This window comes from Vicugna pacos, chromosome 7 (assembly GCF_048564905.1).
Source record: "Vicugna pacos chromosome 7, VicPac4, whole genome shotgun sequence".
NCBI lineage: Eukaryota > Metazoa > Chordata > Mammalia > Artiodactyla > Camelidae > Vicugna > Vicugna pacos.
In genome coordinates, this window is record NC_132993.1 from 16,517,634 (window position 1) to 16,586,804 (window position 69,171).

A 69,171-nucleotide genomic window follows, 5' to 3' on the forward strand; every position below is an offset into this window, starting at 1 on the left:
CCTTGAGGATTATGCATAATAAATATTTATTAAATGAGTATGATAAATTCAGGACATGATCAAAGCCTATCCAATTGGATAAAAAAGCTAAATTTATGTAACATGTTTTTAAGAAAGAAACAAATAAGGATGAGTTACAATAACAAAAAGGCAATACCTCCCACTAGATTAATGAAGAAAATGACAAGGAAGTCATAAATACTTGTCCCCTGGAATAAAAATGCCAAAATAGCCACAGATACAGAGGAATGTTTTTGAATTTTACATAATTCCATACAAATAAATTTTGAAATGTGAAATAAGTAAGCCAGAAAGAGGGAGAGAAATATCATATGATATCACTTATATGTAGAATCTAAAAAAAGACACAAATGAACTTATTTACAAAACAGAAACTGACTCACTCACATTCATAGAAAACAAACTTATGGTTACCCGGGGAGAAAAGGGGTGTGGAGACATAAATTGGGAGTTTGAGATTTGCAGATACTAACTACTATATATAAAATAGATAAACAACAAGTTTCTACTGTATAGCACAGGGAACTATAATCAATATTTTGTAGTAACCTAAAATGAAAAAGAATATGAAAAAGAATACATGTATGTATATGTATGACTATAACATTATGCTGTACACCAGAAATTGACACACCATTGTAAACTGACTATACTTCAATTTAAAATCAAATAAAATGTGCCATATTTGTATGAAGAAGCTGCTAAAATGTACTAAAAAAAAAAGGCAGAAAACCTAAACCTATAAATACAATGGAAAAGATAATAACAAAGAACAGTATCTCCCTCCTTCCCACTCCCTAAAAAATGACAGGTCAAAGTGGGTTTATAGGTCAACTGTCTTCACACCTTTAACAAACGAACAATTCCTCTATGTTTTAACTTTACCAGAGCCAGAGAAGGAATAAAAGCTTCAGTCTCTATTACCAAAACTCCACAAAGATAGTTCACTAAAAGAAAACTGTAAGTTCTGTGACAGCATGGATGGACCCTGCGGCATTCTGCTAAGTGAGCTAAGTCAGAGAAAGACAAGTACGGTATGATCTCACTTACATGTGGAATCTAAAAAAACCCCAAACTCATAGAAAAGGAGATTGGATTTGTGGTTGCTAGAGGCAGAAGGCGGTGGGTGGGGAAACTGGTAAAGGTGGTTGCAAGATAAATAAATCCTGGGGATGTAAGGTACAATATTGTAACTGTAGCTAACATTGTTTTTGGTATATTTGAAAGCTGCTAAGAGAGTAGATCCTAAACGTTCTCATCACAAGGAGAAATTTTTTGGTGGGTAACCAGAGAGGTGATGGATGTTAACTAAACTTATCATACTACTCATTTCACGACACATTCGTATGTCCAATCATTATGTTGTACACCTTAAACTTCGTGTTGGATGTCAGTTATACCTCAATAAGACTAGAAGGAGTCAAAAATTACAAACCAATAACCTAGTGCATATTGCTGTAAAAATCTTAGTGATATTAAAATAAAGAATCTAACACCTCTTTTTAAAAAGTGTGCCTTATGATCAAAAGAAATCTCTTTCTTAGATTTTTCCTGTCCCAGGTGTAAAGAAAAGAATGTTACCCATCATTCCAGGATAACAAAGATCAAGACTTTAGCCTCTGCCGCTTAAAGGAGAAAAAACAGTATGATCCAGTGGTTACTAGTAGGGGGGCCAGGAAGGCTGACAGGGCACTGGGACGAGGCCCCCAGAGCTCTCAGAGGACCCTGCAGTATTAACTAGGGAAAAAGCAAAATTCTCTCTCAGGCTTACAGCAGCCTGAAGAAATGGGAACAACTCCAGTCTGGGAGCAGCAAGATAACGCCATGCTCAGGTGCTGGTGGCCCGTGGCTTTTGATATATTCCATAAAAACACTGCCACCCTGATAGTGTTAACGCAGGAGGTGAGGGAGGATGATCAGAGTCAGAGGGTAAGTCGGTAGCTATAGTAGGACTGCTGGAGAAGACCCGGGTGGGGGAAATGGAGCAGGCAGAGAAATCGAATGTTGCTCAGACTGCCCCCCCTGCCCGCCCCCCCACCCCCGCAACACTTAGTAATGATCAAACATTTCTTTTGCTGAGTGTTTGCATTCAATTAAGGAAAGTCTCATTTTAACCAAATTAAAATAAATAGAGCACTTAGCACAAAGACCACCCTTTTGAAGATGCCAATCCCCTTTCCCCCTTTACAAATCATTATTGCCTTGTAATAAGGTAGATTGACAGATGTCTGGGTGTTAGAGCTTTCTATAACAGTCGCTGGTCTTGTGGTATAAGAATTCCTTCCTGCTCCTGTCTGCATCTCTTTCTGCCAGCCTTCAGATGATCTGATTTCATCAAAAACTCCCATTGAATCTGATTCTGCTGTTTTGACTTCAAAGAATAAGTTGCTTAATCAAACTTATGAACAATCTACAAGGCCACACAGCAAACATGCACCTTCATTCTTACATCCCCACCACCCCGGCCCTTCTCTCTTTTTTTTTTATTGAAGTATAGTCAATTTGCAATGTTGTGTTAGACTTTGGTATACAGCATAGTGATTCAGTATACATATATATTCTTTTTCATATTCTTTTTCACTATAGGTTACTACAAAATATTGACTCTAGTTCCGTGTGCTGTACAGTAGAACCTTGTTGTTTATTTTATATATAGCAGTTAGTGTCTGTAAATCCCAAACTCCTGGTTTATCCCTCCCACACCTTTCCTCCCTGGTAACCAAAAGTTTGTTTTCTATGTCTGTGAGTCTGTTGCTGTTTTGTAAATAAGTTCATTTGTGTCACTTATTTTTTTTTTAGATTCCACATGTAAGTGATATCACTTGGTATTTGTTTTTGTCTGACTTCACTTAGTATGATAATCTCTAGGTCATCCATATTGCTGCAAATGTCATTATTCATTCTTTTTATGGCTGAGTAGTATTCCCCTGTATATATATACACCACATCTTCTTTATCCACACATCTGTGATGGACATTTAGGTTGCTTCCATGTATTGGCTATTGTACCCTGGCCCTTTTCCTTCCCGCCTCCCTCTTCCTGTCCTTTTCTGCTCACCCAGTGAAGGATGAGACAGGCCTACAAGGGATGAAGCACTACCATGTCTGCCACTCTCATCAATTCACTTTTGCTTGACAAACATTTGTTAAACCACTAAGTGCTGCCACATGCCAGCCACTGTGCTCCATGCTGGGCTGAAGACCCACATGGCCCTCTAGGAAGTTCTGGTTCCCAGCACGGGTAGGGGAGGTGGCCGGAGAGCTGGGGGCCCATGCCCCAGCACAGACCACAGGCTTTGGCACCTCAAGGGCTGGAGGCCATGAAGAGTAGAGCGGTGGCATCAGGACAGAATTCTCACAGAACAGACCAGCCTGGACAGGCCAGGGAGGCCAGGGCAGGAGGCCAGGGCCGCCCACCTCGGGGAGAGTAGGAGCAGGTCCACACTCCGGGCTGGTGAGGCCTTGAAGGTTAGGCCACATGATTTAGTGCAGTCTAAGTGAAAACATGGCTTTAACTAAGCTGTCATTTTGTTAAGAATCTCCAAAGCAGATATTCTTTACAAATGGTTCAGGGACAATCTTCAAGTCAGAAGAAAATAAGTGAAAAGGTTATATGCAGGAAAGATTAGACGGCTCCACGGGACAGGGGTCAGCTGTAGGGCCGCCATAGTTCTTGTCCCAAGGGCAGGAGGGGGACCTGGGCCCGAGGACAGGCTTGACAGGGCTTCCCCGCAGGTGTCTCACCCGCCAGGGCCAGAGAGGGCCACGTGCACTTTTTTTGGTTCTTTTTTTCCCCCCTCACAGTTTTGCCCTTACCTCATTCCTCGATTTTGTGCAGTTTCAGGCTCACTGGACATACCAAGGCCAATTTAGAGCACAAGAGTCAGGAATCACCCCTCTCTGCAACATTCTGCTCAGAAACAGCACAAACACGAGCCTTGTCCCCTGCCACGACACATGAGCCCACTGGAAGGAAACTCCTCGGCTGCCCCATTCTGTCATGACAGCAACTGAAATGCCGTGATGAACCAAAGCAGAGCATGCTTGAGGATAGGGTTCATGAGGAACTCATCTGAAGAGCCGGTTAGCTTTGTCCTCTCTCCTGTGAGAAGAGGAGGAAGGTGGTTCTATTTTGCGATAAACTCACGTGGATCTGCTACAATTCTGGTCCAGCTCCCTCTCTGCTTTTCCCTGAAGGGCAGGAACATGTGCAGCAGGCACTTAGTCAGCTCCACTGGTGGACTGGCCCAGCCTCCAGCACCACAGTCTTCTCCCCTTCTGCTGTCCCCGGTCACTCTGATGTGAAAGTGTGTGGAACGGTCACGCTCTAGCTCCCTACCTCCTTCCTCATACTCAAACATAGTTCCAGCCTTACTGAGTCTTTCTTTAAAATGCTTCCTGTTTCAGTCCATACTGTTCTGTATGGACTGAACTAAAGCTTTAGTTCAGAGCCTTATAGAATCACCCAAGCCCATTACCATGGCCTTTTGCTTCCTGTGGGCTCTCTCCTCCTCCTACCCACTGCCATTGGTTTCTTAGACGGCTGCCAAAAGTGTGGTCCAAGGAATAGATGTTATGTGGGGAAAAAAGGGATGTATTCAAACAAGTTTGGAAAAATTCTGGGTTAAACAAAATGTAAACAGGTCACTTTTCCTGCAGGACTTATCAGAGCCTTTAATACATTAATCATGTGCATTGTGAACCTTGAAATGGAGAGATAAGATGTGGTTTTTCTAGACTTTTTTTACCTTGAAATACCATCCTCCCCCTCCCACTTGCTTTTATTAGTAGATCATCCTTGATATGAGTAAACTGCAGAGCACACAATAAGAAACAATAGTCCCAGGGAGCTGATTACCTCCCTAAGAATTTTGCACTATATGGAAATAGAAAGTATTCTTTGATTATTTTATATTCATTAAAAATGTATACCATATTTCATACCTACAAAAGAATAAACGTAATGTATGGATAAACTATAGAGAGTATTATAAAGGACACATGTGGCCCCAGCATACAGCCACTGAACTAAACATGGGCACAGGAAATCTTTTCTGTAAAAAGTCAAAACTTGTCAAATGAGCAAATTAACTGGGCTCTCTTTCTTGTGAGAAGAAGAGAATGAAGGGTTGCAGACCATGTGGTATCCAAATATTCACTCTGCTGTGTAGCATGAAGGCAGCTGCAAGCAGTATGTAAATGAATTCGTGTGTTCCAATAATGTGTTATTTACGGAACAGGTAACAGGCTAAATTTGGTCCGTGGGCTGTAGTTTGCCAACAGCGGCTCTGGACCAGTTCCATTGGAGCTCCTGTGTACGCCTGCTCTTTGGCATATTTTGCTCGTGTCAAAAGTTAATCCTATTAATAGACATTTGGTTTGTTTATACTTAAAAAAAAATTTTTTTTTTTGCTATTTCAAAAATGCTACTGTGAAAAAATTTGACAGTCCTCCTAATATACTTACATTTCTTTAGGTCAATGGCTTCCGATTTTTTGCACACTTTCAAAAAGGATTTGGAAAAAAATATGAAACTCCTCACACTCTTTACATTGAAATCTAATATTTTTGTCCAAAGAAATGTTGCAAACTATAATTTTTGAAAGAGTTGCAAAGGACGTAATCCCAGTAGATAATCAATACTGACATTTTAGAATAAAAACATCACTCCTAAATGTAAGATTTTCTTTAGCATTTAGAAAATTTACATTTTGCCTTTTGGTGCTTTAACTTGTAATTCCAGGCTTTCCCCTCATAGAATTTTATTCTAATGTAGTGCCTTTTTATGCTCGAAGTATTTTTCTTGTTCACTAGATCATATTCCTCTCCAATGAAAATATACAGAGATTTAAAATTTTAATGTTTTATCTCCTGTGACCATAAGGTTTGAAAAGTTAGGAAACTTTTCTTCTGAATCATGTTATCATTAGCATTAGTATTAGTACAAAAATGATTTTAAAAAAAAACACAAATAAACTTTTGATAAATTACTAAACATCTGTAAATTTTCACTGGAAATGAATCTGTAAAATGGAGGTATTTTTAAAAGCAGTTTATATAGCCAGGTGTGCTGTGAGAGTTAACTGTATAGTCCTGAACTACATAAAATAGCCTGGACCACATAAAATAATAAATGTGGCCATGTGGCACGTGGCTATGTGGCACGGGCGTGAAACATAATGACTTAATAGTGTTGCTTTATAACCTTGAGTCTGAGGACTTTCAAGACGTTGTGTACTGGCAACAATGAAACAGATGATTTGCACCTCAGTGCAAACTCGCAGAGGGCTCTCCCTTCACTGCAGGTTCTGTCAACAAGAAAACACTGATGTAGCCAGTGAGGTAGAAGAAACACTGGCTGAAGCCCTGCCTGGAACCCCTCTTTCCAAGGGATTCTGTACAGAAGTTGGTGGTTCCTGATTTAAGAGACAAAACGTGCCCTGGTACAGCCCTTACAGCGGGAGGAAACCTGGAGCTCAGGAGTGTCTCCAGACCCTTTGCTGTGAGGCAGCCTTGGGCTGTGCTGTGTGTTCTTACTTCAGTGCTAGTCTATTTTGTGTCGTGCTCTGACAGTAACCTGCAGACTTGTGCATTGCCATTTTGGATCCTGTGAGCATTTGAACCCCATCTCGCTGTGGAGACCCAAGGTCTTTTACAAACATGAGGGTAAAATAGCCTAGGAGTGGACAGGACACTCTTTCAGGTCCCTTAGATGCCAGGGCACACCACACATTCCTGCCTGAGCCTCGCAATGAGCTGTCTGGGGAGACAGAATTCATCTAGAGAAATACAGGGGAGATGTTAATTAATTGTGGTGAGGACAATTAATTGTGATAATGAAGGTTTAAGAAAGATATTGGAATATAATGGTAGATGGTTGTCCACTGCCTGTCTTATCTGCTAGAACATTGTGTGTAAAAATAGCCATTTGTGGGTAAGAAATCCATGCAGAGCTAGAGCTACAATTAGCGTACTCGGATTGCTGACAAAGGAAAATAATTAGTTACAACTTGATGGCCTACATTCCTTAGGATGGAAAGACTAAATTTCAACACGGATGGCTATGAGAAGCACTCCAGTAACACAAACCAAAATTCACTTAGGGGTCATTGCTACTCATACAAGGAACTCAGCATTTTGGGGTCTCCGCTTTATTTCCTGAGTGGACTAAAGCAGTGGTACACACCAGCAACAACATGTGTGGAGGATCAGACAGCATTTGGCCCACTCAAAATAAGAGACCTTAAGAGAATCAGGAGCTGGGCTAGGGGAAATGGGCTGAGCTGAATCTGTTGAAATTTCATCAGGAAAGACATATTGCAGGAGAAGACCTTATAACATAAGCAGGACACCTGGAAGGCATCCTAGTCCAAGGAGAAGGGCAGACATAGCTGGAACAATAACTCAGCATCGATAAAATGGGCCCTGCAATTAGGGCAGATATTAGGACGACACGCCCAAACCCAGCAACAGGAACGAGCAAGCAGGTCCACACAAGCCAAGTTGTTTGATGTCTTTACGTGAATGCAGTCAGAGGTATCCCAGGCACAGTGGCCAGGGGTGCTCACAGCAGAGGCCCAAGTTAATACTTGTGGGGGACTTACAGGCCCTCCAGTCTATGAAAATCTGTAACTGGGGCATGCACCCTGTTGGGATGTCTTTCCCAGCGTCAGCACCATGACTGAGCACTAACCTTTCTTTTCCTCGTGCTGCAACTCATGTTAATTGGACATTTTATTTATTTTTTAATTTATTTATGGATACTATTGTGCACGATTTTTTGCAACTTTTTAGCTGAACAATATCTTGGACATCCGAACATAATAGTACATGTAATATATTGAGATGAATACTGGAAAAGTAGTTGTAAAAGAATTTTGCATCTACATTCATGTATAAGATTAGCCAATAGTTTTCTTGCCCTATGATACATTTTTTTTTTACAGAATGTCATTTATGAAATTTAAAAACCCAAGCATACAGAACCCGTTTTACAAGGTTGCAAATACACCGGAGTGCTGGCCCATGACAAGGGCTGGGGAGGGGACAGGGTGCAGGCAGCAGGGTTGAAGGGCAAAGGGAAAAAAGTGGAAGTGAGAACAAATGATACACTGAGGGGCCTTGAATGGGCTGGTGGGTGTATGCAGGGCGCTGAATAATAGTTATTCGTTACAGGGTTTGCTAGTCTGATGAAACAACTAGGTGGCTTCTCTCCATCTCTCTTTTTTCTTCCCTATGTTTTGGAACCATTTTTATGACATGAAAATGATCTGTTGCTTTAAAGTTTGTAAAATGCAACCTTAACATTGTCTAGACCTGTTGCCCTTTTTGTAGGTAATTGTAGGTAATTGTTTTTTTGCTCTTTTTTTTTTTTTGTAGGTAATTGTTTTATTACTCTTTCAAGTGGACATATTTTAAACACGACTAGAGGGCCTCCCATAGACCCTGTTGTGGACTTTTCTCATCGGAAATCAATATTTATTTAAGCCATAAAACCAGAGGAATTTGGCTGGGTACTCAAGACTTCTTATTTCTCTACTCAGACATTTTGAATCCTGGAATAACAGAGACTTGGCCTCAAGTTTATACTCTGCTGAGAAATAATATATAGGATATGGTAGGAAAATAATACCGAAATCCCCCCAAAGATATTCATGTCCTAATTCCTGGAACCTGTGGACTATGTTAGGTTACTTGGCACAGGAGAATTAAGATTGCAGGTGAAATTGTTTGCTAATACGTTGACTTTGAGATGGGGAGAGGATCGTGGATTATTCAAGCGAGCCCATGTGATGACACTGGAAGGGGTTAGAAAGAGAGGTGAGGAGAGAGGGAATCAGAGAGGCAGCATGAGAAGGACTCAGCGAACATGGCTGGCTTTGAGCATGGAGGAAGGAGCCACAGCCCAGGATGCGGGCAGCCTCCAGAGGCTGGAGAAAGCAAGGAAACGGAATCTCCCCTAGAGCTTCCACACAAGGAAGCAGGCCTGCCAACACCTTGACCTTAGCCCAGTGAGAATCACGTCAGACTTCTGACCTTTAGAAGTGTAAGATACGTACGAAATTGGCATTGTTTTAAGCCATTCAGTTTGTAGCCATTTATTACAGCAGCAATAGGAAAGTAATTGGTACCGTGTACACAAAGGTGGATTTTTGTTGAGAGTGAAAAAATTAGTTATACTGTAATTGTGTCTGATTCATGTTGTAACCATCTACCCAGAGTACTACTTGCTGTAATTTAGAAAGCATGGATAGAAGTAATGTTGTTGAAGCTAGTGAAACTCATGATAGTACTGATGTTGATAATCACATTTATTAGGAAATTGAATTAAAGCCCCTCCAGGACATTATTTTTATGGAAAAGAGTTGGTCTGAAGATGCAGATGTAATTAATGATCGATTATGGTTCTTAACTACACAATAGATCTATAGCATAAACTGTATGCACGTAGAGATCAGGGAAGCAAAAGATTTGTAAAGTTACTACAAAAACATGAGAGAGTTTGTGCTGCAAACACTGAGTGCTTCAGCTCTTTGTTTAAATCTAAAACAGCCTCTCCCTGGCTATTGAAAATGTTTGGAATCTGCATGTACAGTTTGATGTCTGTCTGATTAGGCAATGTTACAAGGCGAGTAAGTACTGTCAAACTAAGAGTGTTTTCTTTTATCGTAAAGGAGGCTTTGACTACAGATCGGGGGTGGACTGCACACTTGCAGGCCTGGAACTAGATGAAACTGTCTTACGAAATAAGAAATGTAATTCCCTGGTGATAGCCGTGATTTGCCCCTGGTATTAGTTAGCACCCCCACCACCACCAAAGGAGTCCAGCCCTGGGGCTGGTTACGTAACAAGAATGTCTACATGACCAGCAGGGTGTAAGAGGCCCCAGCTTAGACCATTTTGGGGCTCCAAGAGGATCTGGGAACTGATTCCCTTAAACTCTCCTTGTTTTCTCATCCTCTAGAAAGTCCTCATTAGGACCACAGTCATGTCTCCTTTTCTAACTGGAGGGAAGCTTCAACTGGAGGGAAGCTTCTCGTGGGTGCAAGACGGCAGAGGCAGGAGGTGGTAGACTTGACAGCAGAGAAATGAGCTGGTGCTTGTCCATTTTCTCTGCGTATCAGTGTCTGTAAACATGCATTGAGATCATCAGCTAAATTTGAAGGGAAACGTGTTGGCGACTTTAGGAAAAAGGAGAAGGCATAAAACAGTTCTGAAGGAGGGTAAGCAGTAAAAGACAGAGAGCAGAATTGGCCTCTTGGATTTTTCCCCACCAATCAATTTTATTTTTTTCTCTTTTCTCTTTGGCTGCTAGAAGCCATGTTGTCTTTTGATTTTCTTTCTGGCCCTTTTCCCCACCATCAGTTAATATGCCACCTAGTGTGGCCTGCTAGTGAGTCCCTCTGTTAACTGGGTTACTGCACAAACCGTAAGCTGAAGTTGCCTCCATTGTAAGATGAGAGTTGGAAGGATATTATTTGTGTTATTCACAGGAAGAGGGGTTTCTCATCCCTTCCATCCCTGTCTTCCACAGTAAATCTTTAAAGGAAAGTCCTGGAGCTTAAATTCCCAATTCTAGGGTTTTTCAGGGGTCATTACAAGCATTGTCCTTGACAAAGGAAGCCTGGAGACAGCCACAGCTGGGTTATTCCCAGAGCTATTGTATTAAAAATAATTCGTAGAGGCTGCCCCACCGCCCTCTCTCCCCTCCTTCTGACCAAACCGACTCATTGGGCAGGAGGGGTTGGTGATACTCTGAAGAGTCACCCATCCTTGTCATGAGGGAGACTGTCCAGCTCCCACACAGAGCCATGACCTGAGACTCAGGACCTGGGATCCCAGGGCTCAGGTTCTAGGACTAGCTTTTCCACTGTCAGTGTGCCCTATCACTTAGCCTTTCTGAGCCCTCAGTTTCTTCATATGAAAAATAATTAACACTGTGGTGGTTCTCAGCAGAGAGAAGGGACTGCCTACCAGAGTAGGTTGGAATGCCTTTACAGGACACATATTCCTTCTTGTCTCTTGTGACAAAAACTCCAGTCATTCTGACACACCCACCACCCAGTACTAAATGAGCACGAAGGGCGCCTGACAGATCTAACACGTAGTCTGGAGAACCAGATATGCAATCATAACCTGTATTAAAGCTTGAAAAATGTGGATATCAAGGTGCTTGTTATAGTATGAGCCTGTGAGTTTGGAGGAATTAATCTAATGTCTTTCCAGACCCCAAAAAGCTCCATCCAGTGGGATGTGTGTGCCAGGATATGACCAGCAGGGGGCAGCACATACCTACATACCTAGCTCTCCAGACAAATCTAACAGAAAACTGGCCGTCAGGCATTGTATCTGGGGAAAGACGAGCAACTTTAACAAAGTCTCCTTGGGCATATAAATGAAAAGCCATTTGGAACACAATTTGGAACTCAAACCCAAGTACAGAAGCGGGAAAATTTTGTCTTTGAATCCTCACCACCTCCTATTTTTTTCTTTACCAGTTTTTGCTTTTTAAAGTACGGTTGGGGGACTGACAGCATGGGCCTGAACTAAGAGTTTGTCAGAAATGCAGAATTTCAGGCCCCACCCCAGATCCACTGAGTCAGAATCTGCATTTTCACAAGATTCCCAGGTGATTCGTGTTCACACTAAATTTTGAAAACCATTAAGGTAACCACCTCTTGTCTACAGACACATGCCACCCAGAAACCCACCCTGTTCCTGGTCCCCAACCTCCCTCCCACCCCCACCTGCTCCCCCTGCAACACCACAGGGGTTTCCTGCTGGTTTCAGGCTGGAGGAGGGCAGGTAGCATAGCCTGGAGTGCGCAGCTGTGAGATTTGTGAGAGACATTCCACCCACCCTGCTTCCTTTGACTCTGGGTAACTGCCCAGCGGGGGAACACGAGGTCAGATGCCCCAAAGAGACTGAAAACTATGAACATCCACAGCCCACAGCCCAGAGTTGGTTTGCATAAATATAGAAATATATGAATCTCGAGTGCAAAACAATTGCTTTAGGTATTAGCATTGGGTACTTAATTCCTTGAAACAGTGAAAAGAAACAAGCCAGCACCTTTCTATTTCTTCTGTCGCCACAGGGAGCATGTTTCACACCTCAGGCTTCTCCCTGGATGCTCAATGCCTCACTGAGGAAGGAGCTTTGTCCAAAAGATTCCTCACCCTGTCCAGAGCCTACGTGCTGGCTAGGAAGCTGCTGTTTGCTTGCCATGGAGGAGAAAGCAAACAGGAAGCACATTTCTCTTGAGGGGTGAGTGCTTGTCAGGAGCTCCTTTGGGGGAGATTCGTCTTTCTGCAGGAGAAGGGGGTTCTGAGTATTTTGGGGACAGAGGGCTTCCCCAGGACCCTCAGAGGGGCACCTGGAGATGGGTGTCTGGCACCAGGGCCGTGCAGGAGGCCCTCCTGGGGGGCGTTTACCTGCACCCAGGCTGGAGGCTGAGGCTTTTGTTGCCAGAATGCAAGATGCCTTTCTGATAGAAACCTCACGACACCCTTGCGGTACCTGACAGCCAACTCCTGCGGGAGGACCAGCCTGGCCTAGGGAGACACTGTCCCCAAAGAGATGGCCAAGCTTTGTTCACTGAGGATTGTTCAAGATGTAGGATAAAGTTTCAAAACTTAGCGAAAGCCAGCTCTGAGTGATAAGGGCACAGGGAAAAGGAGGTGATAGCCTGCGTCCTCCCCAGTGGCCAGCCCTCCACAGCCCCTCGGGAGTGCTCCCCAGGTCAGGGTAGGCTCCATTGGAGAGGCCCAAGTATAGTTTCTTAGTATCCAGAAGCTGACAGAGGTAAACAGAAAAAAACAGAGTTGAGAAATCAAAACAGTCCCGTGTTTATGGCGGAATAAAGAAACAGCTCATTCCTGCTCCCTCGGGAGAGTCAGCAAATAACCAATGCAGGGTCTCTGTAATTCCAGCATCTCTCTTTAGCAGATTATCACATAAATGGTATGAGCAAAACAAGGTTAGGCTTAGAGTAGAAATCGCTTTATCCTTATAGTAACACCATGAAAACTGTGTCGGTGCAACTAAGCGAGGCTCTTGGGCATCATTACAGGTATTTATAGATGCTGTATGCAGTGGGCTCCTGAGGAAGCATGATCTGCACATCTGGGGACCCAGGTAAGTGCGGGGCCCTCAGGAGCCTCTGTGTGGGGTTATGACCTATTGGCCGGATGAAGCATAAGGGGACATTTGGAACCAACCATCAGTCCATAAATAAGACTCTGACTTGGATATGGAAATGTTATGGAAACGACAGGCCAGCCAAGAAACAAGGGTTGGAGGGCTGGAGTACTCAGATTTATTTCGCCGGCGGGCTCAGAGGGGCTTCTGCTCCGAAGCTCTGAGCACCTCCAAAACGTATGTATGAGGTTTTATAGGGTTAATTACAAGCTTGGGGTACTCAGCCAATAGGCATGGAACAGCTTTAGCAGCATCATTATCACAAAAGCAGAGACAGGGAGGCAGCAAACCAACATTCCAAGGCCAGAAATGTCTCTCTGAAAATCCAGCTGGCTAGCAAAAACAAACATGAGCAGGGAATCAGCAAACCGACACTTATTAACTTAGCTTTACGAGTTAGCCCAGCAGAACTCAGATCAGTAATCTGACACTTGTTACACTTAGATTTATGAGTAGGCCCAACGTGGCTTTTCGTTCTCAATAAGAGAAGGAAAGGCCACTCCTCATCTTTTGGGGCAGTGTGCGGGGTGGGCAGGGAACTTTCCTGGGGTAGAGATGACTTGAGGTGTCAAAGCTTAGGCACACTGACTTGATCGCATATCGAAAGCATGACTGGGGCAGGAGAAATGAACTCTTGGGTGTCCTCCACCCAGACCAAAACTCACCCCAAGTTGTAGGAGAGAAGTCGTTGTATGACACTGAGGGATGAGCTAAAGAGAAATCATTTTAAGAGACTAAGAGGGAAAGTCCTACAAGAAGAGGTTTAACAATGGCAGCAAGAGGACCTTGGTGAGCATGGCCGGGGAGTGACCTGGTCAGCATGGTGGTGGCGACTTTGGCAGGAAGCACACTGGAGGGCAAAGCAGGCCCACAACTGCCGAAGTCCTAGCAGCGGAGCCCCAGCGACACTGTATGGAGAAGAGCACCCCACACAGAAGCTGCAGGCAGGTGGGCGTCAGAAAATCAGCAGAGCCTGGGCCTGACCTAGAGGTCCCGGCAAAACGGAGAGAACACAGAGAATCCTGGAGACATTGCGAGAGACGCCAGGGTGCTTGTCATAGATGGCATCTCAATTTGATGTTGTCCCCAGCAAGCAAGAAGCCATAGAAACAGTAGCCACTATTATTATAGACATGACTGTTGCAAGGCTTAACCGCCGTGGGATGTTAAGGTGTGTAAATTTAGCTGCCCACGTCTCTCCAGGCTCAGTTTGATCATCTGTAGAGCAATGAGTTTGACCAGAAAATATCTAAGTTTCCTTCCAACTCTAATGAACAATGATGCTTAGAATTTGGAAAGAAAGGGGGAAATTTATCGAAACCCAGTAAAACTGGATACAATGAAAAAAAAAGTGACAAGAAGCGGAAAAGAAGAGATGAGCTTAAAATTCTTGAATAAATGCATTAAGGCCAATTGTCAGGAATAACCTTTAGTAAGGTGACCAGCCATCCCTGGGACTGCGGGGGTTCCGGATCACAGGACTTTCAGTTTTAAAATCAGGGAAGGCCCAGGTAAACTGAGATGAATTGGCCACCACGAATGAATTAGGACCTCAGATACCCCCAAAATAATATTGCATGAAGTAAACATAGGAATGAGAACACGATAGTTCAATACACATAAATTGGGATTTGATAAATGAAGGATGTGTGTTCTTGTAAGGAAGCACACTTAATATAAAGATAACACTGTGCACTAAAGAAGGAAAAAGCACACCTGAACAACGAATCTATGACTCTTGGAGAATACTTGGGGAAAATAAAACAAGAAAGAAATCAATGTTGTATTATTCAGGGAGCATGCTTCCAAAACCCAGCCAGGCATATAATATGTGTGATCATTTACCAAGGTAAATCGAGAGCTTAAACAAATTCTGAGATTATTAGGCAAATCTTAACAATTCTGAGAGTGAGTGCCTTTTGTTTGAGTCGAAGAGAGAGGAGCGTAGGTTTTACTTCTTTTGTCTGGGGATGAGGATCAGGGTTTTTCAGGGGCTAGCTTAAGAGAATGGCACTGCTCATGTCCTCACCACCCTGCCTTCCTCCCTGCCACCTCCTGCCACATGGGGCTGGTTTGAGCCCCCTTGGAGGAAGAGATTAGATGTAAAAGTGGAAGAAGCTGTTTTGGTGAGAAACCTTGTAAGACTTGGGGCTTCAGCAGTGATGCTTCAGCACGCAAGTGACAAAGTACAAGATGACGTGGTCAGGGAGCTCTCTCCCCACTTCACTGTGGAGCCCAGTTTCAGGCTGGCTCCCTCAGGACTGGCAGCTTTGGGACTGTTAGGAGATGGCAGGCTCCCCAAGGACATGGATATGGTCAGCAGTGCAGGGGTGAGATGCCCGCAAGGGACTCTATGAGAAGTGCCATTAAGAATATATGTGTTAAATTGACACAACATTGTAAACTGACTATAACTCAACAATAATTTAAAAAAAAAGAATATATGTGTGGTGGGGAGGTATAGCTCAAGTGGTAGAGCGCATGCTTAGCATGATGAGGTCCTGGGTTCAATCCTCAGTACCTCCTTTAAAAATAAATAAACCTCATTACCTCGCCCCTGCCAAGAACAAAAAAAGAATATATGTAGGAATATTAAGAAACATACATTGAAAGATGAGATTCATTTCATTCGTGTTTTCATAACTGCGATTTGTTTATGTTACCTTTGCTTTGGTATTCCACTTTATAAATATGCTGCGATGTGATTCTCAGTCTGTTGTTGATACGTATTTGAATTGTTTCTAGGCTTTTACTGTTACAACCAATGCTGCTAGGAACATCTTTGTACATCCAGGCACCAGGATACACGTATGTCTAAGACCTTTTCTCAGACAGAAATTGCTGACGTGCAAAGGTACATATTTTCAGCTTTATTAGATAATAGCAAATCGTGTTCCAAAGTTATTGCACCAATGTGCCTTCCCCAGCTATATATGAAAACTTATGTTGCTCACGAACATTAAATACCATTGGTCTCTTCCATTTGGCCATTTTGTAATGGTATCTGGTTGTGAGTTTAATTTGTATTTTACTGATTACTAAGGAGGTTGACTATTTTTTCATATGTTTATTGGCCGCTGGGATCTTCATCTGTTATCTATAAAGAGTCTTTCCCCCCCTTTTTTTTTCTGTTTGGTTGATTTTTTCCTAATGATTTGTAGGTTTTCTGTATGTAGTCTAGATAACCGTCCTTTGCTGCTTATACGTGTATTGCAGATGTAACTGGCTGGGGGCCTGTATTTGCATGCCCTTTATGATATGTTTATATGCAGAGAGTTTCTTAATCTTAATGTGATCAAATGAATCAGCCTTTCTTTGGTCCTTTTTGTATCTTCTCTGAGAAACTGTTTTCTAAGCTGAGATCAGGAAGATGTTCTCTTTTCTTATTATACCACTGTCAGCTGAAAGAAAATGCACAACCTAAAAGCTAGGAATTAGATTATATTTTATTTGGGGACTTGCTGAGGACTTGCGCTTGGGAGGCAGCCTCTCAGATAGCTCTGAGGGACTGTTCCAATGAGGTAAGGGAGGAGCCAGGATATATATAGGAGTTTTTGCAACAAAAATTAGGTAGTTGGAAACTCAAAAGATTACTCTTAAAGAAAACCAGACATCCCAAGTTAATGAATTTGGTGCTTTTCTGTGTATGGGGAGATGCAAGCATCTGGGCTCATTGAAATCATTCCTTTGATATGCACCTTAACTATCTAGGGATAGTGTCCTTTGTGTGTGTGTGTGTGTGTGTGTTTTTTCCATCCTGAATCTTCTCAGGGTGCACAGTCAGGGGCGACTGCAGGGGCTGATGGCTTGAAGGCCGAGATGACCGCAACGTCCTTTGTTTACTGATATGGCAGGTGACATTTTTCATCCACAGTGCCTCCTCTTGGTCATACATTCAACCCACGTATGGGAGATATTTGATGACCATTTTGTCCTATGGCATAGGAAGGCTCATTCCTAGATCAGGCGAGAATTCTGTTGTTAGGCCACTCAAAGTGCTAATTTTTTTGGATCAGGCCCTGTTGATAATCCAAAATGCTCTGGATCACCTGTCTTACTAGTCTGTTATGCTGCAGGGAATGTTTTCCCTTGTTGCTTCTTCCCGTATCTAGAATTGCACTATTACAATTATTCTATGTAGTTGTAGATAAGATCAATTGACTCAAGATATTTAGCCATCATTAATTTTGTTGGAGGCCTGGTTACACACTGGGTGATACAAGAGACAACAATTTTATAAAATTGACAGTATAGAAGTAATATGGCTAGTAACACTAATAAATTCATAGTACAGCAGAGAGAGACATGAAGCATAAATAATTTGAAAACAAAGAGAACAAGTTAAAACAAAGATTAGTATAATTATTTGTAATCTGGTTGCAGTAAACCATCAAGTCCACAAGAGAGCAAGCTGGAAAAGCCAAATTCTGGAGCAATCAGGTAGAGAGAAAAAGATAAATGTTTCATGTTTATTTACAAAAGTATACTTTATCAATTTATTATAGGTCATAGTTAGCATAAGAGGAAAAGTTTTCTGGAAAACAAAGATTAAAACCCAGTATATATCAGGAAAAAAGGCCTAAAATTATAAATCATATTTATCAGTTCATTCAGACCCATGTAATTAATTCCTGTTGATCCAGATTAAATCATCAGATTTTCCATTAGTTTTGTAACTTTTTACCCAGTTTGGTGGTATGAGCTGAAAGCTATCAGAACTTATATTTGTCACAAAAAAAAAGTCCTTTTTAATGAATCTTCTTGAAGATCTTCATGTTATAAAAGCATCAGAGTAAAAAACTGGCTATCCATGAACGGCAAATGACAAAATGACATGGTTAAAGATCTGATTGTAATGTAATTGATAAGACACTTGGATATTTCTGTGATATACAGCATTTTAAGATAAGATAATAACTAGAATTATGACTGATAACATACCAGGACATATCAGATTTTCAGGAATTCCATATAAATTTTGAAATACTTATCTTAATGACAATTACCCAAACTATATAACCTAAGGTTTATCTCCAATCACTTGACAATACTTCTCAAGCAATTTCGCATACCAAATAAGCCCTCATTAGTTTAGCATTCCTCTCTGAGAGGCCTCAGGATTTCTTTGAAGCATCCCAGAGTTAGCTGGAGGTCAAAAGAATTTAAGTTAAAATGTAATATTTGGGAAGTTTGTCAAAAATATCAAAAAGGTTTCAAAACATTTGGTCGAATAGGATCATATGTCACTGGGAGAAAATACTTATTCACTTAACCAAAGTGACAAAAGATTTCAAAAGCAAATCCAGATCACTTAAAGGTAGAGAAACTCACGCAATCTGTTATCAAAAAAGCAATATTCCAAGAAAACTTTGTTCTCTTAACAGAGAAAGGATCCAAGTCCAGTCTTGCACCAGCCAGCTTTTAATAAAATTCAATTACCTAATTAATTCCGTGTATTATAATTTAACCCTTAAAACCCTTAATCTTTAGCAAAAACCAACAAGCAGCAAGTAATTGTGAACTGTTTGTCATATCAGCATTTCCCGGTAGGCAAATTTAAGACAATTCCATAACCCCTAGGTACATACATCTTCTCATAGCGCAATTTCTTTCCTCAGTGTGGCATAAGACATGTATCTAATAAACCTAAACATCTTTATTTTTCCTCTTGTACAGAGACAAAGGTGGGCAAATGTAGACCTATTTTGCAATTAATGTTCCAGTATTTTATGTTATTTAAAATGACCTGGATATTTAGTGAATTCCCAAAATTTAATTTAACTTAGCAAAACTCAAAAAATCTGGAGAAACTATTTTAGATGGACATACCCAAAACATAATTATTCCTAAAGAGTTCACCTGAAAACTCTTTTCTCATTTACCTTTATTTTATAACTTATGAAAATATTACCATACCACATTAGCTTTTTTCCTTGCTGACAAAAACTCTGTAACAGAAATAACATGAGCTTACTGATCTTCAGTAAATCTAGGTACAATAAAAGTAAGACAGGTCTATATGGATTAAACCAGCAAGTTTAAGCTAGATTTAGATATTAATTTAATACTGACTATTTCCTAGATCATGTGAACCTGAAATTAATTCTGGCCAGTTTATTTTATATTTAGAAATACTTAATTTGTAGGCACCTACTTTTAAGTCACTTAAATAAAGCTCTTTTATAAGTTTGGTTTTGATAATATTCCCTGGAGGTAGAGACGTCCGAGATACACGTGTATACAGACATACAAACAGACAAAGCTAGAGATCTCGTACTTTGACTTTAAAAACTTAGTTATGAATCAGGTATTATAATGTAAAGTTACTAGTTTATAAATAACAGTTGGAATAAATTAAATTTACTTGCTCAGATAACTAAGGTTTTACTGTTTGTGGAAAAGACTTTTAAGATTTATATTTGTCCTTGATAAATATTTAAGAAGTCTATGAATTAGATTTTGGGTGAGGGAGCCTGTCCAGCGGTTTGAGCTTAAAAAGGTCTTTTTTCCCTTTTTCTTTTTCTTTGGTTTCAAGCTTTACCTGATAGAGCCAATTAGGCTCAATCTTAAGTCCTTGTGGGCTGTATTTATATTTCTGGTTTATTGAGATTTGCAAGACAAAGACTGTTGTCTTTAATTTTCCAAAGGATTGGCCTGTCATCTAAATGATATTAAAAGATTGATTTGCCCAGCTTTATTATATTAATTTGCTTTTTATGTTGGTGAGACAATTATGACCTAAACTGAAAATCAAGTTCCATGTTCTAGAATTTTAGGGTTCAACATATCATACTTTCAAAGTCTTGCATAAGGTGTTCAACAAAGGCCCTCTTTCTGAGTGCACAGAGCAAAATCTCTATTATTTTTTTCATTAGCCCCTGAATATTAGCTCTCAGTTTTTCTTTATATTGTATGAGCTCAGGCAACCCTATTGGTTTCCTTTAGCATGTTTAATTAATATTACCTGAAAGGCAGATTCATATGCCCTGACTTATAATACTGAGCAGGGGAAGAATTCCCCAGTGAAATATGTCTATCCCACAATATAATTAGGCAAAAGTGATATAACCATCTTCTAAAAAGCTCATTTAAATATTCCAATTTTTATAAACTTTCATCTCAATTCTATCAACTTTCATACCTTTAACTTTAGTGTCCCATTAGGACCCAATCGGCAAGCCTTGGTCTTACAAGGAGTCTTAGAATTTTTCCTTACTTTTTATCCCCTGACCATTTAATCTGTTTTGTATAAAAGGCTCTGGAATCCCCAGTGAAGGGTTGAGCCAAGGGACTCAGGACCTTTTGTTAATCTTTTAACTTGATTGACTGGCCTAAGCAATTGTTGGTCAGGTACCTCAATGCAATTTTTTCCAGCCTTTTAAATTATATATATATATATATATTATATATATATATATATATATATATAATATACATATATATTATATATATATAATATATATATATATTATATTATTATAATTATAATTTAATAAATTATAATTCATATATATATAGAACTGGGGGAAATAGAGCAGACTTGTTTGGTGCCCTTTAATGTTGGGGACCAATAGGGGATCCTTTTGGCCCATCCAACCTTAGATAGCATTGTATCAAACCTTTTATTTAATCCCATTAACACTCATTTTATTTATCCCAGTTTAAAATAACCATCTAAAGATTTTTTATTCATTTGGAACAAGTCCCTTTAAAATTTCCACCGTGTTGGGAAAAAGTCTCTAGACTTCCCCTTCAGTTTTTTTCTTATTTCTCTGTTAATCAACGTAATTAACATTAATTATTCTGAGAAGAAGCAGAGATCCCAAGTAAGGCTTCCCAAACCCGTTTTTGTTTTTATTTTCGTTTTGGTTTGTTTTAAACTGAAGGAGTTCTTAGGTTAATCATTATATATATATTTTCCACATTCTAATTTGGTTTATTTTTTCATAGGTACCAATAAAACAGCTGTTTATAATGAGACCTCTCTAAAATTTTACCAATTTAGAAGTTTCTCCAATTTGAAGGATCCATCATCTGGCCACTAATGAGATATATCTTAATAGTGACTCAAACCAATAAGATGCAAGAGGCATCCCCACAAGAGGGTAAAGGATGCCACCTAAGCAAGATCCAGAAAGTTTATGCCCAAAAATAGTCTGAGAAAGGAAAGGCCTTCGTTGTACAGGCTGACACAACGAAGGTTAAGATGGGAAAGTACACCTGAGAATTGGCACAGTCAGACAGAAGACTGCTCAGAATCCCAGGCTATTAGATTGGCTGCCAAATGTGCACCATATGTGCACCTTCTGGATGGCAGAGACCATGTTCTCAAAACACATACACACTCTAGACACACACACACACACACACAACACTAAAGAAGACCAGGTAGAACATTTACATCTCAAAGACAGAGAAAGAGAAATGCAAGCCCCTGCTAGAAGGGTTTTTGTGTCTTTAAGGTCAAAATTCTGAAAAGATGTTTTATCAAGCTGGCTTCCTCTAACTTAACTGCTGTGCAATAGAAGAGCCCCATCTTAGTCATTTTCAGGGCAAGATTTCCTTAATTCCCAATTAAGTAACTACTTGGAAGTATGAGTCTTACATGTACAGAAACCTGGCTGGGGGTATTAGTTGGAGGCAAAGATGTGAGGCCAGCCTCTCACCTAACCACTCAGCCCCGGCCACTCAGTTTTCTCCCAACTGAGCAACTCCCAGTGTCTTTCAACCAGGTCTCCCCAGTATCTTTCAACTGGAGAGCCAGATACCTGTTAGACACCACCAGATAAAACTCAATATCATCAACCAATAATTGGGAGATCCGAGAACCAGGAGAGACTCACCCAGATTCCTCTGGATTCTTAAAAGATGCAACAATCTGGGGTTATTGATATTCTTTCTGAGATACATCCAACTATCTGAGGCCTGTTTATCCAAAAGCACTAAGACCAAAGAGGGAATGCTTCTGGGAGTTTTATGGGGCACAAGATACATCATGACATTTAAGACTGTCTGACAAATTGGCAAGCTGCCCCCTAAATCTCTAAACTCATCATTTTTTCCTGGGTTGGGAAGCCAACTGTTGGGGATGCTGTAAATGATTCCTCATTGAATGGGGAATAGTGATAGAACTTGATGGCAGTGATTCTCGAACTTTTTGGTTTCAGGACCCCTTCATAATCTTAAAAATTATTGAGGCCCCTAAAGAGCTTTAGTTTAAATATGGGCTACATTAACTAACATTTGCTATAGAAAGTAAAACTGAGAAATTTAAGAAATATTGGTGTATTAGTTCATTAAAAATAACAATAGTAAATCCATTACATATTATACAAATAACATGTCTTTATGCAAAAGTGGCTATTTTCCATTACAAAAATTGGGTGAGAAGAGTGGCATTATTTTGCATTTTTGCAAACTCTTTAATATATGGTTTAAAAGAAGACAGCCAAATTGTCGTATCTTCTGCATTCACTCTGTTGCAATACTGCATTTCACATAGGCTCAGGAAACGCCACTGTATGCTTGTGAGAGAATGACTATCCAAAAGGAAAATGCTGTCTTAGTAGTATTAGGAAATAGTTTTGGCCTTGTGAACCCCGTAAAAACATCTTGCTCATTCCTTTAACCCTTTTATAGTCTAATAACTCAACCCAATTTATTGAACTAATAATACTACATGAACAAGCCAGGCTCTCTTCTTTCAGTGCAGGACTGAGAGGATTCAACTCTGGAAGAAAGGATCGCCACATGAATTCATCAAAATCCAAATGGCTTGGTTTTGGTTTTGTTGTTTGTTTGTGTGCCATAATCAAGATGTATCTGTCGTCAACCAAAAGAAGTTCAGTACTCTTGATAGCATCTTATGATTGGCTATTATAAATTTAAATGATTAACCAGCAAAGAAATTATATTGAAAAAATTTTACAACTGAGTCATGTCAAAGTTGACACATTTGGGAGGAAATTTAAATTTGAAGTTGTCCAAAAAAGTAATTTTGTGAGTCGTAAATCTAAAATCAAAAGTGGATTTTCAATTTACAAATAGTTTTCTCAGTTCTGCATAAGATTTATTACAATTATGCTGTGAACAGTTTGGGATAAATGCAAAGTTAAATTACAATTAAAAGAAGACACTCCAGCTTGCACTAAATATTTTAAACTAAATTTATACTTACATGTTTTTACAACACTAAAATTTTCAGATCATATTTATGAGAATGCATTTGTTTATGCATAACCAAATTTATATCTTTATAAACTTGCAAAAACACATACTTACACATTATGTGTTAAACCTCCAGCAGATTGAGATCAAAATGTTGTGCTAATTTATAAATAATAGAAGCTTATTGCCACTGAAACTATTAAATTGACTGGTCTAGATATTTACTTTTGTGGTACCATATTACAAAAGCCCAATAACCAAACAAAATCCATTTCTCTGCTTTTTAGTACTGCTATAATGTTTAGATTATTCTCAAAACAAGCCAAGTTAATGGCCTAGTCCACAGCTTATTCTTAGTAATTAAATAATAATTACAATTTTGGTTAGTAAGAGGTGAAGCTGTCTAATCATTTTCCAAAAGGCTCTAACTTCCTAAACTCATTTTGCCTTTTCTCATTTGTTCCTAACAAGTTCCTGTTTCTATGTATCTCTTCCCACCCCCTCTTTTTTTTTTTTTTTAACCTAGCCATCTGATTTTCCTACTATTGTGATTTGACTCCTAGGTAAAGCTGCACTTCAGTCAGTTGAACTACTTAAAGATTTTTCCCACATAAACTTTTCCAACTCAAGCATTCATATTTCTATTAATATAAGAGAAAGCTTTCTTTGGAATGCTAGTTCTCCCGAATAACACAAAAACCACCCTGCGGATAAGAGGGTGCTGACCTGACCAAGGTAAGGGAGAATGCCACCTCTAAGGGGTCTCAGCACCTCGGAGGGCGACAGGCACCGCTGGAATAGTTATTGACACTTTTGAAGTCTGGTTTTTTGAAGGAGAAGGGGGCAGAAGTGGAGCTTGGTTAGGAATGGCGAAGAATTAGGATGTAGCAGACTAGGATTGGTGGATCCAGCAAGGTAAAGATTGTGAGGATAGGGTTCAAAGACTCTCGGAGTGTCAACTTTCATCTAATGCTTTGTATTGAAGAGCTAATGGGTGTTTTACTGTCCTGAAATGAACAGTAAAGCTATCTGCAATTTTTAGCTTCCTAGGTAAGAATCTCCCAGAGGAGTATGCTGATGAAGGCAGTAAACTCATGTTAATATAGACATAGACAGTGAACTGCATGTGGTATAGATGGCTTCAGTTCTCAGTGTGATTCTCATTAAAAGAAAACAGAGAACCACAGAATTTTTGTGGAGAAGAGGATGCCTAGTGTAGAAATATTTTAAATAAATTTTACATATAAATATACATATTATTTGTATAAATAATATGCATTATAAAAATAAATGTTTTTATAAATATGCATTTAGTGAATGAATGAATGAAAATTCCAGGTAAGGAGGAGAAACTGACCAAGCATCCTGATTCTGTCCCCTAGGTTTCTCCTTCCTCTTTGAGTTGTAACATTAAATGTCTTTGTCACCACCATACCCAGATTTCCCTGAATACAGTTTACAATGCTAGCCAGTTTGGAACAAAATTATCCTTTCTTTTGAATTCCCTTGGCATAGCTAAGTTAGGCAAGAATTGTAGAAATTATTAACTACTAAGAAAACATTGAGAGACATGAACAAAGAAATAACCCTAACATTCTAACAGAAGAATGACATTTACAGTAACCAATGGTATGTCCACTCACACCAATCAGTGCTGAGTAAACAGAACCACCTATTTACTAGTGAAAATTCCACAGTTGTTTCTTCAAGGCAACACTGCTGATACAATTTTAAATCACTGCTTAGCAAAGATTGGCACTCTGATTTCCTGAGACAATTCCCATAATAGTTCACATCCACAAGATGAAGTCCAAGTTTCTTTGCTTGGCACTCAAGACCTACACAGTCTGGACCAGTCTACCTTTCTGGCCAAATTCTCTTTCCCCAATGCTTCCCTGACCATCTATACAGAGATACTTGCCGTTTCCTGGATTCAGCGTCTTCATTTATGTCGAGGTGCCTTAGTTCCTGCTGTAACCACTTCTTAGAATGCCCTTCCCAAACTCGCAGCATGATGTTGCCCAAGTTCAAAACCTAGTACAAATAGGACGCCCTCTGTGAAAACTTTTCCATCCTCTCTGCTCTGCATCTGCTGCCCTTGCCCTGCCATCTCACGGTTAATTCTGTATGTTTGCTCTGAGCATGTGGCTGGTGCATGGTTCAGAACACACCGGTTGAACTGCATTGATTTGACTTGGTTTGCTTTCCTTTAGCTTTACGTAAGTTTGCCACTCTGCACACTTCTGTGGTTTTACTAAACTTTTAACCCCTGCGGTGGTTTCCTTATTGCATTACAGTGTGCACAGATGCATAAGAGAAATGGAAAAAGAACAAGAACATCCAAGAAGTTTAACTCTATGTTCCATGAGACCTACTCCCTATCAAAGTTGTGTTTCTCTTGCATCTGTTTTCCAAGCAGGAGACAAACAGAATCTTATTTAAAAATAGATATTTTAAATTATTACTCTTTCTTTTAACTTAAAGTATGTATAACTGTCTCCTACCTACAGACAGTTTATCCTGAATGTTAGAAATTGATCCAGGGATGGAGAGCAGATTCCATTTGATGTGGTCTGAGACCCAAGAATGACTCCCTGCCTGCTCCCTCCAGAGAGCTGACTGGGGTTGGGAAGGCATGTCAGGCAAGAGGGTAGCTTCATAGGCTGATCCTGGTGTTTCTTATTATTAAAGAAAAAAAAAAAGGTTTTCCCATATCTCTCATTTCCCCCACCATCTTTGGGAAACATTGCCTGCCTTCCTGGGTCCTAGACCTAATACTTAGAAAAGCCACACCCCAAACCCCTTAGCTCATAAGTATATTAAGTATCATCTGGTCAGTGCACCTGCCGCATTGGGCAGCCCTGGAAGAGGGTCCACAGGTACACAGGGAGGAGTACGTATATATTTTTATGGTGCTTTATCTTGACTGTGGCAGACATGGGATTGGGGAGAGGGCTCCCCATTGCCCTGCCAACTCCACTGGCCCAGGCAGAGGCGGGCCTTCACTGGGGTCAGTCAAACCTTGAATCCCAGAAAGAATATGTGCCCCATTGAGGCTGAGAGTCTCCATCTCATGTTACACCCATTGCTTTGCAGAATTCCTTCTTCCAACAAGTGAGAGTGGGAAACTTTCTCCTCAGTCCCATTTCCTACATAGGCAAGAAAGCTTACAATCTGAGTAAAATGCAGAGTTAAATCACAGTCTGGAAAGGGATGCGTTATTCCTCTGTATTGTTTATATTGATAAAGGGACACTGCTTTTCACTGAGAAATAAATACTGTAACTTAATGACTTTTATATTAACCATGATTACTTTCACGAGTAATACCCTACGATTATTGTATGTATCCAGATTTTACCCTTTATCTTTATTCCTTTAGTTGTCAGCCTTACTTTCCTTAATCTTTATTCCATTACTTACGGATTCTGCCAATTTTCAAGGTCTACTCCTTTGTTAGTCCTGGTAGAAAAAAGAAAACCTTGAGTTACTTCTTGCATAGGCTACATCAAAGAGATGATTGATGTCTGAGGTCTGGAATGCTTAAGTGACTCACGTCCTAAGTGGGAAGTGAAGCCTAGAGGAGTGTTGGCTCTAGACACAAGGAGACCTGGTTAGAATCTCAGCGCAGTCACACAACAGCTTTGCGGCCTTGGTCAACCTCTCTGAACCTCTATCTCTTCATTAGTAAAATGTAGGTGATGAGAACCTATTTCACAATGGCTTTGTGAGAGCTGTATGAGATACTGCGTATCATCCACTTTATCGTTATTACATGAGTCCACATGAAATTAATACTTCTGTATTTTAAAAAGCTGAATATTTATAAATTTATATCATTCATTCTTATGTTAGCTAGTAAGATGCAAAGCTGGAATCCAAACTCAAGTCTTCTGGGTCCCAGCCCCTCAAACTTACATTCTTAGCTAACTTTAGTTGTCCATGAAACTTATTTTTTGTTGGACATGCAAAGAAAAAAATGTGGCCTGTCATTCCAGTTCTACAAGAATCAAGCCATCAGCCACTGCAATCGCCCTGAGGGGAATTCAGGATGGGGGAAGTCAGGAAGCATTCTGTGCTTTGGATACACCAGCCCCTAGATAGTTAAGATGCGTATCTAAGGAAGAATTTCAAATAACCCCAGGGTCTTGCATCTTCCTATACATAAAAAAACACTAAAGTTAGAGATGTCTGTTCTTTGTGATTAGCAGTAATCTTGTGATGTTTAACTACATATTTTTTCCAGCCAAAAAGAAAAAATCATATTTATCTTGACTGCTCCCTGACCTCTTCAGAGCAATTCCTCAGAGCTATCCGAGAGGCCTTCTCTGGGCCACAGGCTTCAGTCAGTTCTCCAGATAAAACAACTCACAACTTTTACTTTGTGCATTTTCGTTCCAGTTGACAGACAAGTGGTACCAAGTGGAATTATGGGGCAGCTTAATATAGCAGATGTATGAAGAGAACAAATAGTTAGAGTGGGAGAGAAAAAAAGTTACGTAATTGGTGCAAACTGCTGGACTCTACAGATGTAATAATTGTCCAGTTATTCTACCTCTCATCAGAACAATGACGTATGTGTGGTACTTCTACCACATATCTGTTATCTTTCTTAATGTCCATGTCATTGGTTAGGTAGTGTGATGGTTAATTTTATATGTTATCCATGGGGTACCCAGACATTTGATAAACATTATTTTGGGTGTGTCTGTGAGGGTGTTTGTGGATGAGATTACATTTGAACTGGTAGACTGAGTAAAGCAGATGACCCTCCCCAATGTGGGTGGGCCTCGTCCAATCAGTTAAAAGACTTGAATAGAAAAAAAGGGCTGAGTAAGACAGAATTTACCTCCCTGACTACTGGAGCTGAGACACTGGCCTAGTCTGCTGACTAGAACTTACACCATCAGCTCTCCTGGGCTTCCAGTTTGCTAACTGCAGACCTTGGGACTTCTGCATAGCCTCCATAATCACATGAAACAATTCCTTATAATAAATCCCCTCCATCTGTCTAAACAGATTAATATAGGGATAGGTATATAGATATACAGATATCCTTGTGAGGATTGAAGAGGATCTCTTTCTATATAACTCCTTCTGTTGATCCTGCTAAAGTTAAAAAAGAGAGAGAGATTATAGCCTAGTTTTTCAGGTTCTTGTGAGGATTAAAGGTGATTAATATTAAATAAGATTAAATATACAATCTATATTATATCCACATAGAGAGAGCAAGACAGAGAGAGAATGTATATCTATCTATAGAGAGAGATCTATATGTATATCCTGTTGGTTCTGTTCTTAGGAGAACACGGCTAATACAGGGATGGATGCTAAAGGTTCTAATTTCCTTTAACAACGCACTCTGGAGCAGCCATTCATGATTGTACCTAAAGGGTTTTTTTTAAAGATAATGGTGTTAGCCATCACTTTTAGATTTAGATTTTTGAGGTCTAAGCACATGAACCTCCCCAAACCAAGTCTGTCATTAGGCAGCCAGCTTTGTCCTGCCTTTGAGGTCATGACTCAAACAGAAAGCCTTCCTGCGGGTTAAGAGGAATGCATCTCCGATTTCAGTGGGGCCCGAGTCCTGGGCAGGGTTTGAGATTGTGTGTCAAAAGACCCGCGTTTGAATCCCAACTCTGCTATTTATTGGCTGTAAAAAGTAACTTTTTTGAGCCTTATCTTTTTTGCCTGCAAAGTAAGCATAACAAAGACGTGTTCAAAGTGGTCCGGGGAAGACTTAAGAAGACAGTGTATATGAACTGCTCATTGTAACTATAGCATTTTAAGAATATTAGTTTCACATGCATTGTAGCACGTGAAAGGAGTTTAGGTTTTAGACTTGGGTACTGGGATTACTTAATCTTTTTGAGCCTAAGGATCTCCATGTGCTAAAGATCAAAAAGAGAGAGAGATTAGAGCCTATTTTTGTGGGTTCTTTTGAGGATTAAAGACGATGATATATGAACCACCTTAGTAAAAGTTCTCGCAATGCATGTGCTTCCTTCTTCTTATAAAAGTATAACTATTAAATTAACAAGCCATTAGTTACTTTAATGTTACTCTAAGAGTATATTTTTAAATAAATGAATAAATCAAAGAGCCACCCACACCAAAGTTCTGACAAGTGATATCTGCACGTATCTTCCACTGCTAGTAACCACTATCGCCTCTTCCAGCTCAACAGAGCTCATCCTGAACCCTTCTTGGCCCATCAAGAACCTGTAACTGTAAAACACAATGCCCTCAAGCTTGACTCACAAGACAAATGTAATTTATGGCTGACAGGTATGTATTATCTCTGCTACCTGGTACTCAAGGCTGTCACATAGTTATGAACTTTCCTTCTGAAGTATTCACAAGAAAGAGAAACAGATTTCTGCCTGCTTAGATGAGCCAGAAAAAGAAATTCTAAACTCATCACATGTTCACTCCTCCCTTGCCATGGTCCTCCTCTATTTACAGATCGGGTAACTCCTCCTGCTGAGAGATCTTCAGGTATAGACGAGTTAATGTCATACTCCTCAACTGGTTCAAGCTTTTGAGTGATCATTTTCTCCCTGGCAGTGAGATAAGAGGGAAAGTGAAGGGGCTTTCTAAAGTATTCAATCCTGGTTGCATGTTCTTTTTAGCTCTCTGTGGTCTTGGGCAAGTTACTTAAGTTCGCTGAGCCTTAAAAGAGCTTATACTACCTGTAAGATAGGACTAATGCCCACCAACAGGCTGGATTAATAAAACCTGGATGTAAATAGGCTGCACAGAGGAGGAGATTCTACACACACACACACACACACACACACACACACACACACACATATACACACATCCTTCATTTTAGAACATCTTTGCTCAGATACCCACTTTAAGGGTGGAGAGAATGATGCATACTTACGACTGAACAATGATGTGAATGTGACACTCCTTTGATGAGACGGGCCCCCTGATCCAAGCTGCTCTACTTCACGCACTGGAAATGCCCGTGCAGTGTGAGGCTTCTGTATGGGGCCTCTGGAGTCATGCTGCCTCACTACCTGTCACCTTGTCATGTAAAACTCTGAGCACATTGTCATTTACTTAAGTCATCTTAGCAGGACCCCTTTGTTGCATTTCTCTAGATTTTACATTGCCCCCATAGAGTGGGACATTCTGCTCTCAGGGAATTCTTCAAAGGACAACATTCATTCTCTTTCACCCGCCTCCTCACTTACTCTTCTCTAAGGATGCTGGAGTGACTTAGTGAATTCAGGACTTTCCCTGAATTTGAATTGTGCACACTTGGAACAGCCTTTTCCAGATCTTCTCTCTCTCTGTACCTCAGAGAAAGAAAGCCTGTCTTCAAGTTGCAGACATTTTCCACCAGGTAAATGACCAACCTCTAAAAGGGAGACATGGTGGTACAGCTTTGCATGGCGCTGGTGGGCACCTTTAATCCAGGGGGGCACATGATGGAGCTTGTCTGCAAAGTTCAAACCATATTCTCCAACTCAGATTTGTCGGAAACAAAGCTGATATTTTGATCTCTATTTGCCTGATTCTTGTGTCTATGGTTCAATTTATTCATAACTCAGGAAATGAAAAGCAGTCACCCTCAAACTCCAATAGAATGTGACTAATACATATTGATAATTACTATGACTTTTGGTTGCCCGAGGATTTCCATACTAGGAACGTACGTTATGCAATTTTTCTGAATATCATGTAGTGTTCACTTGTCAAGCAAGTTCTGAGACTCTTAAAATGGGGAAATTGAACTTCCGTGTGGGAGGGTATTATATCAGTTTATGATTTGGGTAAATAGCTTTCTAAGCTCTACTACAAGAGTAGCTCTCTTTGAGGTTTTTTTAAATGACTACTGAAGGGAGTTTTTTTGTGCAAATGTTGGCTTTTGTTTCCGCCTCTTGAAAATTAACATCTATATATAGTCTTGGCATTGGCAATTCTACAAGGCTGATGCCTCTTCAATGCCAGAGTTAAATCAGGGCCAGCTCTGGGCACATGGCCCTAAATCAGCTTTATGCAGATGATGGATGCCTGTTCATTGGACAAAAGCAGCCCTCTGAGAAAAGCCATATCACAGAGGGTTGAACAGTGAATCTCAGATTCAGACAGATACCTGCCTTAGACCCTGGCTCCATCTCACTCACTGTGATTTGTGGCACCTTTTAACCTTCTGTGCCTCACTTTCTTTTTTTTTTTTTACAAATTGAAGCAATAATAGTAACTATCTTCTAAGTTTCCTGTAGGGATTACTTAACATAACATTTGTTATGTGCTTGGACTAATGCTAGCATGAAGTAAAAACATTGGTTCTGAAGCCAGATTGCCTAATTCAACCTGCCACCTACTCAACGTCTGTAGGTTTTGATTTCCTCATCTTTAAAACTGGTATAACAATACTTCTTTGACTGATTAGGGTGCATAAGTGAGAACACCTGTGCAGAGTGCAAGCAAGTAACATAAATAAGGTGGAAGTTTACCTTTTTCAGTCATGAAAAGATGATTGGAGGAAAGCAGTCCAGACAGTTGCACTCTTCGAAGAATCTAGGCTCCTTCTATCCTGCTGCTCTATCCATGCTGTCTCACAATCCCAGCTGGCTGCTTGAGCTCCAGCCATTATATCCACATTCCAGGCAGCAGAAAGGAAGACGGGGCAAAGAAGGCACGGTATAACCCTTTGCTTAGCCACTAAGTTTACCAAGAAATGTTCTCTTAGAAAATTCAATTCCCTTTGCTTGGTTAGCATGGAGCGAGAACATTTTCTCAACTATAATTTTACTTCCTATAAAATTTGCTGGGCATTTTTTTTGCATTAATAATCAGAACAAATCACATAGTTTCAGAAAACATCTTCCCCTAAACTGCATGTGTGTTTAGGCACATTACAGTCTATGGGTTTATAGTGTTCATATTTGTCATTTACATCCTGTGGCGACTGCTTTCTGATAATCTTAACCTTCTGGGGGTCAGAAACCCATTTTGAGGAACTAAAAGAAAGCTTTAAACCCTCTCCTGGAAAAATTCACATAAAAACATACACTCCTAATTGAGCATGTAACGGATTTGTATTGCACAGAAAATGTATTTCTTTCTCAGAAATAGTATAAAAGTATGTACCATTATTTATGACTCATTCGCCCTCATAAATGTTCAAGCTGGCAAATTGTTTGGACAATGGGCTTCCCTTTTCTCTTAACAAAAGAAGAAAACTGCCTCGAGTTTTCATCATGTGCTTGCAGAAGGCCTCTGCAAAGTCAGTGAGTTTCTTGGGAGTGGTGCTCCCGTTTCCTAACAAAACCTTGTGATTCCGATGGTGATTCAAAGCCCTGATTCTGATGAAACTGATGATGCCTGCAGCAGCAGACAAGACTTCTTTCAGGATTTTCGCAGAGTACTTGAAATTTATAATGAAATGTGGGGCCTCCTCAGAGACTAAAGGAGTCCCTCCCCCAGACACTCTCCATCCCACTATTCTGTTTTAACTCTTTCGATGTATAATCGCTATAGGAAATCATCATATTCATGTTTAATGAACTTACCCCTTTTGAAAATATCATATTAAAATCTTACTCATCATGATTACTGAGTTTTTTGGCACTGCGTTAAATTTTGAGCCTGAGGTGAGTGCCTCACTGGACTCACCCTAATCTTGGCCCTGGCAGTCAGGCAGTTTGGAATAGGTTGGAGGGTGGTAGGCAGGGAGTAGGAACTGGTTATTAAACATTATTAACAGGTCACTGCCAACAATCCTCATTGCCACAAACGCCTTGAATTTTATCCTCCATCTCTTCTCTGAATGTTGGTCGGTTTCAGGAACTTGCTGTAAGTGAAAACATGCACCCCCTGGAGGACAATGCTTCCCCTGCAGCTCTTGTAAGAGGTGGCTGTTTTTTCTCTGCCAGTTCTCACTCCACAGAGCCTAAAAGTGAGGTAAATATCCTCCTGGGGTACTGCAGCTTTTAGTTTCCTTCCTCTCTCAACATCTCAGATATTTTGAATTACATGTCATCAAACTGTAAGCCCCACTCTCCCTTCTACTGGCCTCAGGGTCACTCTTCCTCTCACATGGGAGATTTTACCACTTGTCACTACCCCTTCTGTAACCATTCTCGGTGACTTTCAATATCCATAGAATTCTTGGGGCCCCTGATAGCTCAGTTAGTTGACACCCTCAATTGTTATGGACTTTCTCTCTCTTTACTGTTACTAACAATAAATTTACCATTAAATCTCAAATCTTAGCATTGCATCTTGACCAATACCTCTTACCCCATTTATTTCCTCTAACACTCATCCTTCATCAATTCCTTGATACCATGAAGACCTCTAATCCACTATCGTTGTCTCATATCACCGTCCATCACCCCCACCTGCCCTTGACAGTCAACATCCTCGCGTCCTCAATTTCCTCTTCACCCAGCATAGAATCCAAGGTCTATCACAATCATTGCTCCGTGCATTTATGTTTAGTTGGCCAAAGGATTTTTTTCTGTTCCTGCCAATAAGGAAGATCAAAGGCATTTTGCGTTCAAACAGAACAGACAAAGTATGCAGTTACAGATTTTCCCTGGGGCTAAGTTAACTGGCTTGTGTTTTGTCATAGTTCAAAGATATCCAGACCTCTGGACATTCCACATTGATCCACTCTACCAATAAAAGCATGCCAGTTGGGCTGTCTGAACAAGAAACAGCTAGCACATTGGAGACCCTGGAAAGAAACATGCACTCCAGAGGGTGGGAAATAAACCCCACCAAGACTCAGGGTGCATGCTATATGAGTAAAATTTTTTGGGTCCAGTGGTTGGGGCATTCTGGAACATTCCACCCAAGTAAAGGAAAGGATAAATTATTGCACCTTGCAACTACCATAATGAAGGCGCTTTTTCCAGGGGAAACAGCAAGAGTGACATTAAATTATAAGCTCTGACTGTTGTCTGGGTAATTGGGGCATCTCATGCCAGAGGACAAGCAAGCAAGAAGAGTTATTGTCCTGGCAGTTGTAACTGACCTTGATCAGTGAGAGGAGGTAGGGTGCTCCCTTGTCCCATTATAACTGAGTGGCTATGTGTGGCAATCCCAGAATGAGGAGGATATGATTATCAAGGTGTGGGTCACACCACTATGTAAGTCCTCAAGACCTTCTGAGTTCCTGCTGGGAGTGAGGGGAATTTCAAATGGAAAGTGGAGGAGGGAGAGGGTGAGATCGAGTTGTGGCCCTGACACCAATGGCAGCACAGTGGCTGCAGTCCACCCTATTAACGAGTGCAGGTGCCTGGGCGTAGGGAGTGCTGCCCCAGCACATAGTCCTGTTGGCGTATGGCCTTCAGCAATCAGACCCTTCAGATACTGTCTCAGCTATGGACCACCACCTTGTCCAACATCACACCCCTTCCAGGGGTGACACACATCCAATTCCTGATTGATTTTTGTGGTATGCTTTGAATATCTGGCCATCTCAGTGCAACTGGGGACATCTCCAATGGGCCATTATAGCACCAGAGCTCCCTGGACGGTTGGCCAAGGCTGCTGTTGGGCCTGCATGGAAACCTGACTTCTCCCTCGGCCCACTCCTACTCCAGTCCCTTCTCTTTCACGAGTGTTCATCCTGCAGGCTCAATTCCATCCCAGGGTCTGATTCCTGGAGAACCCAACCTGTGACACCAGCCAAGACCAAGCCACCATCTTCTCCTCCTAGACCACTTCAGTAGGGCCACTAACTGGGCTCCTTCCTTCCCTTCTGACACTCCTGAATCTATTCCACACATTGCAGCAAGAACAACCCTTTTAACGTGTACATCAGATCATGATACTCCACTGTTAAAGACCTTCCGATGACTTCCTGTCACATTCGGAAAAAAACTTGACACTTTGTGATGACCCTTCGAGGCTCTACATAATCTGACCCGTGGTTGCCTCTCCCATTTTAGCTTCAGCTCACTCTCTCTGCTTTACCCACACAGGCCTCCTTGCTTCTCTACCACTACCTCCCCTCCACCTGGTTCCCCTCCCCCGCCCCACCTATATACACTCAAAGCAACTCAACCACCCTCCGGGGCCACGCAGACCTCTTCTCACCTGCTGGAATGTGTCTCTCTGGGTGTGCACAGGGCTCACACTCTCTCCATCACCTCCTTATCACCTCCTTTGTTTTCATCATTTGGTTTATCATTACCTGGCCAGATAGTACATTAACGTGTTTTTTAGGGATGTTTACTATCTGTCTCTCTGGCTAGAAAGGATGCTGCATATGATCAGAGACTTCCTGTTTACTTCTGTAATCCCAGGACCTAAAACGTACCTGTTGGCATCAAATATCAGTAAATATTTAGTGGATATATGAATGAATTTGTTGAATAAATACACCTCCTCCATAAAGATGTCAAACTTGCTAATACCACATGTGCTTTATCTGTGCACAGAGATGTTTTCTTTTAGTAGATCTTCTAGCAAAGGTATGGGTCTGGCCTTTGAGGATGAAACCGGGCCTGGCAGCAAGGATTTTATCAGTCATCTCATCTAAGTCCGTGCAGATGGAGTATGACAAGCTGCCTGAAAATACCAGAACCTGTAACAGCAATTCTGTAGGTTCACTGACCTGCCCCCTCCCACTGCCTCCAAAACCAGGACCCCAGATAAATGAGGAGCCCCTTCAGTCTCACCAGTAACCTATTTCTAAATCAGAGTATAGGAGACTTATTTATTTGCACTATGAGATCAGAATTCCCCTGCAGGGATGTATGGGTAAGTCTCTCCTCTTGCCACATGCATCAAGTCCTCTCGCTCAGAAAGGAGAAGCCACAGGCAGCAGCGGTCCTCAGCCACAGAGCGACCACATTTCAGTGTGCTCCAACAGCTGTGAGCGGTGTTACAGTCATTGGCATCTAGTGACAAAGAAATCATTAATGCTGTAGGCATTTCTTACGAAGTAATCTCTGTTAGACTGCCTCCCTCACACATCTGCTCTCTCTTAGGCGTTTTGACTGGAAGAAAAAGGGTGGGGTCACTGCTGCAGGGGCGAGGAATTGTGCAGGAGCCCACAGACCCTCGCACACCTGCTCTCACGCATGCGCAGTCAGAGTGTGGCCGACACAGGTGATCGCGGTGTGGGTGATGATTATTCTGTGCAAATAATTCCACCTCTGTGGGCTGTTTCCTTTTTATTTTGAGGCTCTTAGGCAGTGTGAGGTGAGTGAGGCTGCCTCTATGCAGAATTTAAAAGAGAAGGGCACCAGAAATCTCAGTAATTGAGACAGGTTATACTTTAATGCAACATTTAAAAAATCTAAATGCCAAAAGAAATCCATGATGAACAAAATATCGAAATTTTAAAAGAAGGCCACTTATTAACTTCTTGGTCTTAGGCAAATTAATATTACCAAACCTCAGTTTCTTAAAAAGCCCCAAATGGGAAAGGAATGGAATCAGTTGTCTTAATCAGGAGGGTATAAGGATCAAGTCAGACAATGGGTTTAAACAGCTTGATACATGGAAGACACACAGAAAAGAGTGGTTGATACAATACAAGAATTTACTAAACAGCTGTGCTAAAAGTGACAAAATGTTCGCTTATCTCTCTCCTCTTTTTGCTATTCTGCAGTATCTATGAAGAAGGTTAATATTGACAGTTCTCCCCCAATGATGTTTGCCATCTAAACTTCATCTCGCAAACAAACATAAATAAATATTGACACAGCTCCCCAGTAGATCAATTCCCTGAGTCTCCATGGTCCATCCCACTCTGTGACTGGGGCTGAAGCCTCTGTCCTCTTCATATGATTCCACACTCTTTCCCTTTTGCCTCTCTCTGCTTCCTGCATCCAAAGGACCAACCACGGGTGTTCTCATTCCAAAAAGATGATTGCTCATCTGAGGGGACCAAAGGATGGAGCAGGCAGAGGTGGGGAGAAGGATGCTTTTGATGGCACGATAGGAATGCTCTCCCTTGGGTTTCTCCTGGCACTGCTGTCATCAGGTGCCTGGTGTGTGGTTCTCACGGTTTTCCTGCTACCTGAAATGAGGAGTAGTGACGAGGCCATGGGTTGGGTGGAGGGCGGAGTCTTCCAAACTGGAGGCCATGACCCAAGAGTGGATCACAAAATCATTTATCATGGCACCATGAGTGAATCAGGGTAGAAATCCATACTAGAAAAAGAAAACAAAACAGAACATGCAATATCAGAGTATGCCACACATAATTAGGATGAGAATTATTCTGTAGATCTTTTGTTTCTATTATATATTCATATAGGTCACAGGTAACCTACTTCTTACTGTTAAGTCACAATAAAATAACTTGAAAGCTGGGGGGGGAAGGGTATAGCTCAGTGGTAAAGTGCATGCTTAGCATGCACGAGGTCCTGGGTTCACTCTCCAGTACATCCATTAATAAATAAATAAATAGCTTAACCCCCCCTCCCCCACAAAACCCCATAACTTGAAAGCCACTGGTGTAGTCATTTGGGTGCTACAGTCAAACTCCTTAGGTTTAAATCTCGACCATGCCACTTACTTGTTATGAGACCTTAGCAATTTACTTCTCTTCTCTGTGCCTTGGTTTCCTCGTCGGTAAAACTGATGAATAATATTATCCACGGCAAAGAATGGTTATGCAGATTTAATTATTTAACACGTGTAATGCTTGTAGAATAGCGCCAGGCACCCAGTAAGCTCACCAGAAGTTAGCTATTTTATTATCATTATCAGCAGCAGCACCTTCATATGATGTATGTAAAGGGCCTAAAATGGTGCCTGAAACATAATGAGGGCTCAATAGCTGTTTGTGGTTGTGGAAGAGACTTCTGTTGCTTACTATGTTCAGCTATGTTCCGTCCTCCTCTGCTTTCTGGCACACAGGAAGAAGACACGTCCCCATCTCAGTGAAGACAGAGGCAGGGCTTTGCAACTAGGTCTGCCCAATAAATTGTAGATGGAAGTGATGTGTGCCACCTCCAGGCCTGAGCAATTCATTGCTCACTGGAGACTCTCCATTGCTCTTTTGCTCCCCTGAGGCAAACCCTGAAGACTTGGGTTAGGGCAACAGTGGAAAAATGTGGTCGTTCTAGCCTGGGGTCCTTGAGAGACTCTGAATCCTAGCCTACTGCCTCCTTTCACCTCCACCAGCCTGTGTGGACAGGTAGCATGTAACCTTTGTATGTCTGTTGACAACAGCTTTATTGAGCCATAATTCATGTGCCATAATATTCATCCTATTAAAGTATACAATTTGGTAGTTTTTCATATATTTCCAGTTACACCAGATTTCTTAGGACCTTGAATTCCAAGCTAAAGAGTTTAAATTTTATCCTATAGAAATTGAAGAGTTCATAGGAAACAGTCTTTTAATTGCAAAATGTGTTCATTAATGAAATAATCTGACAAATAGTATTCCCCATTACCTTTGGCTTCTTCCTACCTTTCCCATATGTTACATGTTGTTTTTTCATGTTTATAATCATGTCCCATTTATGACTTTGTTTTCTACTTTCACCTTAGCGTTATTTCATAGATCTATTTCTCTATATCTAGATTGTCTTCATTTTTAATGGCTATACCTTACTTATCTCTTGCTATCGTTGAACAGTTAGTTTTACTTTCTCTGTATAGTACTGTTTTTCGTATATACACCTGAGCGTGTGTGTGGGCGTACGTGTGTGTGTTCCTTTTAAATTATTTCCTCAGGATGAGATTATTGGTTCTTATGGCAGGATTACTGGTTCAGGGTTGATTAAGATTCGTATTGCTCTTGATAGGAATTGATAGAATGTTTCTGAGAAGAATTTCATTGATTTTTTTCTCAGCATAATTTTGATATGTGCACCAATGGCATTTTACAAAGATTACAGAGGCACTGGGGCAGTTGGGAGACTACCACAAAAGTACGTCCCAACTGTAGTACTTTTGTTGCTGTAGAAAATACACAGATCTGACTTTTCATATTTGATAACCCAGTTAGAATATGCCATTTTTAGCCAGGTACACCTTCATGCAGTCAACTCCTAAACTCAATCATCGTAGACACAACTTCAAAACCATTCATACTGAATCTATGTTCCTAACAAATGAGCAACCTGGTCATTCAAGGTATATAATTTTTCCACGAGACTAACCCTTTGGAGCAATCTCTATGTCAGTAGAGATCTTATATGTGGTGGCTTGCTGCTATTTTGCCACAAATCAAGGTCCCAGCTTTAGGCTCAAATTAAAACTCTACTTTTGGGGACAAATAGTATCAGAATTTGCCTACTAACAACAGTTTTTATAAAAGTCAAATGGAAAAATCTCTGGGCTAGTTCGTTTTGTACAAATTTTTCCTAGGGGGAGCACTTTTTAGAAGTCACTAAATGGAAAACTACCAGAATGGAGTTTAGGGAGGTCTGGTTCCTGAGTCATGACAGGGTAGATATAGTTTCTTGCATAATTAGGTGAAAGATTGGAAGGTGATGGAGCAGAAAAAGCAAGTTTGGGGTAGGGTACAGGATTATGGAGAGAGGTTGTTGGAAAGAAACCAAAATTGTCTTCAAAGCTCTTCCAGCGACTTTCCTTTGGTTATACTGGAAAACACTGTGTTTTCCTGCCTGCCAATTAGGACCGATTAATCCATTACTTAGCACTTCCTAATTTAGAATACTTGAAGTTATAAAATTAAAGTTAACTTTTCTTTTGTGGGTTTCTGCCTTATTCATCTAGAGAGGTTTGCTAACTTACCGTGTATTAAATTTGAGGCTTTGATAGAGTCTCACATTCCAAAGACTGTCTTCTGTGTCTTCTGGATCAAGTTCATCAGGGCTTCCTAACTTCAAGAGATGCTGGCTTTTGGAGGAAGGCTTGTTGAACCACACTCAGTGTGTACAGACGCAGCACACGGAGGGTGGAGGGTAAAGATAGCGCCAAGAGGGTACATACAGGCTGGACAAACCCAAACCTCAAGATGATGTTGTGAAACCAAGATTGCAACTCCTTTCTCTGGCGTGCACCTTTCTTAAAGCAAAGTGCGCTAAGCTATAGCAGTAGCGCGCTGGTGTGTTCCTACAAACTAAGGACCGGACATTGGTCAGTTTCCCAAAGAGCACGATATTGGGCTTGAATAGACAAACGTTTCCTTCTGGGCTCTTTTTAAAAATGAAACCAAAAATCCTTCCCAGGCTACTTATTTAAAGGAGATATGTTATTTTTGCTAAAGTATTCGCGTTTCCACGATCCACAGCTGTTGGCGGAGTCAGCGGGGCTCGATGGAGCGTGGGAGAGTGATCCCAGCGGAAAAAATCCGGTGCCACTAGGACCTAGGGGAGGAGCGTCCCTGCGGAGCCCCCCGGGCTAGCCGTGGCGCGGCATCCTCGGCGCGGGCCGGCCAATCAGAAGCCGCCTTTGCGTAGCCCGGCGCCTCTCGTACCCGCCCCTTCTGCGGGCCTCACGGGCTACTTAAAGGACCGCGCTGCAGCTGAGGCGGCGTGGTCCTCCAGCCCGGGTCTGCTGCGATCAGTAGTCATGGCCAGTCATATTGTGCTCTACACCGGCGCCAAGATGCCCATCTTGGGGCTGGGTACCTGGAAGGTAGGTGCCCTGGGGAGCGCGATCCGGGGCTGGCTTCAGGTTTGGCGCGGCCTGGGGCGAGGAGGGACCTCGAGTGTCCCTGAGTGGCCCGTGCTGCGGACGCCGGCTTCGGAGGAGATACGTTCGGACTGGTCGAGCCCCCGGCGGGATCGGGCCTGCCTCGCGGGGACCCGGACGCCGGGGCGGGCCAGGGGCTTTGCGTGGGGGACTTGAGAGCGGCCCACTGGAGGCCGACCCCGTTACCCCTGGTAGGTGGGATTCCCAGGCCGCACTTTGAATGTGACCTCAGCTGGAAAGTCACTAAGCGGGGTACTTCTCGAGGCCCCGCCGCTCTGGCCCCAGGTTGGAGGTCTGGAGCGACCGGGAGATGGAGCGGTGGAAGGTACTGGTCGCTAGGCGCCGACGTCTCTCGCCTAACGGCATCTGTGGCGCCTGCGCCTTTGTCTTTCTTCGAAATCGTTTGTCCTTAATCGTTTCCGTTTTTGCTCCCTCAGGAATAAGCGTCCCAAGGTAAGTCCCAAGACTGCAGATAATTAAGTTAGGTAGCACGAGTTTGCCCAGGACCTGCCTATTTACATGTCCCAAAACGCGCGGCGCCAAACCTCTGGAGCCTGGCGTAACCCTGGGGGGGGGGTGTTGTGTGCCGGACAGAGCATCTGGGCCCGGGTGGTTCCTTCCCGTGCAAAACTGCAAGCCGGTGTCGATAATAAAACTGCCTGCGTGCAGAAACCGTAACACCACTGAGATCTCTTCACAGCGTCCCCAAGAAATGGCTAGGAGTAAAAAGGGTAGTCTGATTATCTGAAAATTAGGGAGCCCATAAGGGTGGTGTTTGGGCGCTGAACATTTTTAAGCCGCTTGTAAGTTAGCTTCGGGCTATTGTATATTACATTCCAGAGCCATGACCCGGATTTTCCCAGGGACTAAGAGGGTGGGTCTGGGCATTGAGTATTTACACACAGGCAAGGAAAGAAAAGACAGGATGGGTTGAGGGCACCGCGAGATGGTTTGAAATAGAACAGAGGGTGCTGTTTAAAAATTTGCAGTGGAAAATTTGTAAATATATGGTGATAAAGGGTGGTAGAGTTGCATCACACAAAAAGTGTTTCTGGCCAAAGTGTTCAGAGTGTATGCGATTCGTGTTTCCTTCAGAACATCCAGTGGTGGCTCTAACGGTGTAATTGAATTATAGCCATTGTACCAAATTAAATTCCATCTGTCACAGGTTATTCTCTTGGAATGGATGCAAAAAGACACTTTCCTGGCAACGGCAAACTACGGTTTCTGTGATGAGGCAGTATAGACATACACGTATAACTGGAACACAAGTTCCACCAAATGATACTTAAACCTTGCTAGGCGGGATGCATTTTCCATATTTTTAGTCTAAGTTCATATTTTCAGAAATTATGGTCCTGATCTTGGGTCCATCGTTTCAAAATTGATACTCTGGAGTACATAAGAAGAAAAAGGTGATGAAAGAGGTTTTAAATCATTTGCTTGAGCACTTAACACCCTCCCCCCCAGGTATATATTTAACTAAGATAGCTCTATAAAATCTGTACATCTGGATCATTCATTCCAGCAGACCAAATTCGTTGAGGGCAAGGGTAGCATCTGCCTTGGTCGCAACTATTTACAGCACTTCTCACAGTGCCTGGTAAATAGTAGGCACCCCAAAGTTACATGTTGAATTAACGTGAAGAAGTAAGATAACGATTTTGGGGAGTGAGGAGATGAGGTTGTACAGAATTGTATAGAGGCATGGTAGAGAGGATAACTGAATAAATGATACAAGTATGGGCTTGGAGTAGATTTCTTTATTTTTTTAGCTAAAAAAGTTATAAGAATAGTGGTTAATACCTTCTCCCAGACGCTGGACAAAAAAATAGGGTGATCTAAATACCATTTGCTTATCTGTGTGAGAACTAGGGGTGGCTCTGGGAGTGGGTGCAGCTCCTCGTTCCCACGGCTCTTCCACGACATGGTGACTGTTGAATCCTCCAGACCCTTGGCAGGGCTCTGGGAGTCTCCAATCACCGTTCCGCTGAAAGTCCGCAGACTCACCCTTCGCTCTTGGGAGCTGAGGGTTTCAGGCCAGTGGAAGAGCGTCTCTGCCTCAGAGCCTGTGTGGCTTAGAGGCCATTTCTCCCTGGCAAGCTTGCCTTCTCTATTGGACAGTAAATAAGCCATGGGCGTTGTATTTCCAGGAAGCTGCTAAAACAGATTACTTCTGATGCTGACCAGTGTCCTGTTGCTGATAAGTGTTTTGACTTAGTGAGAAATTGTTAATAAGAGACGGCTGTTGTAACTCCCCCCCACATTCCAAACCTAGAAATGGAGAAACAGCTGTTTCTCAGCCCCTTTTCCATTATCTCCGCATCTGTCAGCTGCGCCCAGGAACCTTGAAACATTTTTCCCTAGTTGACCCCCCCCCATAAAAGTTCAGCATCACAGATAGACTAACTGTACATCTGTCTGTCCTGTGGCCCTTCGGTGAGCCACAAACCATTTTATAAGCTAAGACTTATTTTTGCCCCCAGCAAACCAGTTTTTGCCTCTTTGGAGGTGATACCGCTTCCTTTACGAATGCATGAGGTAGAAGGAAATGTGCTGGGAAGGAATTTCTGTCAGAACCCTAGGCAAGCTCGTAATGGCCCCAGAGCCCAGGCCAGGGAGAGGGGAGAGGTGCTGGCCTTGGAGCTAAAACGGTAGCTTGTTTTTCTGTTTACCAGCCTCATCTCCCTGCAGGCCTCCACCTGGAGTTCTTCAAGATGAAACAGATTTCAATAAGTCCTGCCAGTCCCGTCCCTCCCCATCTCAACCAAGTGGAGACAGCAGTGTCTTAGAATTCAGGACAGACTGATTCGAGTTGAGTGGAGGAAGTTAATCTCAGTTTTACTAGTTATGGGCTCTGATGTAAAACAGTGGCCACACTGGCTGTTTCCATGTGATAAGGCAACGAAAAGGATCATTCTTCAGCAGTCCACTCTTTATCATTTGAAATTGCAGTTTACATTATTAAACTGTAAAATGAATTTGGACATATTGAACACGAGCCAAATGAGGCTGGCTTGTCTGCATCAATGAAAAGTGTTTCTGTTGAGAGGGAGATCACACATTGTTGTCATTCCCTGGATTCTCCCGGATGCTTATTCTGTTGGCGTCTTCTGAGTGTGGCAGATTTTAAGCCTTGTTTAGACAAAACTGCCAGCTCCTGGTCTCCCAGTCTTGCAGAGGGGAAGCCTTGTGTGTAATCAAGGCCGGCAGGCTGACTCTCTCATGTCTACCTGAAGTGACTGGGACCGTATTGTCAATTGGTTAAACTGGAACGGGTTAAACCCTTCCAGTCGCCACAGTATCTTGTGTCACCTAACTTTCTGTTATTCGGGGGCTGAATTGGAAATCAGAATGTTATTTGTGATATGAGATAGGACAAATCAAGGCTCAGAGTGTTGCTTAACCCCTGCGCCTTCATGTGCGCTTCCACCATACCAAGGGGCTGGTAAAGCACAACCCCGGCTGGTTTTTGTAAATAAAGTTTTATTAGGACACATCTCATGACTTACGACCGCTTTGTGCTGCAGCAGCAGAAGGGAGCAGTTGTGACAGACCATTTGGCCTTCAAGGCCTAAAATAGCTTCTGTCTGGCCACTTACAGAAAAAGTTTGCCAGCTCCTCTCCCCAAAGATTCTAAGTAAATTAATAGGAACTTGGAGTACATTTTGAGAAATTCAGCCACAAATGTCTGTTTGACTTGCACCTAGTTGAAATGACATATTTACAATGGAAGGCAGAACATTATACTGTGGCATCAGTAGTATTTAAACAAAACCGATAATAAAAAATAAAATTAATTTCTCTTAAAGTCAGGTTGAGTTTCTCTGAAGAAAAGCTGGCTTAATCAAAAGAGGTTAAACATTATGTTTCAGTGACAGCTTTTCTGTGATACGTTACTTTTCAAGGCTTTGGAGGTAGATGCCCTGTTTCTTTATTAATCTAAGTTTACATCAAAAGTTGCAGTTACCTGTTCATTGCTCCGAGATTATCATTGGCGCACTGTTCTCATAGTTCTCACTCAGGATGGTTTTTATTTTCCCCCAAAGTGAAGTTTCCTTTGTTCCTGACCCCTTTTTCATTACAAAAGTATACCTGTTAACTGGAAAAAAATTTTAGAAGCATATTCTCAGAATAGTCCCTTCTTCCCAGAAATCCCCATTGTAAAAGCTGTGAAGGATTCAGTCTCTGAGATATTTTATTTTTACCAGTGACACTGTTTTATAATCTTTTGTCTTGTTTGGAGCAGTGTTTTTGTTGGTTTTTTTTTTTTTTTTTTTTTTTTTTGCTTCTGATTTGCAGAGGAATAGAGGGAGGGACATTATCTTAGAGTAACTAGCATGAGCTACAAGCACAGTGGAAGATGATTAGGTTTTAAAAGGAGTGTGTGTGTGTGGAAGGGGGAGAAACACACGCACACACTCATAGTAAAAGACTACCTGGCCTGGAAGTGTTACATGAGAAGGAAATAGGGAGTCCGAGTTTGTGGAGGTGATGGGGGCCTCTGAGGCGAAGACTTCTGGCCACATCACTTGGTGCCATCAACCCAGAATGTGGTTATGTTGCTGCCCAAGCTAGAACTTTGGAGCTGTAAGGACAAGGGGGATGGGCATGCATGGATGTGCCCCAGTCACAGGGCAGATTAGTGGCAGAATCAAGTTTAAAAAATGATTTTGTCTTTAGGATTTATAATTTGATTATTTATAACTTGAGTGTTTCTTCTACTGATTTTCTGCACATTTGCTCTTAGATGACAGATATTTTCTTTCATCTTCTTCTCAAAGTCTCAATTTGGACCACTGCCTTCTGTTTGCAGTTTTTAATGTGGACATGGAATGGGGAGATGGTATAATCATTCTCAAGTTTATTGAGCGATTTTTCACCGTGAGGTGGCTGCTTCATTTGTGATAAGGGAAGTTAGTTTCTTTCTGGGATGAGTTCTAGATGGAGATAATTAGTATTGAAGGTAGTTGTGGATTCTGGTACATTTTTCATCCCAGAGAATGATTTTGCAAGCCGAGGAGACTTGTCCTCTCCCTGAGCAGTGTCTCCTGCCTCTTGGGGTCCACCCTGGAGGACGGACCTCTTGTCAGAGCCTGGCTCTCAGGTCCTGGTGCCAGGGTTTGCATCCTGACATCTCTTACTGCACGATCATGGGCCAGTTTCCTAAGGTCTCTGCACCTTAGGTTCCTTATCCACAGAGATAATAGTGTCTGTATCAGGGCTGTAGTGAAGAGTCAGTTCAATAATACATTTAAAACTAGTGAAAACTAATGCATAATAAATGGGAGCTGTTGTTATTTTCAGTTTGAGCCATTGTGGGCTAAACATCCCACTGGTCCCTTTCCATTTTGTGACATGATCTGCCCTGGCACGAGCCTTCTAGAAACCAGTGTGCTGCCTCAGGGCCAGCCCTGGCGCACCCAGCCCAAGTGAGAGCCAGTGGCCCCAGACAGCCTTCCCCACTGCTACAACGGTGTCTTTAAAAACGGAAGGCTGGCCCGTAGTGTCCATTCACAGGATTCTTGTTATGAATTGCCACAACTTCTACAAATTTAGTTTGTAAAATGCCTAACAGTCCTTGCTTCTGTTTTTCCTTACCCGTTGGAAGCAGTTTGGTCTCAGCTTCTCAGCACGTGCATCTCCAGGGAAGGGTCAGGGAGCGGCAGCTTCTTCGTGACCTCCTGAAGGCTATTTCTGTCCATGGCTTCTCTATAAAAACATCACACAGACTTTTTGTAGTTTTGTGTCCATTGTTCAGCAGCCTTGATTATCCTACTCTGCACTCTTCTGGTTCCAGGGAACTGAATAACCAACTTAATCATAAGCAGGAAAAAAAATGTGTGTTGGGGATTCACCGACCTACACACTGATGTCAGGTGTACGAGCTGCAGGGCTGTAAATGATGTGACCAGGGGCCGTCTCTCTCATCAATCCTCATCTGTATCTCAAGCAGTTCTCCTCTAGCAGCTCCTGGCTCATGCGTTCCCAGCACAGTGACCCCAGCAGAATGAAACCTTGTCTTGGTAGTGCCAGCTTGGGCCTGGCTTGGGTCATATCTCTGTTCCAGTCACTGTGTCTGATGCAGTGTGTAATTAGGCCAAGCCTGGGCAAGGTGCCCGCCCCTCTGCCTGGGGATGGGGGCTGTGAGGTGCTGGGCTGGCACAGTACAGGGCTCCATAGACAAACTCAATCAGGGTGCTGTCAAGCCTGGGGAGAGTTAATGTGTGCTGGCAGACAGTTCCCCCGCCTGGGTCACTTACCTCTTCTCTTTCTTGGGAGGGGGAGTGCTCTGCTCTCACCACTCACATCAGCAGTAGCTGCGCCCAGAGTCCAGAGGGAGGCCGTGGTACTCACTGTCTTCTGGATGTGCCAAGGTTCCCTGCTCTGTTCCTTAAACCGTGAAGGGTGGGTAAGGCTACAGGTGCAGCTTGTTGGATCCTGCAGGGAAACAGGAGATTGCCAGATCGTCTGAAGCTATTTCCTGATCTCACACCTGAGGTCAGCGTCTCCCACCTGTCCCCCTGCTCCGTCTGTGGTGGCGAGTGGACTGGGCGAGCTCTCAGGCTCGAATCACACACTCCTCCGCCCTCGCCTGTTCACAGCAGCTGATATCAAAACAGCAGATGTCTGCAGCTGCTCCTGCCCTGGGGACTTTTCCTGGTCATTCTTTTCTACCCCAGCTCTCCAGAGGAATGCGTTCTATTCACTCAGTGGTCCGTTGCACACGTGTTTGTTTTTCACCTCTCTGGTCCGAGCAGAAGCATCGTGGAGATGAGTGGATGTGCAGTCAGTCTGGATGCTAGGGGAGCTCCCACGCCTGTCCTGCTCGCTCAGATGCGCAGGTGGTCCAGGCAGGGGCAGCCGTTCAGTCTTTCTGCAGCTCTGACCACTAGCCAGATGGTGGTCTTCCACAGCTCCTCTTCCCCCTCCTGTCAACTCATTTCTGCCCACTGATGCCTCCCAGGGGCCGCCTCCCGTCTTCACCTCTTAGAGCGGTTCTTACACAGGGAGATTGGAGCACAGGCCTTGGCTGTGCACCAGTGGTGGTCTTAACTTTGATAATCTCTTAGATCTGCTTAAAAACAAGTGATGGCCAATATCAGAATCCACTTGTAAAAGGAGAAAATAAACCATAAACAGCCACCAACAGAACTCAGGAACCAAACGGGAATTGGGGTGAACATTTATGGCTGTTCTGAAATGTTTTGAGCTCTTTGAAGGAAGTGGTATCCCCTGTCTTGGGGTCCTAGTAGACTGAGGCAGTGGGGGCTTTCTTTACACTGGTTTGTAAATCAGTAGATTCTGAAGAAGCAAGGAAGTGGGAGGCTTTGGCCCATCTTCTTATGGCGATCTGGGTGGCTAGTAAGTGGTTGTCGGATTTTCTGAAAACAAAGCAACATGGCATTTCACCTCGGGACGTTCAGAAACCTCCCTGGCCTGCCTTTGCTGACCTTAGAGAAATGGGAGCCTCTGAGGAGCATGCGTTCCCGCTGCCCTTCTTCCTGGGTTGTATGCAAATTGTGTTTGGTTTGTTTCAGTTTTATCCCCACACCTTCCGTTTCCTGTTTCTTTCAGTCCCCTCCGGGCAAAGTGACAGAGGCTGTGAAGGTCGCAATCGACCTTGGGTACCGTCACATCGACTGTGCCCACGTGTACCAGAACGAGAATGAGGTGGGCTTGGCCATCCAGGAGAAGATCCAGGAGCAGGTGGTGAAGCGTGAGGACCTCTTCATTGTCAGCAAGGTACCACCCTGAGAGTTCTCGTCCACGGTCAGCCAGGGGCAGCATCAGCTCAGGGGCCAAGGCCACAACCTCTGGTGCCTCCTGATAACGACCTCAGTTATCACCCGACCAGCGGTTTTTCTGGGGGAACGTGTGTTGACGCAAGGCTGTGGAGGCCTCCAGAGCTCGCCTGTCCATGGCCATCTGTCTGTGGGGTGGTCATTGGTTGGAACCCTTTGCAGATGGGGCTGAGGCTGTGGGTTGGCGCTGCCTTTCCAAGGAGTTCTCTTTGAGGCCAGAACCTGGTTCCCATCTGCAGACTGGGTCTCCGCTGCTGGCCACTGTCTTGTACTCGGAGGCTGTTGGTGCCCACTGGGTGGGAGTGAGGCTGGCTCCACGAAGACCAGCCTGGTGGGACAATAGGCCTGAGAGCTCGCGTTTAACGCCTAGGGTCGTGTTTAGTTGCCTGTCCATTATATTATGCCTTTGGTTTGGTCCTTTTGAAGGGTTTCCTCGACCTGATTATCCAGCTTCCTTTGGAAAGTTGGGATCCATGTGTGAAGTGGAGCCTCCCTCCCCACCATTTTCAGTGTCATGGTGAAGTGGGGGTTGTGGGGAGAGAAAGTGAGCCTTGGAGCCTCCGGCTCCCGGCAGGAGGGAGCCTCCCCACGCAGGGCTGACGTGCTGTCTTGTGCCTGCAGCTGTGGTGCACGCACCACGAGAAGGACCTGGTGAAGGGAGCCTGCCAGAAGACGCTCAGCGACCTGAAGCTGGACTACCTGGACCTCTACCTTATTCACTGGCCCACGGGCTTCAAGGTATGCCCGGGGCGCAGGTTAGGTCAAGAGTGGCTAGACGCTGTGTGTGTGTCCTTGCTGCGCTGCTCGAGGTGTGGTCCCAGCACCAGCAGCAGTGGCATCACCTGGGAGCTTGTTAGAACTCAGTCCAGGCCCCACCCAGCCCTTCTGAATCCAAACCACGGGTGACTCACGCCCATTTCGGAGTTTGAGAAGCACTGCTCTTTGTCATTTGCTGACTGTGGAACTTAAAACTTAGTGACAGTGAATGTGGCTCAGGTGACATTTCTGCACACAACCATAGGCATCATCAGCTACTGCCCCACCCCCGTCTCAGGCATGCACACGTGTACCTGTTCGTGCCCTGAACGTGTGTACGTGTGTGTTCCTGCATCCACACACGTGCCCCATCCTGCGGAAGCTTGATGGACTGCCTTCACACAAGGAGAATTCTAGAGTTATTAGGACCTTTGCCTCCTTTCTAGCCACAGGCTCAAAGTTTTCTGCTTTGTCAACCAGCTTGAAAGCCTGCACATGTTACCCTGTGGCTCTTATTTTATTGCACGGTGGTGTATCCGGACCTGGCTTTCATCCTTTGTTTTTCATGTTAAAGCTGGTGAGGCTCGGCTAGGTTTTGGTTTTGTAGGCGAGTCGTCCAGCCAGGATGCAGGCCTGTGAATCCTGGCCCTGAGTCCTTTCCCCGTCCACACACTCCAGCCCACAGCAGGCTCATTGCACTGACTGTCCACCTCCATCTGATGGTCACCTCCAACCTGTTTATAGAAAAAGGGTCTGGGGATTTCTGGGATTGTCTGTCATTTCTTTTTCACACTGACATGGGTTTGCTATTAATTATCATCCAGAAACTTAGCCAGCTGTTGTAGGTTAGAATAACTGTATTAGAACGTGACTCTCAAAGCTGCAGCTCCTCGAGCAGATCTGGGCAGGTCTGTTACTGACTGACGGATTCTGGATTGTTACCACAGCCTGGGAAGGATATTTTCCCCCTGGATGGAGATGGCAATGTGATTCCCAGTGAAAGCGACTTTGTGGACACCTGGGCGGTAAGGCAGCCCTGGATTTGGCTTCCCCTTCATTGCTGAGCCCCGTTCCCCTTGTGAGCAGACCCGATGTGAGTGATCCACTCTGCTGTTTCTGTACTTTTTTATTCTGTCACTGTTTGTGCTCTCCCTATCTCATTAAAGCCAGCCTGGCTTATGTCATGGTGCCTCTTATCTTCCCAAAGATCTAATTTGCTGACACTGAGTAGTCAGGGCAGGACTTGTTAAACTGACTGGTGCGAGAGATGCTTCTGATCCTTGTCCTTTCGGGCACATGTCAGCAGCAAGCAGACCCTCTTTGGTCTCTAGGCCATGGAAGAGTTGGTGGATGAAGGACTGGTGAAAGCTATTGGAGTCTCCAACTTCAACCATCTCCAAGTCGAGAAGATCTTAAACAAACCTGGCTTAAAATATAAGCCAGCGGTTAACCAGGTAGCATCCGGGGCGAGGAGGCTGGTGTGCGTGGGAGGTTGTCTTGTTACTGTGTGATCCTGGCAGTTACCTCTTCTCTGTGTTGCCTGGGGAGCGGCTGGGAGGGAGGCGGGTCCCTGGGTGCTGGCAGAGTCCTGGTTTATGGTTCAGAAAGATGGTGACACATCTGAGAGTGAAACTTGCAGGAGAGAGATGGTTTGAGCCTGGCTTGTGGTGACTCAGGGCCTTGAAACAAGCTGTGCGCAGACTGAGATCCTCAGACCTGTCACAGCTGATAAATGCCCAACGCCAGGAAAAATCCTTAGGGTCCATGGCCACAGAATGTTGGTAACAAGATTATTATCGTTAATGTCAAGGTTGCTAGCTGGGAACCGGAGACAGTTGTTTCAGCTCATCTGGGAGATAAGACACTGGTTACACATAACTTCCTGTCTAGGGAGGCAGGGGACTTATTGTAGGGTACTTCTTGTGCGCCCCATCCCCCATGCCCACAGTGGCGCCGTCAGCCCTCTCATTTGCATCTGCAGATTGAGTGCCACCCATACCTCACTCAGGAGAAGTTAATCGAGTACTGCCAGTCCAGAGGCATTGTGGTGACTGCCTACAGCCCCCTTGGCTCTCCTGACAGGCCCTGGTAAGTTTCCACAGGATCATGTTCTCTTGTCGGTGAAGATTAGGAATGGTTAAAAAGAAAAGTTCAACATCACAGGAGATGCTTCTGGGCTGATTTGTTGGTGTTTCTAGTAGCAAGATGCCTACTCTTTTTCTGGAAGGCTGGGAGTTTGTAACCGAGCTCTGAATTGGGAGGAGACTGGTGGGCTGCCCTTGAGGTCGATGGGGATTAGGGTTAGGGTTGCCTTAAGTGGTGGTGATGATGGTTGCTCACACAGACCATCCTCTCCCCAGGGCCAAGCCCGAGGACCCTTCCCTACTGGAGGATCCCAGGATCAAAGCGATTGCAGACAAGCACAATAAAACCACAGCCCAGGTACAGCCACTTCTAGGCACTCGTGACTGTTGCCAGAACTTCCTGCATTTGTGGTGGTTCCCATCAGCCAGGAGGGAGAAGGGACCAAGCCCAGTCAGGCCCTGCCTGGATGTGTGGCATGGGCCCCGGCGTGTGTAGTAGGAAGGACGCAGACTGCACGTGGCCTGGGGCTCACAGGCCCCTGCTGCCTTTGCGGGCTGCCAGGAGGTCAGCGCTGCCTGCCTTGCTGCTGCCTGTGAGGGCCTGTGCCTGTGCCCCTGGAAGAGTGCTCGTCTAGGCTGGGTGCTCCCAGGTGGTGGAGGGACCAATGACCCTGGGAGATTGGGAAGCACCTGGCACAGAGGCCGAGTGAGGGCTCTGGGGTCAGACCCTGTCCACCCTGAGCCCAGTTTCCTCATGTGTAAAGTTCCGGGATTTCTTCTTCTGGTGATGGTTGTGTACGAGGAAGTGAGCTGTAAGTGTGTAGCTCCTGGTGTACATATGCACTGGGCGCCTCTGTTCGCAGGTTCTGATCCGGTTCCCCCTGCAGAGAAACCTGATCGTGATCCCCAAGTCTGTGACGCCTGAACGCATTGCTGAGAACTTCCAGGTAAGGTCCTGGCTGGTGGGCCCAGGCTCTCCGTGAGAAGCGGATGGTGGCGAGGGCAGGGGGCCTTCACAGGGCCTCTCATCCCTGGATTGTCTCCTGTCCCTCGGTTGTCACGTGTGCACCGCCTTGCCATCTCCCCTTAGTCAGAGAGCCACCTCGGGAGCTGCAGTGAGCACACCGTGGGCTTGGACAGTCGTTCCTCCTGGGCGGAGGTGCTGTGCTGGGGCGGCCTCGTGCTCAGGCAGGCCCTGGGCCTTGGGCCCCCGCTGCACATGCACATACCCGTGCTGAGGCTCCACGGGGACTCACCACTTGCCAAGAAGTGTTGCTCTTGAGTGATTCCGCCTGGATTTATCTCGGGGCTCCATTAGTTTCTGTGCCTTAGTTTCCCCGACTATAGAATGATACCCATTTCAAGGGCTGTCATGAAGATTGAATAAGATCAGGGGCTTTGCATGATGCTTGGTACCTTCATGAGCCTGCAGGAAACACTGCTGTGCTGATGTGTCCACGGCCTGCAGACACCTCGCAGGGCACCTGTGAGGTGTTCTGTGTGGGCCCTCGGAGCACCTGCCAGAGCAGAGCAGACCTCCTGACATCGTGCCCCGCGCCCGCATGCCTACCTCTCTGCCTTTCCCACGAGTGTCGGGAGCTGGCCAGGGGAAGAGCTCTCCAAGGGGGTCCCCACGCCTGTGAGCCTCCACTGTCACTGAACAGAGTAGCTCGGCAAGGACCCCTCTGTCTTCACCTGAGCTCTGGTTTCCAGGGGCTCTGTTTCCACAGCAAACAGCTGATTTTGCCTGTTCTGCTGGCCCCGGGCCGTGGCTGTAGCGTGTGCTACTGGTCGCCTGGGAGATGAGGACGAGGCCTGGGGAGAGTGGGGAGTTTACTGCTTAGTAGGGGAGACAGATAAGGTGGTAAAATAGTGACCATGAGAAACACATATCCTGCTAGATGGATTTTTTTGTTTCATATTTTATTTTTTCAAGGTGTTAGAAAAGAAACATTTTTAAGGCCTGATCTCTCATGCTAACATAATTTTGAATCTTACTGTGTTGTCTTTGCACACGTTTGCACAGCAGTCATCACAGAGTACGTGGCAGACTTTCCTTCTATATGTTCTGTGATCACCCAAGCTGAGGGCCTTCCTCAGATCCCAGGTGGATCAGGTTCTCCACCTGACACACCTTTCTTGTCTTCTCTGTCTGTTAAGACCTTATCTGGCTTCTTAGGCCCATCTCAGATACCATCTCAGTTGACCACATCCTTTAGCTTCTCAGCTGGAATTCACTCCTGGCTCCGCTGGACTCCCAGAGTACTTTGTGTAGCATCTTTCGTACTGTGTGCAGCACACTATTCCTTGTATTATGGCTTTTCAATTACCTCCTCCTTTGCTTCTTTGTAAACTGAGGCAAAGACACCCATCCATCACTCTGTTCAGCACTGGTGCTTGTTACAGTGAAAGTGCTCAGCAGAGCTTCTGAAAAGTACTGAATGGAAGAAAACATATCATTTTCCCTGGAGGTTCTGAAAGGGAAGGTCTGTTTTCATTGTTCCATATAGTCCCCAACCAAAACACGTGCATTCTCTGCACAGTAATGTAATGAACTTTCTCTGAGTTTAGTCTGCCTTCCTGCCCTTCCCCGCTCCAGGCAGCATCTCATCAGTGGTCCTGCCTGGAGCTGCTTTCATGTGTTGGATCTCTATCCACAGAGCTTACTGGAATCTTTTTTCTTCTTAGGTCTTTGACTTTGAACTGAGCAGTGCAGATATGACTACTTTACTCAGCTACAACAGGAACTGGAGGGTCTGTGCCCTGGTGAGGTGAGTGAGGCCCAGGAGCATGTCGGATGGCCTTAACGTCCAGGTCCTGCTCTCGCAGTGGCTCTGACTTGTGCACATTACTTGCCTTCCCCTCCGTTCAGGGAGGGAACATCCACACCTGTGTCAGCTGAGCTGTTCATGGCCTGGGACGTGCCGGGGGTTCTGTCCTAGATGTCTCCTCCCACCCCGTGTGCTGTTGGCCTAACCTGCAGTAACCACAGAGACTGACTCTGAATTTTCAAATTTTAGGGGCTCATCTGAAAGCAGATGATCCCAGGTACCCCCGCCCCACCCTCTTGGAAGAACTGGCATGTGACTCTATCTGTGATGACTAGCGAATGGAGTTTATTTGGAAGATTATGGAGCTTGGGGCTCACAATCCTTCCGGCTCTGACACCCATAAACCATGTGACTGAATCACTCAGTCCCTCTGACAGGCAGTGGCACCTGAGGCCCCTCCAGCTGGTGCCTTGTATTCCTTCTGATCTGTAGTTCGGGATCTAAGGCAGGGGACAAGGAAGGGTTTTTTGTTTTGTTTTGCTTGTTTTCTTTTCCTTTTCCTACTACTACGTTAACTAACCAAGTTTCAAGCTCATTTTCTGCTTTCAAGAAGAAACTCCCCATTTTACAGTGGAGACTCCTCTCTCACTATTTTTATCGTCCAAACTCTGTTTCTTCTCTGTCTCCTTTGGCAGTTACTCTTCTAAGCAGAATCTGAACATTCCCTAAGACGGAATGTTCTCTTTCCAGCCTCTGTGCTCTCTCTCTGGCGTTTGCCCCACTGGTGCGTCCCACCATCGCCCCGGCAGGGATCCGCCAGACTTGCATCTTGGATGGTAACACTCTCCTGCGCTCCATGCAGGCACATGCCTGTGAGCATGTTGCTGCCACTCCACAGCCTCAGATTCAAAATAGGCCACAAGCCGGGTTTACCACTGGCCCTTTCTGATGTCCCTGATTTTGTGTGAGTGGTTCTTACCCTTTAGACATTAAAATCATCTTTGATCTAGTGGGCAAGGGAGAGCGAAGAGAGAAGTGAATCAGTCACCAGGTTCTCCTGTGAGAATCTGCTCGTTCATTCAGCTTCCTTTCTCCTTCCTGCTGCTGACACAGTATTGAAAAGGCTGACAAACCACAGAGGTTTTCTGATTGGTCCCTTTATGTATAGACTCCCTCCACTCTGGTGCAGTTCTAGAAGCAGCTGTCACGTGGTCCTGGGGGCTACGGATGTTCAGTGGGTTAGGATTGGAGTAGGAGGGGGAGAAGCTGGCTCCAACATTTCCAGGTCACCTCGGAAGCTTTTTCTAACTGTACGTTTACATACATGCATACACATTGCCTCTTTTTGGTGATTACTGGTACACTGAGCCTCTGTGGCTAATGGCAGTGTTATATTACTCAGGTTTGATGGGATGCCAAGAATGAAAAAAAAAAAAGGCAGGCCATGGGGAGCTTTTGAAGGGCTCTAAGTATATGAATAAGAGTTACATGCCCCAAGCAGGGTTCACCCTGGGCCTTTCACACTCTGCCCAGCCAGTCTTTCTGACCCTGTTGCCATTACATTCCCAACACAAGCCACCGGCCCTACCAGACGGGCCTGTGAACCTCGACAGATATTGCATCTTTCCACCCCCTGGGTCAATGGTCCACCCTGTCCCCTCTCCCTGTGTTTCCTGTATCAGGTCCTCAGCTACTCCTCTGGCCTCACTTCAGCCCCTGTTGATACCAGAAGGCTCCTGGAGGTGACCGTGGCCTCTGGCCCCATGTACTCCAAGCACTTACTGTTACACGTCCAGGCTCTTAGCATCTCTTGTGTTGTTATCTCCCTGTTACCATTTAAGGCAATAAGATGCTCTCTAGTCCTGCAACTAGACTGAGTTACCAGGAGGAGGAGCCGTGCTAGGCACAGCGCTGGGCCCACGGGGAGGGTGGGGTCCGTCACCCTCGTGCCCGCGGAGGAGCTCCTTGGCAGAGGACGTCCCCGGGTGCAGACTTGTGATCTGCAGTCTTGGAATTGGCTTGTTGCCTCTGGGGCCTCTGTGTCCACCTAAGTGAGACACGGTTTCTGTCTTTTTGTAATGACAGTAGAAATCTCTTCCTTGAAAAGCTAACGTGTTCCTGTTTTCTCCTGACAGCTGTGTCGCCCACAAAGATTATCCCTTTCACGCCGAGTTTTGAAGCTGCGGGTGCTGGCCCTTCCCCAGGTGCGCTGGTTCCCGCTCGTTTTTCCCATGTGTAGTACAGCTTGGCCTTTCTCCGTCAACGGTGGGTCAGCAGCTTACAGACAAACCAGCGGGGGCCTGGCCAGCTTGGCGTCGGGGCCGAGGAGCAGCAGCAGTAGATTAGAGTCTCCTCAGTTTTCCTTGCCCTTCTTGTCCAGCTGCGGAGACTGCAACCTGAATACCCTTTTCTAAGTTGAATTTACAGAGTCAAAATAGTGCCTCTAACAGTTGGATTTTGACTGCTTGAAGCTGTAATCGTTTCAGTTAGACTTTTCCTTGCCTCAAATAAAAAGTGCTTTTTTGAATTTGATGCTGTTCATTTTGTTTTGGTTTGTTGAAACAGTACACCGCCTTCTGTCCCCCTCAGCCTTCCTGCTGGTGATAGCCATAGAGCCGGCCGCTCAGCTCTGCAGCAGGAGGGAAGACTTGGCGTCTTTCCTTTCGGGGGGACCCCTCCCTCACCCCAGCACTTCACCCATTCAGTTTTTGGGTGCGGGGTCTCATCAGAGACACCTGGGGGCCTTCAAGTGCTAGTGTGTCTGGTCCTCATCCCTGGAAACTGATCTGATTGGTCCAGGACAGCAAGAGTTTGCAGGATCTCTGGGTGCTTCTGATGTGCAGCCAGGGTGAGAGCCACAGCTCTGCAGGGCCGGGCCCGGACACAAGCCCGTTCATAATTTCACAGATTGCTTGGTGATTCCTCCTGCCTGTGAAGGCCAGGGTCCTTTGGTTGCTAGTACTACACAGCACCCTCACAAGGAACTGCTTTCCTAAAGCTCATTGTCTGGACCAGAGGGAAGAAATGCATCAATAACGGGTATCAGCTTGGGCCACCATAACAAAATACTATAGACTGGGAGGTTTGAACAACAGAAATGTGTTTCTCACAGTTCTGGGGAGGCCTGAAGTCCAACGTGAGGGTGCCAGCAGGGTTGGGTGCTTAGGAGGGCCCTCTTTGTGGCTGTGGACAGCCGCCTGCCTGTGTCTTCAAGTGACTAAGAGATGGGTGAATGCCTTAAGTAGGGTTATAAGAGTAAAGGCCCTTTATTTTTCAAAATGTTGCTGCTTTTTAAAAAATTAATGTTTTCTTACCCAAAATTAAACTGACAAAAGGCCAGGAAGGGGATGTTGAGCTGAGGTTTTAGAAAGACAAGTCGCCTCACTCCTGCTTTGTTTGTGGATGATCATAGCCCGTTACTAAGTGACATCTGCTTTCCAGGTCATCCGTGTGTGAGATACATCCCAAGTGTGTTTGGTTGGGCGACACTGGTTGTAGGGCCTCAGCCCAGGATGAAGGGAGCAGCCTGGCCCCTGAGCAGCTGGGGTGGAGCCAGGTGGGGGATCCAGAGCACCCCCACGGTCTGCAGCTCGTGGCCTGGCCGCCCTGTGCCTGGGCCCCTCCTTTCCCAGCACCTACTCGTCACCGTGGTTGGCTCCTCTGCTGGGTAGGCAGGTCCCACTCTATCCAAAGTCAACCTGCAAACCTATCCAGTCACCCTCTAAATCATCAAGAGCAGAATATCACTGTATTAACAGTCATGTCAAGTCCTCTGTGATCTAGTCCCAAACCCTGTTTCTCCAGGTAGTCAAGAGTTGGCTTAAATGTACTTTGGAAAAACTTTGAGGTAATCACTAGTAAGACAGTTTAAATCAGATGCCTGCCTTTGAAATCCCTGCTTAAAAACACTATTAAAACAAGGCCATTGAGGTTTGCAGATACTAACTACTATATATAAAACAAACAAGTTTCTACTGTATAGCACAGGGAACTATATTCAGTATCTTGTAATAACCTATAATGGAAAAGAATGTGAAAAGAAATGTATGTCTGTATACCTATGACTGAGATATTACGCTGTACACCAGAAATTGACACAATGTTGTTAACTGACCATACTTAGAAAAAAGAAATTAAAAAGTAAAGCACCCAATACATTGGAACTTAAAACAAGGCCATTGAGAAATCGGCAAGAAGCACAAACAAGACCAAAAGGCCCTCTGCTAGCCCTCCTCCCTACCTTCTGTCAGACCGGTCTCCAATTATATCTAAGCACCTGTCCCTTGCCTGCGGTGGAGGAAGAAGAGGAGGATCAAAGCCTGTCACAAAGGACTGGTTCTGTATTTGGAAGATAAGAGTACTTGCAGTGTTACGGCTGGATAGATAGACACCAGAGGGTCTCATTCCCAGTGAAGAGCGCCTTTCCCGCCTTTGTGGAACTAAAGCCCCTGCACCTTCCTGGGCAGGTTGCAGCCCAGCCTCAGGACTCAGGTGGACTCCTGGTCACTAATGCAGGGACCCTGCAGGGGCCAAGTTGTTGGGAGTTACAGAACAGTGCTGGCCCCCACTTTAAGGAGCTTTGTTGGGACCACCAAATAAATTCATGAAACAAACGGAATTTGACCAAAACAAAGTTCCAGGCAAAGTAGAATTAAGATAACGAGACCAACTGAATGATAGAATGAAATTTGGTTGAATTGCAGGGGCGATTAAGACCTGCCCTTGAAAATCTGCTCTGAACAATAGTGATGCAGATTGATTTCAGACAGCATGGTTCCTCAAGGTCTGATCTCACGTTTCTCAGTGTTATGTTCTTCATGTTGACACAATTGCCAAACAGGCTGTTTTAGCGCAGTGTCCGTGGTGCGCGCTGGCGGAAGCGGCCCTCGCAGGCTTATGATGGTGCTGCCGGCAGAGCCCTGGGAGGAGCCCAGCCAGGGAAGCACCATCAGTGTTGGGTTCAATCCAGGAAGGCTTCCTAGGGGATTGGAGGGACTGCCTGGGGGTTCATGGCTCCTGGGGTCCAGCTCCAGGTCACACTTATTCTTTCTGACCCTGGAACGCATCTTCTAGCTGTGCTCCAAGGAAGACTTTCGGCTCAGGGTCCTGGAGGGAACCTTCCTTCCCTCCCCCGGAGTTTGGCTTCCCAGATCCTCCTCCAGCCCAGCTTCCAGCTAAGCCTGAGGGAGCACCCATTTCTGTTCTCCTCGCCCTCCTGTCTGCAGTGCCTAGAGCTGTGCCTGGACAGAGTAGGTGCTTAGACCTGTCAGTCGCACGTACAGGTGAGTTAATGCATGAGCTTACAACTGCTAACTGTTATTATCCCATTGGCAGATGAGGAAACTGGGACACAAAGAGAGTCATCGAGCTGAAATGGGGGAGCTCTTTCTGCACGAGGGCAGTTGGACCCCCGAGTCGGCACTGTATCTCTGGTAGGCTGCCACCTACTATAAAGTAGAAAATACACACGCAATGGTAAAAATAGGACATATCAAAACTTTTTGAGATGAAGCCAAAGCTGTCCTTGGGAGTCTTACAATTAATGGAGTCTTGTAACCACTAAAGAAATTGAATAACTAGTTAAACATCTTTCCATAAAGAAAACACCAGACTAAGATGGCTTTATAGGAAACATTGCTACGAAAATTACAGACTAATCTCACCTAAGATAGCTGTGGAAATCCTAACCAAAAGTTACTTAATCACATCCAATAATGGATAAAAGAATGTTGACTGATTTTACCACAAGAATGCAATGCTGATTTTAATATTAGAAAATCATGAATCTAATTTGTCACATGAATAAAGGTCTGTGTATGTATTCAAATATAAAAATATTTTATAGAATTCAAAATGTTTTTATGATAAAATCTTTTGGCAAACTCAGAATAGAAGAAAACTTCTTTAGCCGAGGAAAGGATATCTATGTATGCATCTCATAAATTTATCATGGCATATTTTCAGAGTGTACAAACTTCAGCCATGTGCTTCCATGTGAATGGATCACAGAAACAGGATACTGAGGCAAGAAAAGCTAATCACAGGAAAATACATACATTAAGATTCAACTTATAGCAAGCCTTCAAATAGGCAAAACTAAACAACATATTTTTAAAGGATATAACCCCAAGTCATAAAACTATAAAGAAGAGCAGGAGAATGATTTATCCAAAAGTCAAGTTTAGGAGTTGGCAATAGCAAAAGACCAAATGACCCAATTTAAAAACGAGTGGAGGACTTGAAGAGACATTTTCCCAAAGACATACAGCTGGCCAACAAACACATGAAAAGATGCTCAGAATTCCTAATCATCAAGGAAACACAAATCAAAACCACAATGAGGAATCACTTCACACCTGTGAAAACAGCTATTAAATAAATGCTGGCAAGAATATGGAAAAAAGGGACCCTTGTGCACTGTTGGGGGGTTTGTAAATTGGTGAAGCCACTATGGAAACAGTATGGAGTTTCTTCAAAAAATTAAATATAGAGTTACCGTATGATCCAGCGATCCTACTTCTGGGAATACATCCTAAAGGAGATGAAGTCACTGTCTCAAAGAGATATCTGCATTCCCCTGTTCACTGCAGCATTATTCATAATAGCCAAGGCATGGGAAGAATCTAAGTGTCTATCAGTGGATGAAGGGATAAAGAAAATATGATATACATTTAATGGAGTATTATTCAGCCACAAAGGAGAAGGAAATTCTGCCATTTGCATCAACATGAATGGAACTTTAGGGCATTAGGCTAAGTGAAATCAGTTGGACAGAGGAAGACAAATACTGTATGATCAAACGTCTAAATGAAATCTACAAACACTGAACTCACAGACACAGAAAGTAGAGAGCTGGCTGCCAGGACTTGAGGGTGAGGGAAATGGGAAGAGGCTGGCCAAGGGGTACAAAATCCACTTACAAGACAAACAAGTTCCGGGGACTCTAATGTACTGGTGACTATAGTTACCAAAAAATTGTGCTCTATTCTTGAAAGTTGCCGAAAGTAGAACTTTAGTTTCCTCACCACATCAACAACAAAACGGTAATTATGTGAAGTGAAGGATGTGTCAACCAACTTTATCATGGTAAACACTTCCCAGTAAGTAAATGCAGAAAACCATCATATTATACATCTTAAACTGACCCAATATTCTACGTCAACGATATCTCAGTACAGCTGGGGGAAAAAAGACAGTCTCAGAGAAAAATGCACGCTAAAGTTATGACCCCCCCCAAAAAAAGTGTGGGAATTGGGGTGAATTTTGATATCAGGGAGGAACATATGAAAGGCTTCCAAGAAACCACTTATTTCTTAACCTGGGTTCTAGGACATATGTGTTTATTTCACTCTTTGAAATGGTATACAGAGATTATATACACTCTCCTTATGTATGTGACATATCAAAAATAAAAACAAGATAAATGTTTGCTGAATCAACTCATGATCAAATTTGATCCTTACGACACCTGAGACTCAAGTACCATGATTCTCATTTCACAGATGCTGACCTGAAATCAAGAGCAGCTCATTGATTTGCCAGATATTTCACAGCTAGTCCATGGCTCCACGTTCTCATTCTGCCAGCTTTCACTGAATGGCACTGAAACTAATTTTCATGACTATTTCTGCTGCTACCTTAACTCTTGACACAGAAAATCTAGAGCGCTCAGCTGCACGTTATTGAGCAAAAGAAGTCAGTTTCTTTGAACAGAATTATCTTTTAAAAATCCATGTTCTCTCCGAAGTCTTTGATTTTCTGTGCTTGTGTAGATAACACAGCCATTCCCTAGCGATAAGCAGACTTCGCAAGAGTTGCAAGCCAGGAGCTGTCCCGGTGGTATTAGGAAGTCAGAGAGGCGGTCAGACATGAAACAGCAGACGTTGGAAGCGAATTCTCAGGACACACGTGATAAGTAGCTGGGACCCAGGGAGGGAGAGTCAGCCTGGGGCCCCAGGACAGAAGTCAGATGTGTTTTTGTCACAAGGGACAGAGAAGGGGCCACTGACTACAGGGGACAGGTCCCTATGGCTCAGCCTAGTGGGGAGGGCACAGAGGCCCAGCATGGGACAAGGACAAGAAAGAGCAGAGGATGTGGCTATAAACTTCCTCCTGCATGTTCTGCGTGGGCCTGCAGCCCAGGCTCCTGGCCTGGACCAGGGCACCAAGGAGAATTATATGGCCTGTCCCCCAGTCACCATGAGTCAGCAGGTTTGGACAAGAATACTGGCTCAGGTAGGGCTCTCAGAGGTCATGGGGTCACAGCTTTCATGGTGCAGAAGGGACCAAGTGACTCCATCAAGACGATCCAGCCACTGGTGGAGCAGCCAGCAGTAGAACTCACATGTCTTTGGATGTTTAGCCAGTGTTCTGGTCACCTACACTGCTGTCATCTTAGTTTGGACACATCATTTTGGAAACCCCAAACCCTCAATTGGTGGCCTAATTGGGACTAGAGACTAGCCGGGTTTGTCATCAAGTGGGAAGGCAGAGGGTTCAGACTGCAATTTGAGGAAGCCTGGATTTGTGCTCCAGAGTTGAGGGTCAGGGAGGGGTGGCATGAGTCTCCCTCCCCACCTCAGCTGCAGCAAATCCATTTTTTATCTGTTCTGTTTGTTTGAATTAATATTTCACTTGCAGGAAAGGGTCTGATCCTTAGAAAAAGGCTTCAGAAAAATTAAAATCATTCCATGGAGAACCAGGTTGTGTCTCCTGGGGCTCTCTCTGCTCCTTTCCCAAATTCTAGTACCTTTCAGTGAGCGTTCTTGGCGACCTTGTTACATAGTCAGCTTTGTGGCACCTGCTAAGGGGCACAAAGAAGGAGATCACGCCGTCCTCAAGGCACAGCCATCCTGGGCTAGTCGCTGGGAGGAGGGATGCATTTTCCCTTAGAAACAGTTTTACAAAAGGTACTTCAGCTTGCCTGTTTCACACACAACGTTCCTACCATCCTATTTCATTGCATCTCATTTCTTGGATGTCCTGGAGATAAGGTGGCAAGATCTTGGTGCCTACAACTTGCTGACTTTCTGCCACTACAATAGTGATGACTTCTTTGCATGTGTGCACAGGGAGCTCCAGATTATTTTCTGTGCAGGGTAACATAAGGCAATAATTTCATCATGGTGAGATAAGGGGGCACAGAACAGGATGTCCTAGGTTGATGTTCCTAAACTGGGCACAGGCTGTGTAAGTCCTGTTGGCTCCTGGGACTACCTGGAGGACAAGTGAAAGCTTAGAAAACAAGAAGAATTTAAGGGGGGAGTACGTGAGAGCAACTGGAGAAGCCCCCACTGTATCCAGAATTCTTTCCAAGACCCAGCACCCACGCTCCCCAATTATATAATTAAATCCTGCTTGGATAGCATGGGGCACATATAAACTGCTGGTCTCGGCCAGATCCCTGGCCCACCAGCCTCACCAGAACATTCCTGACTGCTTCAGTGGTCTAGGTGAGCTTGACCCTAGACCGGACACCTTCTAGGCGCTGTGGGCCTAGTGAAGGGGGCAAAAGGGACCTAGTTCATCTAGTTCATTGTGTGTGAGCAGAGGGAGTTCTCCATCCACACTCCCCACCGCATTTCTTCTTCCTAAACTTATACTGTAGGATGGTGTTTGCTGCCCCCTGCTGGCCACACATAAGTCAAAACATGTTTTAGTAACACTTGGTGAGGGGTTGGGGGAAGCCCTTGTTTACTATTGGCAAGTGGACCTTGGCAGTAACAACAGCCGCAGTAGTAAGTGTGGAGGACCTATCAACAATCCAGGCGCTGTACCAAGCTTTTTACATACCTCATGTGATTTAATCCTCAAAGCAATTTTTCTGAGGTAGGTACTAATATTCCCACTGACCAGAGGGGAAACTGAGTCACGGAACAATTAAATGGCTCCTGCAAAATATATGCCGGTAAATGGCAGAGCTTGGATCCAAATCCAGTTGTATCCGACTTCAAGGCCCACATTCTGAGCCACTCTGCAAATGCACATGTTCCCGGCAGGCTAAATCCTGGATGGGCTAGCCTCTCCCACACTTTGTCAACACAGACAAGTGACAGACCCGTTGTGCCTTTTTATTCCACCCGTCCACATCCTGCCAACTTCCCATATAATTTTTCTCTCCCATCACCAAGCCCACGGCCATTCCAGTCTCTTCTTTTCTTCTTGGTCTTTGTACAATTTGCCTCAAATATCCACCTGAGTCCAGAGGTTCTTAAAGTGGGGCCCACAGGAGCTCTGGATAGAATTCAAGAGGTCTGTGAACTTGGACGGGGGAATAAATTACATTCTACTGTGAATATAGAAAACGAACAGAAATGGTACCTATGACTTTGTCCTATGACCTATAACATTGCCACTGTTACAGATCTCTCAAACTATCATTTATGCTCATCACTTCTTTGAAATTATGATAGTTACTAAATCTGTCACTAGTATCATTAATCATTAATAAAAATACATGTTACAATATCACAAATTCATTTGTCCCTAATATTTTGATAGCATTCTTTCTAAATTATGGAATTTCTTTGTAATCCTGTGCATTTAATGTTATATTTAAAAAAATTATTCTTGGAAGAGAGTCCGTAGTCTTCTGCAGCCTGCCAATGGGTCCTGGCATGAAAAATGATTAGGATCGCTGCCCTGATTCTATTCCAGGCTTTAGTCCTCCTGACCCGGGTCACACAGTATAGCAGTGACCAGAGCTGGGAGTGCTTGGAGTCTCCAAGCAGGATGACCATGTGATTTATCTTCCAAACCAGGACACTTTTGAGTTGAAAGGGGGCATTATTAATAATTATGCTGGGACAAGTATAAACTGAGACATATGGTCACCCCACTCATCCAAATAGCATCCCTTCTGGAAACTAAAAAAATAGACAAGAAAATGTGGGTGATTGATTAAATGCAACTTACAAACATCAACATAAAAACTCACCCTATCTGTAAATATGAGGCCGACAAAACTAGATTGTTTCCTAAAAATTCAAACAGAAATAAAGCTAATATAAAGTATACTGACTTCAAAATAAATAATTGTAGCGCATAATATTAATATAACTTACACTAACATACCCCTTACTATGGACCAAGCACTGTCAGTCCTAATTAGCAGGTACTGTTATCATTCCTCTCTTACAGATGAGGAAAACTTGCCCAGCATCACACAACCGGGAGGCTGGGCTGAGTCACAAATCCACACACACTGGCTGCCATGTCTGTGCTCTGAGCCATGGTCTCCACTGCCTCTTTGAGACCTTGCAGCATTAGGAAATTTCATGATCTCAACGGAATCCAGCAAAACAACAGATGAAATACAGAAGATTAGTCTTGGTTATCTCCAGCACTGTACAGGGTAGAAGGTACTTTTATTCTAGATGATGATCCTGATTCTTTGAAAGACATTCCCCAGAGTAGAAGGGGGCATCTGTAAGGTGCTCATAGAGCAATAGATCTATTCCTTTAAGACTCCTAAATTATAAGTAACGCTGTCCTCAGGCACTTGCCATTTTCCTTTGATGGCAACGCTAGCTCCCTTAGGAGAGGCAGCGATTAAGAGCATGGGATTGAAGTTCGAATTCCAGGCACCTATTACCAAGCTGAGTAACCTTGGGTAAGTCACATAGCCTTGGGTAAGTCACGTAGACTCCGGGGGCTGTGCTTTCATCATCTGCAGAATAGAAATAATGATAAACCCCACAGGTAGTGGTGAGGAAGAAATGAGTCCGGTCAATATGTAATACACAGTAGCAATTTTTATTATCATGATCATTTTATTAGTCTCTAACCATTCTGTCCCCAAACCCCCAAACCCATCTCTCTTTCTTATTCTCCGTATTTCCATGTGTTCTGTTATCTTCAGCTTTACTTCCTCTTCAACTTTTTTTCACCATCCTGGGTGACTGTGATAACATTTGCTTATACAGCATTTGCACCAGAACTCATTCTGCTGATGCAGCATAAACTGACAGCTGGAAGTGAGAACTGGGGTACATGCTCTCAGGACGATCGCGTCCTCTCCATTTGCCCACTTTCGGAATAGTGTTTGTGCCCCAGCTCTTCATCTGCATTTTGCTGAGCCGACAGGAATTTTTATAAGTTCGGGGGTGTCCAGAGAATGCTTCAGTATGAATCGGGTTGACATAAAAATGGGATGGATCATTTATCACCCTTGTCGAAACAAGATGAATTTCCGTTTTCAACTGAAATAAGAATGTATGAGAGGCTCCAGGCCTGACCACGTGAAAAATTAAAATGGTATCAGAGGGAGAAAATTCAAAATAGAAAGGGGAAGACACAGCTTTGGAAATGTTCACAGCAGTACGAAAAGGGATTAAGAAATAGGTTTTTATAAGGCCGATTTTTAAAAACATTTTGGTTGCATCCTCCGCTAAGAAAAAGAACATTTTACATCATGACCGCCATACATACTTACATTGAAACAAAAGTTTCACACACACAAAACCCACCATGTGTGGAATGGTATTTTTATTCCATTCTGATGATATTATCAGAATACAATTTTCTTATATTATTGTTCTATTCTGTTCTCATTTTTTCTATAATGCTGGGCACGAGCCACTTAATCAATTTCATAATCTGCTAATGAAGTGTGACTTGCAGCTTAATAAACAGTGATCTCAAGAGTTCTTAAAAATACATTATTGGACAAAGAATATATAGAGATATTTTTATGTATAAAACATTCTTGTGCAATTTTTAAAATATGGGAAAACCATTTTTAAATAGAGCAAAATCTCAGCCTCAGTGCGCACCCAAGAGATACAAATTATAAGCAATGATAAGATACAGTTTTTCACTGATCAAATTATTAATGATGATATAGTAAAGGTTTTTCATTAGTGCAGTTATTTATTTATACCTCACTTCAATTCAAAACAAATTTGAGGTGGTTTTATGTACCAAAACCGCCAAACACAATGGATGGTAGAATCTATCGATGCAATTTTGAGAAGCAATTTGGTGGCACATTTCTGGAGTCATAAAAATGCTCATACCCCAGAGTAATTCACTTCTGGGAATTTGTCCCAACGAAGCAATTCAACAAAAAAGAAAAATCTCTATGAACAACTTTTTATATCATTGCTTAAGTAGTGAAAAGTGAGAAGTAGTCTAAATAGCCAAGAATAGCACAATATTTACATAAGCTATACTACATTAGTTCAAAATATTTTGCAACCAATAAAATGATAATTATGAGTGCTAACAAATGCAAAAGTTGTCAAACAAAACTCTGTGTGTTCCAGTTACGACAGCTGCATAAAAAAATTACCCTAACACTTAGTGGCATGAAACAACCATTTATTATGGATCAGAAATTCAGACAGGACACCCCTGGATGGCTTATCTGAGGCTCCTTCGATCACATGACTGTCACCTAACGCTGGCTGCCAGCTGAGGCCTCAGCTGGGTCCCTTGGCCAGGACACCTTCGTGTGGCTTGGGCTTTCTCAGCATACGGTAGCTGGTTCCAAGGGTGAGTGCCCCCGGGGAGAGAGCCAGGCGGAAGTCTACTCAGCTTATATGACCTACGCTTGGGAATTAGGGGCATCACCTCCATCTCCATTCACGGAGACAGTCACAAAGTCCCGTCCAATTTCAAAGGGGAAGGAAAGGGGACTCTACCTTGTCGTGGGAGAGTGACCAGTTTCTAGACAAGCACACAGGACTTGAAATGCTGCTGTGGCTGTTTTTCAGAAAATACGGTCTGCTGAAATCTGTGATCTGGTTGGAACCACATAAAAGTCACAAAAGTATTAGGGTTAAGACTGGGAAGAGACATGGAAGAATGAAAGCTTGATTAAAAAAAATCCTGTTATTGTTTTGACAATGTTCTTTGGGCAATATGTAAAAACTATTAATTAAATTATCTTAACAAGGAATGAAAATGACAAAGCTTCAGAAATTGTTCCCAGGGGCACCCCGGCTTCCCTTGGCTCCTCCGTTGCTGAAATTCCACTGTTCTCACTTGGAGTTGTCAGAGCTTAACCCACTGCATCAGCAATGCCCTTCTTTTCATGAGAAGTGGCCCTGAAGCAGATGCCCAAGCACCCAGTGGGCAGGAGCATCTCCCGTGCATCTTGCCGCCTCCATCCTTCATCACCAGACGTCTCCCCAGGTGGGCAGCCTCATCTACAGATGCCCCCTCTTCTTAGTTACTAAAGGAAAAAGCAGAGGGGACATGTCTTATGAATTACTAAACCCTCTTGTCCACCTGAGGACACCTGTGTCCTCACTTGCCTTCCTTCCTGGAGAGGGACGTCCCTTCTTCCTTCCCAGGTTCAGTCCCCCCACCTGGTCTCCTGATCACCCTTTGTCCTCCTCTCCACCTGCAGTCACCCAGGTCCTCCCACTACCGTTCACGCTACCTTCTCCCGTTGTCATCCGATGTGTTCTTACTGGTCTACTCCATGAACAAACTCCCCGAAGGAAACGCCTGCTCTGGCTGTTTCCATTTCCTCCCTCCCTCTCTCCTTAACCCCGGTGATTTACTGATGGCCTCCCTTCCCATCACTACTCTCACTTGGCCTCTTAATTGTCCTCTTGAGCTCCTAAGTGTCAGATCAAGGACCCTTTCTCCATCTTCTTCCTCCCTTCCTCTTGTGTTGTTAAGTTGCATTGTTCCCCATCGTCTTCCTAAACCCGTACTTCCAGGCTTCCCAGCATGCTCTCTCTAACCTCTCCCCCACATCTCTGGCCACCTCTTCTGCTCCTTCAGCCCTGTTTTTATTTCACTCACATCCCTT

General features: G+C 43.7%; 1 protein-coding gene and 1 long non-coding RNA gene across 3 annotated transcripts; one reads left to right on the forward strand and one right to left on the reverse strand.

Annotated features, from left to right (window-relative positions):
• Positions 1–36,894: 36,894 nt before the first annotated feature.
• LOC140697325 (uncharacterized) lies at positions 36,895–40,628 on the reverse strand. The gene is made up of 2 exons (XR_012074254.1): positions 40,089–40,628; positions 36,895–37,526 (listed from the first exon to the last, which is right to left on the reverse strand). It is a non-coding gene; the product is annotated as an uncharacterized lncRNA (long non-coding RNA).
• Positions 40,629–40,800: 172 nt separating this feature from the next.
• AKR1B1 (aldo-keto reductase family 1 member B) lies at positions 40,801–56,939 on the forward strand. 2 transcript variants are annotated; one of them, XM_006216782.4, is made up of 10 exons: positions 40,801–40,934; positions 48,570–48,737; positions 49,418–49,534; positions 50,500–50,577; positions 50,884–51,006; positions 51,534–51,640; positions 51,913–51,994; positions 52,500–52,583; positions 54,325–54,407; positions 56,543–56,939. In XM_006216782.4, the coding sequence occupies exons 1-10, from the start codon at positions 40,869–40,871 to the stop codon at positions 56,583–56,585; spliced, it is 951 nt and encodes a 316-aa protein (XP_006216844.1). In that variant the 5' UTR covers positions 40,801–40,868; the 3' UTR covers positions 56,586–56,939. The 2 variants fall into 2 exon arrangements, with proteins under 2 accessions (XP_006216844.1, XP_072820539.1); XM_072964438.1 differs by lacking the exon at positions 54,325–54,407.
• Positions 56,940–69,171: the final 12,232 nt, after the last annotated feature.

Excerpts from the sequence above, each read along its gene's own strand:
- AKR1B1 (XM_072964438.1), top strand. The coding sequence starts at position 40,869 with ATGGCCAGTCATATTGTGCTCTACACCGGCGCCAAGATGCCCATCTTG. Across the intron at positions 50,578-50,883 it reads ACTTTGTGGACACCTGGGCG|GCCATGGAAGAGTTGGTGGA; the intron begins GTAAGGCAGCCC and ends TTTGGTCTCTAG. Across the intron at positions 51,641-51,912 it reads GGCTCTCCTGACAGGCCCTG|GGCCAAGCCCGAGGACCCTT; the intron begins GTAAGTTTCCAC and ends TCCTCTCCCCAG.